The sequence below is a fragment of the Malus domestica genome, chromosome 03 (assembly GCF_042453785.1).
Source record: "Malus domestica chromosome 03, GDT2T_hap1".
In the NCBI taxonomy this organism is placed as follows: Eukaryota; Viridiplantae; Streptophyta; class Magnoliopsida; order Rosales; family Rosaceae; genus Malus; species Malus domestica.
In genome coordinates, this window is record NC_091663.1 from 28029021 (window position 1) to 28095493 (window position 66473).

A 66473-nucleotide genomic window follows, 5' to 3' on the forward strand; every position below is an offset into this window, starting at 1 on the left:
ATAGTGGGTGGTGCTATTTGATTTAAAGACCCGGATCAAATGGCTTAAAATCAATCGATTTATATTCGTTATGTATTTATTTACCAATATATTTGCAAACGCTATCCAACACTTGACAAATAAAAGCCAAAAGCTTTAGTTTCCGGACTTGGTACTACAAAACCATAGATTGTCTTTAATGGCTTGTAAATGTACCTAAGTAGTCTCATCCTCACAATCTTCCCATTGATAATGTATCATTAGAAGAATATGTTAGAAAAAGTCTATCATAAAGAGGACAACACTTTTAATGTCATAAATTCTTCAATTACAATTTGTTGTATGAAGAAATAAGAGTTGCTTTGAACAACTCTTAGTTAAATGCAAACATTAGTGCTTGTTTCTTTGTTACATGAACAAGGAACTTTAGAAGTAAGCACAAGGGCATGGACACTTTATGTGCCATGATTCTTCACTTACAAATTGTTGTATGAAGAAATGAGAGTTTCCTTGAACAACTCTTGAAAGTTTGTAATTATGTTTAGAACATAATGGTTGTTTGACAAAAATAGTCCATCAACATGGACTTATGATGATTTTGAATCATTGAGTGTTGAAGTGATAAACCACTTAATGAGACGGAAACTAGGCTAGGACTTCACCTTTATGTCCCTATCCTAATGGTTCACTAAGTTTATTGTAAACTATGTAGTGAACAATAAACACATGCTCTCCAAAATGTTTGATGTGTATAACACAATTGAAATAAGTTTCAAGAGAGATAGTGGGAGTTTAGGGACCATGACTATTGTAGTCAAAGGAGAAGTCAAATGAAGAAGATAAAATTAACTCCAAGGGAACAAACTTTCTTTATGAAATGATGGACATTGGAAGGGGTATTTGCAAGAAATGTCTTGCAAGTGTCAAGAACACACCTTTCGAAGGTGTTGTAAATTGTTCTTGAAAAGTTCAAAACAGTTGGTTCTTCTACTTGAATGCTTGATTCAGTATTAGTAACTATGTTTTACAATTATTGTAAAAGTGTGGCTAATAAAAAGTAGAAGATTAATGAGAGAAGAGAAAGTACTTCACATTCGGAACGTGAATCAAATGTAGATCTCTGCGAAAGCAGATGGTACTTACTTTCTCATATGAACTACCAAAGAAATTGGAAAAACCAAAGATTGTCTTTACATTCCAATTTTAAGGAACTTAATTCCATCACTATAAGGGATGGATGAATGTTTTGTTTGACAAAACATTGTTCTTTATTAATGAATGATTAGATTATTGTAATCTAATTGATTGTCTCTATAGTAGAGATGATATGGTAGTGTTAACTGTTTAGAATATAACGATGCTTAAAACCCAAAAGGTTGCAAGGTAGTGACTAATCCCAACTGAATTGTGATACCTCAAAAACATAAAATACGAGTTGGTCATAGATGGATGCTTTGGATCGTTAGATCCGGATCCAATACCTTCTTATTAAAATTGTATAGAGGCGAAATGTTCGAATCTTTATTCTTTTGGAAAGAAGAAAGAATCACAAAGTTGTTGAGGTTAATTCACTTAGATGTTAGTGGCACCTGTCCACAACATAATACTACTCATGTTATATGACATTCACCAAAGATCGCTCTCGGTTGGACTATAGTTTATTTTGAATAAACACAAGTCCGAATACTTTGCAAAAGGTTTCAAAGAATTCAAGAAATGTAAGTTGATGAGTAAGACGTCTAAAGTATTTGCCTCCTTAGATTTGATCCAAGGAAAGATAACACTTTAGAACAGTTTCCTTGAAAAATATCAAGGAAAGAAGCATCAAAAGATAATGGATTTCTCCATTAGGAGAAGAACGAACTTGAATAAGATTTAGTTCGTTGGATGTTATCAATTACCCATATATAGGATATATGCTTCTAAGACAATATGATTGTCAATTAGAAGATCTTCCAAAATTTTCATGACTCCATAAGATGTAGTTGGAAAGAAAGACAAATCTTAATCATGTTAAGATTTGGGGTTGTGTGCTAATAAGCAATATTTGTTTAAAATTATCTTGTGGGTATCCTTAAATTAACATTTGGATATCACTTCTATAAACCAACTAACAAATGTTGTTTGTTGGGTAGTTCATTGTAATCCTACACTAGGATTTGCCTAAGATAGCGCAAATGAACAAGAGATAGAACTCAAAGAATGGGTTCTTTGAGAGACAAGATGATAATCAACAAATATAACAACCTAGTTTCTACACCACAAGCTCCAAGGTAGTCGAGAAGGATTTATAAACTGTCTCAGTTGAATGGTTTGAACTTTATGACTATGTCATGGAGTTGCACCTCTTAATTCGAAAGAAATAAGAATGAAAATCCTTATGACTACATTGAGTGTATATACGACATATACTCAAGGAAATGGTAAAGTACCATTTGACCCGAAATAATGAAACCTTTATAGCTAATTGGTAGCTTAAGGTGACTACAATCAAAGAGAATGGTTGACTTTGAAGAAACCATCTTTGACGTAGTCTTAGTTTCAATTAATTCGAAGATTGCTAGCTACAACTAAATGGTGATTCAATGTTTGGACATTATATGGGTTTTCGAAACAATTATTAAGATAGTCTTGATAATATATATGTCTAAAACTATGAATCACAAGACATGTAAGTTGTAGAGATCCATCCATCATGGATCTTAGCAAGCTAGTGGGAGCTATAAGTGTCTTATGAGAGAAAGATCAAATCGTTTGATTTCTCATAAATATGTGAATGAATCTTTTGTTTACTAGGTTTACAAAAGATTAGTGGAAGTTAATCAAATTCCTAAATTTGAATATATATATGATATATTAATTTTGGAAATGAAAAGAATACTTCTTCGTTAAAGTTATGACTTTAAACATTCTATAACGATAGAATGTATATGGGAGATATAGTCTAAATACATGGGATAGAAATCTATAATGATATATTTCAAGATATAATTGGATTATATCAATCCCTAATAATAGACAAAAGATGCTAGGAAGTTTCTCATATGATGATAAACTTCAATTAGAAGGACGACTCTAGTGAGACTAGCAAGTTGCCCTTCTCAAAGGGAACGTACCCTTTGACTCCCAAAGAAATAATGCGTAAATAGAATCCTTTATGCATACGTAGAAAGGTGATTTATGTATTTCATATTGTATGAAAAACATTGATATGAATTGTACCTAGATCGGTACAAGACAATATCAATACAAGCCCAGGATCAGAACCATGGCAACTGTCAAGTGAGTCCTTAAGTATTTAAGAAATACTAAAGGATAAATTCCTCAAAGAATAAGGAAGAATTAGAGTAACGTAATGGAAGCGTAAATGTATTAGATTATGAATCTAATCCATCATTGGATGTTTCTTCATTATGAATGAAGAGATAAACAGATATCTCTTTATTATGACTAAAGAGATATTTGGATGGAAACATTAAAGGTAATGACTTTAGTGTGTTCCATTGTGAATGCAAAATATATTGCCATATAGAAGCTTACAACAATGTTGTTTGGATGGGAAAGTTCATTTATGAACTCTCTATTCGGTTCCAACCAGAAAGTGTCTGACACTAATAGGGCGATAGCTCAAGCTAGGGAATCAAGGTCTCATCACGATCCGAACTCAATTGAGAGACTAAACCACATGATTGAGAATCATGTATAATGGTGACGTCGTGATTCTCAAGGTTGCTTCTATGGATAACATATAGATATCCATTGTCTAGGCCTACTACTCAGCCATTTATGAAATGACTACAGAAGAGGTATCATCACTGATGACCAAGCTGATTGGCTCTAGTGCAAGTGGGAGATTGTTGGAAATGTGCCCTAAAACCAATCATATGATGATACTTTACGGACATTTCACATGTTAAACTAATCTAGTTTAATATCAAGGGCAAAGATTATTGTTTGAGCCGTCTCATATAAATGTTATACGCTTAAACGATAAGTCCAAGGAATATGTGATCGGGAGAATGCGATCTAAAGAAGTTAGATTCATGAGACCATTCTTTCGTAGACACATCCTAAACGTTCTTGATCATAGGATTGCCAATTGGGCATTGACAGTCCGTTAAGATCAGTACGTGTTGTGTCTTCTCTCAGGGAGAGTGACTAGTCTCGAGTCATTGGTGTGTGTGACATCAAGACAAGTACGTAGGTGCTCAATAGAGAATGAGTTCACTGAACACGATCAACAAAGAGTTCTCATATTCACGTCACATGAGAACTCATGGTTGGGATAATGCCAAGTAGTCCTTTGACCTGAGGCATCATAGTTGTCTTGTGGTTAGGTACTTGATCTTTAATTATGTCAAAGTCACCCCATCCGCGGGTGTCCACGGCATCGTCCGGGTTAAGCCACTTAGCCATGGAGGCAAGTGAATGCGCAACAAGGGATCTCTAACCTTCAAACCGTTTGGGGGAGAATACTCTATGATATGATTAAGAATCTCTGGCCAGAGAGTATGAATGAGATTTAGAAAGTCGTTCCAAATCACATTCAATGTAATCATATAAGCACACGAATCACATTGGATAGTAGACATGAATAAACTATCAAACCAAACAATGTGGTCAAGAGTATTGTATTAGAGAATGACCGTATTGCATTTGTAATCCTAAACTGAATAGGTTCTCCACCTCTTCTGATTAGCTTGGGTAACCATGATATGCTACTAGGTGTCACTCATGGTTTGTGGAAGCCCTAAACGTGTATAATCACTAAAGGAAGAATTGAAAGTAAGTTTCAATTCACAATCGATTTGAAATGGTTTTAATCGCCCACTGCCTCGCTAAAAGGAACCTAATGGATCGTACACCGTGTAAGGTGGAGATTGAAGAAACAATGGAGATGAGTAAGAATAATTAAATGGTTTAATTATTTATGGCAAGGATTTATTAATATGTTAATTAATCAAACGAATAAGTTCGTTAAAGACCTCGGGATAGTTTTGGACCTTAAGGCCCAATTAGCCCAATAATACCCTAAGGCCGGCCATTTAGAGATGAAGTGAGTTTTGGACTTATTTACAAGCTTGCCACTCCAATGAATTAAGGTATAAATATGACTTTATAGATAAAATTCATTTAGGGTTTTTCTTTTGGGGAAAGGATGAGAACATAAGCTCTCCTTTCTCTCTAAAGTGGTCGGCCTCCTTGGAGGGTTTAGCTAGCAATCCTACTACTCCAAGGTCACTCATTTCTTCTCCAATCTAACCTTGGTGAAGAGACTTAGAGGTTCTCAATTTTGGGAACTTGGAGAACCATTTCATCCATCCAAATCCATAGATCTAAGATGCAAGGAATGAAGGCCCTCTTTTTGGGTGATTAGCCTTTGCTTATGCAAAGAGGAATCTACAAAGGTATAATTTCTCAACTCACTTTGTTTTGAGTTGAGTCTTGGTTCACCCAACTACTAGGCTTTGAATTTCATGGTTAATGTTTTGTTTTTAAGTGCATACAAGCATGATTCCGCCTTTTAATTGTTAATTGCATGCTATAGATGTTGCTTAAATGAACATGTTTTTCACAAAATTTCCTTCAAACGGACCTTGAAGAAACTTTCAACCGTTCATCCAAGATCAAGCCTCGACGGCCCTTGGATCAATCGCACATCCACAAATACACACCTTACGGAGATCGAATCAGAGGATCAAATTTGAGAGAGATTGTAACCCCTAAATCATCAAATACAAATATTATTTTGTACACGTGTTCTTGTCTCGTTTGTTTCAAGAAAATTTCGTGTTTACAAATTTGGCACGCCCAGTGGGACAATCTCTACCTCTCATCTCTTTCTCCGTTCAAGGAATCCAAACACACCTCAAAGTCAATGGCATCAAGCAAGGGACAAGTCGTTCTCGCAACCACTGAGGGAAGGATCCTGAGCACTTCTGCCCCGAACGGACAATCCATTGGTGCCACAACCGCTCCTCAACTTGCCACTTCAAAGTTGGTGCTGCTAAAGGAGCAAGGGGAGCATCAAAAGCACGAGTCCGTCATCAACCTGACCTCGCTGGAGGCACCAAAACATGCTGATGAGGCACACAAGATGACATCCCAAAGCAGCCAACGACGTTCTTTGTCAGCATCCTGGATGTCTAAAGGAAAGTCATGTCGATTGGTTGCACAAGTCATGACCATCGGCGTTACCTCCATCGAATAACAACTGGCTCAAATGAATGAAGCGATCGCAAGGCTAACACGGATTATGGAAGAAAAAGACTTGCAAATCACTGCACTCGTCAGCCGACTTGAGCCACAGGACGGCGAGAACCCCGACCCAGAGGATGATCCACTAAAGAGAGGAGCTGGCGAAGAAAATGAGCCTCCGGTGGAGAAAATTGATGTGAAGCTGGAGCCAGACCAAGCAGCGGCGCTCATGGGATCTCTCTCCATCCAGCAGCTGCAAGAGATGATCACCAACAACATCAAGGCACAGTACGTAGGCATCTCGAACATTCAACTTCGAGTTCAATCACATCAAAATAAAGAATAAAATTTTTATTAAAAGTTTGATGTTATTACAATTTCTTTGTAAAAAAAAAATATATATATATATATATATATATGTCAAAGTGGGGTATCTCTCCATTTTAAATACCGTCCCCAAGCCAAAATGGATGAAATCAGTCCTAAATCCAGTCGGTGCAGCAATCAGGACAAATCCTTTTATTGGGCCTGAATTTGTGAGGCAGCTTGTCAAACCCCAAACAGGAACCGACTACCTCTCCATGGACCAAGACCAGACCCAAGTGGAAGTCGACTTCTCTCTGAGCCCACAAGTCAACTCCGTCAAAGCTTCCAAGACAGTAGCCATCACTGACCAGGCCACGGCTCTCGTGCAAGCTGGAGTACCCGTCATTCGATTAGCTGCTGACGGTTCCACTGCTTCACTTGAGGTTGTCAAGCTCTTGCCCGACGCTCATGTCGATGCTAATTGCGTCATGCTAACAGAAACAGGCACCTTGACTTGATTGCCCCGGCTTTGAAGTCGCTCTGCAGCTCAAGAATGAGGGCCATGGAGATGCCGTTGAGAGGTGATAAGTCGGTTATGGAAAGCGACAGATTTTTATCAAAGAGGGAGACCAACAGAAGGTTTCGAGTCCCTATCAGTCCACAGCAGCGGAAGACAAAACCTCATAAACTTCAAAACCTTGTTGCAACAACCTGGTGGGTCTCCTCAACTTTCATCACGTTCCTGTTGTCGATTCCGATCAAGTGGGTTGGAGCATGGCTGAGCAAGCAAGGCAGCAACAAGCGGGGAGCAGCCATCATCCCAGCAAGAAATGGGTAGCCGTCATCCCAGCGAGCAGTACCAAACATTTAGTGCGGTAATCAGCAGCAGCGTAGTGAACGGCAGTGTGCATCAATATCTGGCAGCTACACTAAGTGGTCGGGACTTACCCCTGCTCACTCATCCTTCTCTACAAGCCTTCTCCTTCTGCCCATCAGCTTCAGCAGCAAGTGCAGCCCCTCTTCCTTCGTCTTTTCTCGGACTCGGCCTGGGTTTTCACCCACGAACCCAGCTTGCAGAGAGCACCATATAAAGAAAAAAATAATAATATAAAAAGAAGGGAAGGTGTTGGCCGACAAAAAAAAAAAAATATATATATATATATATATATATAAAGGTTTCAGGAATGGTACACGGCACCATGACAAAAAAAAACAATAAAAAAAATTTAAAAGGTTGCAGGAATGGTGCACGATAGAAATGAAAGAAAAAATATATATATATATATATATATATATATATATATAATATAAAGTGTTTTGGGGTGATGGATCAACACCATTCTAAAAAGAAGAAGAAAAAAATATAGGGTGGAATCTAGGTGCATCAGGCACTATCCAAAAGAGATATTAAACAAAAAAAAAGAAAATGATTAGCCATCATTTGTTAAGGAATAAGTGTAAGCACAACCGAGAGCAAAAAACAAAAAAAAAAAAAAACAAAAAAGCAAACAGGAGGGAGCCTTCACAAAGGTTGCTCGTGTGAAGCCTCACCACTCGGCGAAGCTCTAGGAAGAAGAGGCGCTGGAGGTTGACTGTTTGGCGCCTCATCACTCGGCGGAACTCCAGGAAGAAGAGGAGCCAATGGTTGATCATTTGGAGCTTCATTACGCGGTACAGTCCCAGAAAAAGAAGGCAACTGTTTTTGGAACAAACCCACAAACCTTTGATGATCAAGTAAAATCTGACCATCAGATTCCTGCATCTGGTCAATCTTCCTCTTCATGTTTGTAGCATAGTTATGTGCGAGCATGTGCAACTGTTTATTCTCATGCTTGAGCCCTCTAATCTCCTGTTTGAGACTCATCACTTCAGCCGCCAATGATTCAACTTGACGGGTTCGAGCAAATAGGCGTTGGGCCATATTAGACACAGAACCTGCACACTGAACACTAAGAGCCAGAGAATCCTTAACAGCCAACTCATCAGACCGTTTGAAAAGTAGTCTGTTATCTTTGGGAATGACAATGTTCCTGGCCACCACCGCAGCGGTCATATCATTCTTCATCATCGAATCTCCAACGGTAAGAGGACCAGTAGGGGATATGAATGATGGGCGCCATATGTTGTCTGGAGAAGCGAGACTGCCTCTTCACCAAGGTTCAAGTCAAAACGACGGTCGGAGGGGCCAAACATTTTCAAAGGTGTTGAAGAAAGAAGAGGTCGGACAAATCAAGATCTTAAAAGTGCAAGAAGGGAGTTTCTACAAGAGAAAATTCAAGTGTGCTTTAAAACGAACTGCGTGCCACTATAAAAATCAGCACTCGACGGGATTTCAGAGATCGAAGAGGCGAGCTTAGAATTCAAAAAGGCCAATTCAAAAATCGAAGAGGTGCTAGCTTTCTCAAAAGCTGGGCTTGCTCAGAAACCACAGGTCAATCTTCCTTTCCAGACTTGTCTGCACTTGTCATATGCAACCTCTGCACTCGACGGAGCTCAGAAGTCGAAGAGGCCAATTCAAAAATCAAAGAGGCAAGCTCAGAAATCGGAGAGGCATCTTGCTTTTCCAGACGCGTCAGCACCCGTCATACGCAAACTCAGCTTTGCGAAAATCATGGGCAATTTGTCGAAGCGCCGATCCCAGATATCGAAGAGGCGCCAATCTTTTTCAGCCTCATCAACACCTGTCACATGCACACTCAGCTTGGCGGAAATTACGGACAATTTGTCGAAGATTTCTGAAGAAGAAGAAAACACGTAAAGCCATACTGATCAATCACTCAATGGTTGCCGACACGAGTGAAAGAATAGTACCTCTACAGGTATTAAAGAGCTTCCTATAACTGTCCACCTTCACCCTCCATAGCAAGGCAGACATACAGAACCTTTCTTCATCTCCGAGAATGCCTTCCCAACAAAGCCTCTCGAGTCACTCCGTGTTCCTTATTCCTTGGGGTACCTCTGCAAACAAATGACACCTAAGCAAAAGTATCTAATATCTTGCAGCATGTGGAGACAACGTGTAAGGAATCGACTACCTGGAACCTTTCCCTGGTTGCTTACCAGGCATTGCTCTCAAGTACTCATCTTCAGCTGCTGATGTACGTCAAACGAAGATGCCAAATTTGCCTAGAGAACAGATAAGGCAAGTGAAAATGATACCTTGCAGCATGTGGAGACAACGTGCAGAAGAAACAAGCAGAGAAGAATGCAGCCTGCATAGTCAACTCAGCAGAAAGAGTCTGAGTTGAGGAACTGAAGAAGCTGCCACATCTGCCTGGAGAACAAATAAGGAAATGCGGCATGCACAATCAACTCAGCAGAAGGAGTCCGAGTTAAAGAATTAGAGAGAAGAAGGGGTCTGAGTTGAATCCAAGAGCTCGAGAAGCTTCAACAACATATTGACGGCACCATCGCCGAAGACCAAAGCCTCGATGTGCAACGCTGTTAAATCGCCACCACTTCTTCGAAAGAAAGAGTATTTCATATCATGCTTTCTCCCTGTCCTTTTCTTTGTCCTTGTTCTTACCTGCGGGATAAGGAGAAAGAAAGCAATTAGCCAGCACTTGGTATCAATCTTCCGATCTGGAACTGACTGCCTGGAACCCTTCCCTAATTACTTACCTAGCACTGCTCTCAAAGTACCCATTGTCTCAACATCTTATGCTTCCAGAGAAAATACCACATCTGCCAGAAGAACAGATAAGGCAAAGGAAAATGATACATTGAAGCATGTGGAGACAAGCACAACAAAGCACGTGCTGATTCATCCGCTACTTCTTCAAAATCAAAAGTATCTCATATCATCAAGGTTGCAATCACTCTAGGTGGATGACTCGTTTTGACCCTCAAATTCTTGGGTCGACTCGCTAGGCGTTGTGGGCTGCACGTGCCGATTCACCACCCTTGAATCAAATCCTTAAAGATCAAGTCACCAACTGGAAGAAGAGCCCATCAATCTTGAAGATCATACCGTTGACCAAACTGCCCAGGTGTGAATTAGAAAGATTGAACAAAGCAACAAGTCGTCACCTTCACCGAGTGCCTGCTTGCCATGTGTTAGAGTCAACCTTCAAGAATCAAGCCTCAACGGCCCTTGAAAAAGCTTCCAGCCAAATTCAAGATCAAGCCTCGACGGCCCTTGAGGAAATCACAAGTCCGATTCAAGATCAAGCGTCCACCACCCTTGAATCAAATCCAATTCAAGAATAAGCTATGGAAAGCCAACAATTGGAGGAATCCAGAAAATCCTCCAACCCAATTCAAGATCAAAGCTGTGGAAAGTCAACAAGCGCAACAAAATGCGTGCTGATTCATCCAAAGCCAAAGATCATCTTCCACGTGAAGCTCCTTGTGGTCCAATTCCAACCTTCAAGATCAAGCCCCGACGGCCCTCGAAGGAATTTCAAAAAAAAAAATTCAGGAAAAAGCCTCAACGGCACTTGAAGAAAACTTTCAGCCCAATTCAAGATCAAGCCTCAACGGCCCTTGAAGAAATTTCCAGCCCAAATCAAGATCAAGCCCCAACGGCCCTTGGATCGACATCTACAATAAGGGACTTCAAAACGCATCTCCTACACGTGACAAGCACATGTATACGACGCACCTTGAAGTGGGGGCATTTGTAGACATCGAAATTTTGGTAAATAAATGTTGACCGATAAATCAAAGTTTCAATGCTCATGTATTACATAAATTTTACACGAAGCGTGTGACTCGACAAAAAATTGAAATGAGTCGGAAAAGTCATCAAACAGGACACATGTCAACACCTGGCAGAAACGACTTATTTCATCTGGAATATTATATTCAAAATTAGGCCTTGGAAAATTCTATAAATAGAAGCCAATTTCACTCATTTCATTTCACCAATTTGATATTACACTAAAACCTTGAAGCATTGAAACTCTAAAGCTCTCAAGCAAATTCCGAAGGATCGAGAAAACTCTCTTCGTTCTTCGCCAAATCCGCCTTCAAGCTCAAGCCCCGACGGCCCCTTGAAGAACTTCCACCAATTCAAGATCAAGCCCCGACGGCCCTTGAAGAAAGTGTTCATCGTTCATTATCCGTTCATCCTAAGATCAAGCCCCAACGACCCTTTGGATCAACAACGTCGACAAATCCACACATCCAACCGTCCTTCAAGATCAAGCCCAAAAGCTCTTGAAGATCCGTTCATCACTGTTCTTCAAGATCAAGCCCAAAAGCCCTTGAAGATCTGTTCATCACTGTTCTTCAAGATCAAGCCCAAAAGCCCTTTGAAGATCTGTTCATCACCGTCATTCAAGATCAAGCCTCAACGGCCCTTGAAGAAACTTTCAACCGTTCATCCAATATCCAGTCTCGACGGCCCTTGGATCAATCGCACATCCACAAATACACACCTTACGGAGATCGAATCAGAGGATCAAATTTGAGAGAGATTGTAACCCCTAAATCATCAAATACAAATATTATTTCGTACACGTGTTCTTGTCTCGTTTGTTTCACGAAAATTTCGTGTTTACAAAAGTACAATAAATTAACTACATGAGCACTACTTTCTTGGTAAACTCATTTTAGCACAAATATTATATCACACTCTAATGCCCATGGTACAGTACTCATGCCCTACACGCCCGAATATAATGTTAACGAGCTATTGTTGCATAAATGATAAGTTTCAAATCATTCAAAAAATATCCTAGTTTTGGTTATTCAGACCAAAGACAAAAGGATTTAAAAAAAAGATACGGAGATGTGCATAACGAACACACTTTTACAAGGTGTAGCCTGTGCGTAACAACTTGAACCAAAAGACCAATAGGAGTCAATCAAGAGTCTTTCATACGCCTATTTGAACGTCATTTTGCAAGAATTTTTTGCAATACACCGTGCCAAAGTTTTCATCTTTCTCAACTTGGACCTGGAAACGATGAAGAAGACATGTATGACTGTTACTAGGAAGATCGCGATCATACGAGTAGCCATATGGCGAACAATAGTTCCGTACATGCTTGAAATGGGACAAAAAACTTAAATGAGCATTACACATCATTATGCAGTGTAGCTGCAATAACCAAACGTAATGCAGGGGTAAAGGCCGAACAAATGTAAAACTGAACTCTATTACTTACGATGTTTCATGAAGTTTTTTAAATTGGCAGGGTAGTTGTTTTATTACTATTGTAAATTCCCCAATCATTTTGAAAATGCTTTACAACTCAAGGCAACAAAGTGAAGTAGTAACAAGGCATTAATGCAAATACATTGAAATTTTATTCTAGCTCATGAAACATCCCACAAATTTGTTAGCCCTAGAGATGTTAAATTCTCTATTTAAGATAGAGAAGAAGGTGGTGCCACGGAATTTACAATTATACAATGATTAAATAGTCGGTCAGCCCTGGCTTGAATGACAGTTCTGTTCCCGGTGTGTTCATAAGTAAATGTGTTGTTCACGAAAACATTATGGCACCATCTTCCCAATGCCACAAGGGACCGACAACTAAAGTCATCAATTTTCTTCCCTTTGAAAATGTAGTTGTAGACGTCGAATGCATACTTTATGCTGAAATGTTTTTTGCACTCAACCACAGCCGGCGAGTCATCTAGATGCGCCATTGTTGGATGTGCACAATTCACCAAAAGCAAAATAACCACAATTGGACACATGTTTAGTCCGGCCATATTGGTGGAAAGAATTAGTAGCTTTTGATTTTCTTAGAAAATGATCGCTTAGATGCAGTTGAACTTTGACGAAAGGTGTTCTACACTTATAAGGGATGAGGCAAAGTTGCGAGTTATTTGAAAAATGGAAAACGCATTTTCATTTAAAACTACTTTAGCAACGTATTTACTGATGTGAGTTATCAAATACGAGGGTTTCTAATTTGGTATTTATTTTGGTACGATAAACGCAACTTACAAGTTCCCATAAATTGTTTAATTAATCTCAACAATCACATAACTATTTATTATTTCGCACAAAAATTACTTGTTTGTAAATTCGTACACTAACTAGTTTATTACAATAGAATTGCAGAAATGTGAACAGAACTCGCATGTCGTGTTAGTGACCATCGTTACGTGAAAAAGAGACGGCAAGTAGGAAAAAGAATGCGACTAGCCTTAATTGTTCTGCAGTAAATTGACAAATGTATTTCTCTGCATTATTATTCCTACTTTATCAAAACGAAAATGGGACAAAAGAGATTAAATTTGTTAAGAAGTGAAGAACTGTTGAAGTACAATGGATTAATTAAATGAGCACTCCTTTCTTAGTAAACTCATTTTAGCACAAATATTATATCACACTCTATTGCTCATGGTACAGTACTCATGCCCTACACGCCCGAATATAATGTTAACGAGCTACTGTTGCATAAATGATAAATTTCAAATCATTCCACAAATATCCTAGTTTTGGTTATTCAGACCAAAGACAAAAGGATTTAAAAACAGATACGGAGGTGTGCATAACGAACACACTTTTACAAAGTGTAGCATGTGCGTAACAACTTGAACCAAAAGGCCAATAGGAGGCAATCAAGAGTCTTTCATACGCCTTTTTGAACGTCATTTTGTAAGAATTTTTTGCAATATGCCGTGCCGAAGTTTTCATCTTTCTCAACTTGGACCTGGAAACGATGAAGAAGACACGTATGACTGTTACTAGGAAGATCGCGATCATACGAGTAGCCATATGGCGAACAATAGTGCCGTACACACTTGAAATGGGAAAAAAAACTTAAATGAGCATTACACATCATTATGCAATGTAGCTGCAATAACCAAACGTAATGCAGGGGTAAAGGCCGAACAAATGTAAAATTGATCTCTATTACTTACGATGTTTCATGAAGTTTTTTAAATTGGCAGGGTAGTTGTTTTATTACTATTGTAAATTCCCCAATCATTTTGAAAATGCTTTACAACTCAAGGCAACAAAGTGAAGTAGTAACAAGGCATTAATGCAAATACATTGAAATTTTATTCTAGCTCATGAAACATCCCACAAATTTGTTAGCCCTAGAGATGTTAAATTCTCTATTTAAGATAGAGAAGAAGGTGGTGCCACGGAATTTACAATTATACAATGATTAAATAGTCGGTCAGCCCTGGCTTGAATGACAGTTTTGTTCCCGGTGTGTTCATAAGTAAATGTGTTGTTCACGAAAACATTATGGCACCATCTTCCCAACGCCACAAGGGACCGACAACTAAAGTCATCAATTTTCTTCCCTTTGAAAATATAGTTGTAGACGTCGAATGCATACTTTATGCTGAAATGTTTTTTGCACTCAACCAAAGCCGGCGAGTCATCTAGATGAGCCATCGTTGGAAGTGCACAACTCACCAAAAGCAAAATAACCACAATTGGACACATGTTTAGTCCGGCCATATTGGTGGAAAGAATTATTAGCTGTTGATTTTCTTAGAAAATGATCGCTTAGATGCAGTTGAACTTTGACGAAAGGTGTTCTACAATTATAAGGGATGAGGCAAAGTTGCGAGTTATTTGTAAAATGAAAAACGCATTTTCATTTAAAACTACTTTAGCAACGTATTTACTGATGTGAGTTATCAACTACGAGGGTTTCTAATTTGGTATTTATTTTGGTACGATAAACGCAACTTACAAGTTCCCATAAATTGTTTAATTAATCACAAAAATCACATAACTATTTATTATTTCGCACAAAAATTACTTGTTTGTAAATTCGTACATAACTAGTTTATTACAATAGAATTGCTGAAATGTGAACAGAACTTGCATGTCGTGTTAGTGACCATCGTTACGTGAAAAAGAGACGGCAAGTAGGAAAAAGAATGCGACTAGCCTTAATTCTTCTGCAGTAAATGGACAAATGTATTTCTCTGCATTATTATTCCTACTTTATCAAAACGAAAATGGGACAAAAGAGATTAAATTTGTTAAGAAGTGAAGAACTGTTGAAGTACAATAGATTAATTAAATGAGCACTCCTTTCTTAGTAAACTCATTTTAGCACAAATATTATATCACACTCTATTGCTCATGGTACAGTACTCATGCCCTACACACCCGAATATAATGTTAACAAGCTACTGTTGCATAAATGATAAGTTTCAAATCATTCCACAAATATCCTAGTTTTGGTTATTCAGACCAAAGACAAAAGGATTTAAAAACAGATACGGAGGTATGCATAACGAACACACTTTTACAAAGTGTAGCATGTGCGTAACAACTTGAACCAAAAGGCCAATAGGAGGCAATCAAGAGTCTTTCATACGCCTATTTGAACGTCATTTTGTAAGAATTTTTTGCAATATGCCGTGCCGAAGTTTTCATCTTTCTCAACTTGGACCTGGAAACGATGAAGAAGACACGTATGACTGTTACTTGGAAGATCGTGATCATACGAGTAGCCATATGGCGAACAATAGTTCCGTACACGCTTGAAATGGGACAAAAAACTTAAATGAGCATTACACATCATTATGCAGTTTAGCTGCAATAACCAAACGTAATGCAGGGGTAAAGGCCGAACAAATGTCAAACTGATCTCTATTACTTACGATGTTTCATGAAGTTTTTAAATTAGCGGGGTAGTTGTTTTATTAATATTGTAAATTCCCCAATCATTTTGAAAATGCTTTACAACTCAAGGAAACAAAGTGAAGTAGTAACAAGGCATTAATGCAAATACATTGAAATTTTATTCTAGCTCATGAAACATCCCACAAATTTGTTAGCCCTAGAGATGTTAAATTCTCTATTTAAGATAGAGAAGAAAGTGGTACCATGGAATTTACAATTATACAATGATTAAATAGTCGGTCAGCCCTGGCTTGAATGACAGTTCTGTTCCCGGTGTGTTCATAAGTAAATGTGTTGTTCACGAAAATATTATGGCACCATCTTCCCAACGCCACAAGGGCCCGACAACTAAAGTCATCAATTTTCTTCCCTTTGAAAATATAGTTGTAGACGTCGAATGCATACTTTATGCTGAAATGTTTTTTGCACTCAACCACGGCCGGCGAGTCATCTAGATGCGCCATCGTTGGAAGTGCGCAACTCACCAAAAGCAAAATAACCACAATTGGACACAAGTTTAGTCCGGCCATATTGGTGGAAAGAATTAGTTGCTTTTGATTTTCTTAGAAAATGATCGCTTAGATGCAGTTAAACTTTGACGAAATGTGTTCTACACTTATAAGGGATGAGGCAAAGCTGCGAGTTATTTGTAAAATCAAAAACGCATTTTCTTTTAAAACTACTTTAGCAACGTATTTAATGATGTGAGGTATCAAATAAGAGGGTTTCTAATTTGGTATTTATTTTGGTACGATAAACGCAACTTACAAGTTCCCATAAATTGTTTAATTAATCTCAACAATCACATAACTATTTATTATTCCGCACAAAAATTACTTGTTTGTAAATTCGTACAATAAGTAGTTTATTACAATAGAATTGCAGAAATCGTGAACTGAACTTGCATGTCATGTTAGTGACCATCGTTACGTGAAAAAGAGACGGCAAGTAGGAAAAAGAATGCGACTAGCCTTAATTGTTCTGCAGTAAATGGACAAATGTATTTCTCTGCATTATTATTCCTACTTTATCAAAACGAAAATGGGACAAAAGAGATTAAATTTGTTAAGAAGTGAAGAACTGTTGAAGTACAATAGATTCAGTAAATGAGCACTCATTTCTTGGTAAACTCATTTTTGCACAAATATTATATCACACTCTATTGCGCATGGTACAGTACTCATGCCCTACACGCTCGAATATAATGTTAACGAGCTACTGTTGCATAAATGATAAGTTTCAAATCATTCAACAAATATCCTAGTTTTGGTTATTCAGACCAAAGACAAAAGGATTTAAAAGACAGATACAGAGGTGTGCATAACGAACAAACTTTTTCAAAGTGTAGCATGTGCGTAACAACTTGAACCAAAAGGCCAATAGGAGTCAATCAAGAGTCTTTCATACGCCTACTTGAACGTCATTTTGTAAGAATTTTTTGCAATACGCCGTGCCAAAGTTTTCATCTTTCTCAACTTGGACCCGGAAACGATGAAGAACACACGTATGACTGTTACTAGGAAGATCGCGATCATACGAGTAGCCATATGGCGAACAATAGTTCCGTACACGCTTGAAATGGGACAAAAAACTTAAATGAGCATTACACATCATTATGCAGTGTAGTTGCAATAACCAAACGTAATGCAGGGGTAAAGGCCGAACAAATGTAAAACTGATCTCTATTACTTACGATGTTTCATGAAGTTTTTTAAATTGGCGGGGTAGTTGTTTTATTAATATTGTAATTCCCCAATCATTTTGAAAATGCTTTACAACTCAAGGCAACAAAGTGAAGTAGTAACAAGGCATTAATGCAAATACGTTGAAATTTTATTCTAGCTCATGAAACATCCCACAAATTTGTTAGCCCTAGAGATGTTAAATTCTCTATTTAAAATAGAGAAGAAGGTGGTGCCATGGAATTTACAATTATACAATGATTAAATAGTCGGTCAGCCCTGGCTTGAATCACAGTTCTGTTCCCGGTGTGTTCATAAGTAAATGTGTTGTTCACGAAAACATTATGGCACCATCTTCCCAACGCCACAAGGGCCCGACAACTAAAGTCATCAATTTTCTTCCCTTTGAAAATATAGTTGTAGACGTCGAATGCATACTTTATGCTGAAATGTTTTTTGCACTCAACCACGGTCGGCGAGTCATCTAGATGCGCCATCGTTGGAAGTGCGCAACTCACCAAAAGCAAAATAAACACAATTGGACACATGTTTAGTCCGGCCATATTGGTGGAAAGAATTAGTAGCTTTTGATTTTCTTAGAAAATGATCGCTTAGATGCAGTTGAACTTTGACGAAAGGTGTTCTACACTTATAAGGGATGAGGCAAAGCTGCTAGTTATTTGTAAAATGAAAAACGCATTTTCATTTAAAACTACTTTAGCAACGTATTTACTGATGTAAGGTATCAAAGACGAGGGTTTCTAATTTGGTATTTATTTTGGTACGATAAACGCAACTTACAAGTTCCCATAAATTGTTTAATTAATCTCAACAATCACATAACTATTTATTATTTCTCACAAAAATTACTTGTTTGTAAATTCGTACACTAACTAGTTTATTACAATAGAATTGCAGAAATCGTGAACTGAACTTGCATGTCGTGTTAGTGACCATCGTTACATGAAAAAGAGACGGTAAGTAGGAAAAAGAATGCGACTAGCCTAAATTGTTCTGCAGTAAATGGACAAATGTATTTCTCTGCATTATTATTCCTACTTTATCAAAACGAAAATGGGACAAAAGAGATTAAATTTGTTAAGAAGTGAAGAACTGTTGAAGGTATAGACATCGAAATTTTGGTAAATAAATGTTGACGGATAAATCAAAGTTTCAACGTTCATGTATTACATAAATTTTACACGTAGCGTGTGACTCGATGAAAAATTGAAATGAGTCGGAAAAGTCATCAAACAGGACACATGTCAACACCTGACAGAAATGACTTATTTCATCTGGAATATTTTATTCAAAATTAGGCCTTGGAAAATTCTATAAATAGAAGTCAATTTCATTCATTTCATTTCACTAATTTGATATTACACTAAAACCTTGAAGCTTTGAAACTCTAAAGCTCTCAAGCAAATTCCGAAGGATCGAGAAAACTCCCTTCGTTCTTCGCCAAATCCGCCTTTAAGCTCAAGCCCCAACGGCCCCTTGAAGAACTTCCACCAATTCAACATCAGCCCCGATGGCCCTTGAAGAAAGTGTTCATCGTTCATCATCCGTTCATCCTAAGATCAAGCCCCAACGGCCCCTGGGATCAACAACGTCGACAAATCCACACATCCAACCATCCTTCAAGATCAAGCCCAAAAGCCCTTGAAGATCCGTTCATCACTGTTCTTCAAGATCAAGCCCAAAAGCCCTTGAAGATCTGTTCATCACTGTTCTTCAAGATCAAGCCCAAAAGCCCCTTAAAGATCCGTTCATCACCATCATTCAAGATCAAGCCTCAACGGCCCCTGAAGAAACTTTCAACCGTTCATCCAAGATCAAGCCTCGACGGCCCTTGGATCAATCGCACATCCACAAATACACACCTTACGGAGATCGAATCAGAGGATCAAGTTTGAGAGAGATTGTAACCCCCTAAATCATCAAATACAAATAATATTTTGTACACGTGTTCTTGTCTCGTTTGTTTCAGGAAAATTTCGTGTTTACAAATTTGGCACGCCCAGTGGGACAATCTCTACCTCTCATCTCTTTCTCCGTTCAAGGAATCCAAACACACCTCAAAGTCAATGGCATCAAGCAAGGGACAAGCCATTCTCACAACCACTGAGGGAAGGATCCTGAGCACTTCTTCCCCGAACGGACAATCCATTGGTGCCACAACCGCTCCTCAACATGCCACTTCAAAGTTGGTGCTGCTAAAGCAGCAAGGGGAGCATCAAAAGCTCGAGTCCGTCATCAACTTGACCTCGCTGGGGGCACCGAAGCATGCTGATGAGGCACATAAGATGACATCCCAAAGCAGCCAACGACGTTCTTCGTCAGCATCCTGGATGTCTAAAGGAAAGTCACGTTTATTGGTTGCACAAGTCATGACCATCGGCGTTACCTCCATCGAATAACAACTGGCTCAAATGAATGAAGCGATCGCAAGGCTAACACAGATTGTGGAAGAAAAAGATTTGCAAATCACTGCACTCGTTAACTGACTGGAGCCACAGGACGGCGAGAACCCCGACCCAGAGGATGATCCACTAAAGAGAGGAGCTGGCGAAGAAAATGAGCCTTCAGTGGAGAAAATCGATGTGAAGCCGGAGCCAGACCAAGCAGCGGCGCTCATGGGATCTCTCTCCATCCAGCAGCTGCAAGAGATGATCACCAACACTATCAAGGCACAGTACGAAGGGAGTTCACATACCTCATTGTTCTACTCGAAGCCCTACTCCAAGAAGATTGATGCCCTGAAGATACCAAGGGGTTATCAACCACCAAAGTTCATGCAGTTTGATGGAAAAGGAAACCCAAAGCAGCACATTGCACATTTCATCGAAACTTGCAACAACGCGGGGACGGATAGAGACTACCTCGCCAAGCAGTTTGTGCGCTCGCTGAAAGGAAACGCCTTTGAGTGGTATACGGACCTAAAGCACGTTGCACATTTCACTCATTTCATTTCACCAATTTGATATTACACTAAAACCTTGAAGCTTTGAAACTCTAAAGCTCTCAAGCAAATTCCGAAGGATCGAGAAAACTTTCTTCGTTCTTCGCCAAATCCGCCTTCAAGCTCAAGCCCCGATGGCCCCTTGAAGAACTTCAACCAATTCAAGATCAAGCCCCGACGGCCCTTGAAGAAAGTGTTCATCGTTCATCATCCGTTCATCCTAACATCAAGCCCCAACGGCCCTTTGGATCAACAACGTCGACAAATCCACACATCCAACCGTCCTTCAAGATCAAGCCCAAAAGCTCTTGAAGATCCGTTCATCACTGTTCTTTAAGATCAAGCCCAAAAGCCCTTGAAGATCTGTTCATCACTGTTCTTCAAGATCAAGCCCAAAAGCCCCTTGAAGATCCGTTCATCACAGTCATTCAAGATCAAGCCTCAACGGCCCTTGAAGAAACTTTCAACCGTTCATCCAATATCAAGCCTCGACGGCCCTTGGATAAATCGCACATCCACAAATACACACCTTACAGAGATCGAATCAGAGGATCAAATTTGAGAGAGATTGTAACCCCCAAATCATCAAATACAAATATTATTTTGAACACGTGTTCTTGTCTCGTTTGTTTCAGGAAAATTTCGTGTTTACAGAAGTACAATAGATTAAGTAAATGAGCACTCCTTTCTTGGTAAACTCATTTTAGCCCAAATATTATATCACACTCTATTGCGCATGGTACAATACTCATGCCCTACACACCCGAATATAAGGTTAACGAGCTACTGTTGCATAAATGATAAGTTTCAAATCATTCAACAAATATCCTAGTTTTGGTTATTCAGACCAAAGACAAAAGGATTTAAAAAAAGATACGGAGGTGTGCATAACGAACACACTTTTACAAAGTGTAGCATGTGCGTAACAACATGGACCAAAAGGCCAATAGGAGTCAATCAAGAGTCTTTCATACGCCTATTTGAACGTCATTTTGTAAGAATTTTTTGCAATACGCCGTGCCGAAGTTTTCATCTTTCTCAACTTGGACCCGAAAACGATGAAGAAGACTCGTATGACTGTTACGTGAAAAAGAGACGGCAAGTAGGAAAAAGAACGCGACTCGCCTTAATTGTTTTGCAATAAATGGACAAATGTATTTCTCTGCATTATTATTCCTACTTTATGAAAACGAAAATGGGACAAAATAGATTCAATTTGTTAAGAAGCGAAGAACTGTTGAAGTACAATAGATTAAGTAAATGAGCACTCCTTTCTTGGTAAACTCATTTTATCACAAATATTATATCACACTCTATTGCGCATGGCACAGTAATCATGCCCTACACGCACGTATATCACGTTAACGAGCTACTGTTGCATCAATGATAAGTTTCAAATCATTTAACAAATATCCTAGTTTGGATATTCAGACCAAAGACAAAACGATTTAAAAAATGATACAGAGGTGTGCATAACGAACACACTTTTACAAAGTGTAGCATGTGCGTAACAACTTGAACCAAAAGGCCAATAGGAGTCGATGAAGAGTCTTTCGTACGCCTATTTGAATGTCATTTTGTAAGAATTTTTTTGCAATACGCCGTGCCAAAATTTTCATCTTTCTCAACTTGGACCCAAAAACGATGAAGAAAACACGTATGACTATTACCAGGAAGATAGCAATCATACGAGTTGCCATATGGCAGACAATAGTTCCGTGCATGCTTGAAATGGGACAAAAAACTTAAATGAGCATTACACATCATTATGCAGTGTAGCTGCAATAACCAAACATAATGCACTGGTAAAGGCCGAACAAATGTAAAACTAATCTATATTACTTACGACGTTTCATGAAGTTTTTTTAATTGGCGCGGTAGTTGTTTTATTACTATTGTAAATTCCCCAATCATTTTGAAAATGCTTTACAACTCAAGGCAACAAAGTGAAGTAGAAACAAGCCATTAATGCAAATACATTGAAATTTTATTCTAGCTCATGAAACATCCCACAATATTGTTAGCCGTAGAAATGTTAAATTCTCTATTTAAGATAGAGAAGAAGGTGGGGCCACAGAATTTACAATTATACAATGATTAAATAGTCGGTCAGCCCTAGCTTGAATGACAGTTCTGTTCCCGGTGTGTTCATAAGTAAATGTGTTGTTCACGAAAACATTATGGCACCATCTTCCTAACGCCACAAGGGCCCGACAACTAAAGTCATCAATTTTCTTCCCTTTGAAAATATAGTTGTAGACGTCGAATGCATACTTTATGCTGAAATGTTTTTTGCACTCAACCACGGCTGGCGAGTCATCTAGATGCGCCATCGTTGGAAGTGCGCAACTCACCAAAAGCAAAATAACCACAATTGGACACATGTTTAGTCCGGCCATTTTGGTGGAAAGAATTAGTAGCTTCAGATTTTCTTTGAAAATGATCGCTTAGATGCAGTTGAACTTTGACGAAAGGTGTTCTACACTTATAAGGGATGAGGCAAAGCTGCGAGTTATTTGTGAAATGAAAAACGCATTTTCATTTAAAACTACTTTAGCAACGTATTTACTGATGTGAGGTATCAAATATGAGGGTTTCTAATTTGGTATTTATTTTGGTACGATAAACGCAACTTACAAGTTCCCATAAATTGTTTAATTAATCTCAACAATCACATAACTATTTATTATTTCGCACAAAAATTACTTGTTTATAAATTCGTACAATAAGTAGTTTATTCCAATAGAATTGCAGTAATCGTGAACTGAACTTGCATGTCGTGTTAGTGACCATCGTTACGTGAAAAAGAGAAGGCAAGTAGGAAAAAGAATGCGACTAGCTTTAATTGTTCTGCAGTAAATGGACAAATGTATTTCTCTGCATTATTCCTACTTTATCAAAACGAAAATGGGACAAAAGAGATTAAATTTGTTAAGAAGTGAAAAACTGTTTAAGTACAATAGATTAAGTAAATGAGCACTCCTTTCTTGGTAAAATCATTTTAGCCCAAATATTATATCACACTCTATTGCGCATGGTACAGTACTCATGCCCTACACCCCCGAATATAATGTTAACGAGCTACTGTTGCATAAATGATAAGTTTCAAATCATTCAACAAATATCCTAGTTTTGGTTATTCAGACCAAAGACAAAAGGATTTATAAAAAAGATACGGAGGTGTGCATAACGAACACACTTTTACAAAGTGTAGCATGTGCGTAACAACTTGAACCAAAAGGCCCATAGGAGTCAATCAAGAGTCTTTCGTACGCCTATTTGAACGTCATTTTGTAAAAAAAATTTGCAATCCACAGTGCCGAAGTTTTCATCTTTCTCAACTTGGACCCAGAAACGATGAAGAAGACACGTATTACTGTTAGTAGGAAGATCGCGATTATACGAGTAGCCATATGGCGAACAATAGTTCCGTACACGCTTGAAATGGGACAAAAAACTTAAATGAGCATTACACATCATTATGCAGTGTAGCTGCAATAACCAAACGTAATGCAGGGGTAAAGGCCGAACAAATGTAAAACTGATCTCTATTACTTACGATGTTTCATGACATTTTTTAAATTGGCGCGGTAGTTGTTTTATTACTATTGTAAATTCCCCAATCATTTTGAAAATGCTTTACAACTCAAGGCAACAAAGTGAAGTAGTAACAAGCCATTAATGCAAATACATTGAAATTTTATTCTAGCTCATGAAACATCCCACAAATTTGTTAGCCCTAGAGATGTTAAATTCTCTATTTAAGATAGAGAAGAAGGTGGTGCCACGGAATTTACAATTATACAATGATTAAATAGTCGGTCAGCCCTAGCTTGAATGACAGTTCTGTTCCCGGTGTGTTCATAAGTAAATGTGCTGTTCACGAAAACATTATGGCACCATCTTCCCAACGCCACAAGGGCCCGACAACTAAAGTCATCAATTTTCTTCCCTTTGAAAATATAGTTGTAGACGTCAAATGCATACTTTATGCTGAAATGTTTTTTGCACTCGACCACGGCCGGTGAGTCATCTAGATGCGCCATCGTTGGAAGTGCGCAACTCACCAAAAGCAAAATAACCACAACTGGACACATGTTTAGTCCGGCCATATTGGTGGAAAGAATTAGTAGCTTTTGATTTTCTTAGAAAATGATCGCTTAGATGGAGTTGAACTTTGACGAAAGGTGTTCTACACTTATAAGGGATGAGGCAAAGCTGCGAGTAATTTGTAAAATGAAAAACGCATTTTCATTTAAAACTACTTTAGCAACGTATTTACTGATGTGAGGTATCAAATATGAGGGTTTCTAATTTGGTATTTATTTTGGTACAATAAACGCAACTTACAAGTTCCCATAAATTGTTTAATTAATCTCAACGATCACATAACTATTTATTATTTCGCACAAAAATTACTTGTTTGTAAATTCGTACACTAACTAGTTTATTACAATAGAGTTGTAGAAATCGTGAACTGAACTTGCATGTCGTGTTAGTGACCATCGTTACGTGAAAAAAAGACGGCAAGTAGGAAAAAGAATGCGACTAGCCTTAATTGTTCTGCAGTAAATGGACAAATGTATTTCTCTGCATTATTATTCCTACTTTATCAAAAAGAAAATGGGACAAAAGAGATTAAATTTGTTAAGAAGTGAAGAACTGTTGAAGTACAATAGATTAAGTAAATGAGCACTCCTTTCTTGGTAAACTCATTTTAGCACAAATATTATATCACACTCTATTGCTCATGGTACAGTACTCATGCCCTACACGCCCGAATATAATGTTAACGAGCTACTGTTGCATAAATGATAAGTTTCAAATCATTGAACAAATATCCTCGTTTTGGTTATTCAGACCAAAGACAAAACGATTTAAAAAATGATACAGAGGTGTGCATAACGAACATACTTTTACAAAGTGTAACATGTGCGTAACAACTTGAACCAAAAGGCCAATAGGAGTCGATGAAGAGTCTTTCTTACGCCTAGTTGAATATCATTTTGTAAGAATTTTTTTGCAATACGCCGTGCCAAAGTTTTCATCTTTCTCAACTTGGACCCAGAAACGATGAAGAAAACAAGTATGACTATTACCAGGAAGATCGCAATCATACGAGTTGCCATATGGTGGACACTAGTTCCGTACATGCTTCAAATGGGACGAAAAACTTAAGTAAGCATTACACATCATTATGCAGTGTAGCTGCAATAACCAAACGTAATGCACGGGTAAAGGCCGAACAAATGTAAAAATAATCTCTATTACTTACGATGTTTCATGAAGTTTTTTAAATTGGCGCGGTTGTTGTTTTATTACTATTGTAAATTCCCCAATCAATTTGAAAATGCTTTACAACTCAAGGCAACAAAGTGAAGTAGTAACAAGGCATTAATGCAAATACATTGAAATTTTATTCTAGCTCATGAAACATCCCACAAATTTGTTAGCCCTAGAGATGTTAAATTCTCTATTTAAGATAGAGAAGAAGGTGGTGCCACGGAATTTACAATTATACAATGATTGAATAGTCGGTCAGCCCTGGCTTGAATGACAGTTCTGTTCCCGGTGTGTTCATAAGTAAATGTGTTGTTCACGAAAACATTATGGCACCCTTTTCCCAAGGCCACAAGGGCCCGACAACTAAAGTCATCAATTTTCTTCCCTTTGAAAATATAGTTGTAGACGTCGAATGCATACTTTATGCTGAAATGTTTTTTGCACTCAACCACGGCCGGCGAGTCATCTAGATGCGCCATCGTTGAAAGTGCGCAAATCACCAAAAGTAAAATAACCGCAATTGGACACATGTTTAGTCCGGCCATATTGGTGGAAAGAATTAGTAGCTTTTGATTTTCTTAGAAAATGATCGCTTAGATGGAGTTGAACTTAGACGAAAGGTGTTCTACACTTATAAGGGATGAGGCAAAGCTGTGAGTTATTTGTAAAATGAAAAACGCATTTTCATTCAAAACTACTTTAGCAACGTATTTACTAATGTGAGGTATCAAATACGAGGGTTTCTAATTTGGTATTTATTTTGGTACGATAAACGCAACTTACAAGTTCCCATAAATTGTTTAATTAATCTCAACAATCACATAACTATTTATTATTTCGCATAAAAATTACTTGTTTGTAAATTCGTACACTAACTAGTTTATTACAATAGAATTGCAGAAAACATGAACTGAACTTGCATGTCGTGTTAGTGACCATCGTTACGTGAAAAAAGGACGGCAAGTAGGAAAAAGAACGCGACTCGCCTTAATTGTTCTGCAGTAAATGGACAAATGTATTTCTCTGCATTATTATTCCTACTTTATCAAAATGAAAATGGGACAAAATAGATTAAATTTGTTAAGAAATGAAGAACTGTTGAAGTACAATAGATTAAGTAAATGAGCACTCCTTTCTTGGTAAACTCATTTTATCACAAATATTATATCACACTCTATTGCGCATGGTACAATAATCATGCCCTACACGCACGTATATAACATTAACGATCTACTGTTGCATCAATGATAAGTTTCAAATCATTTAACAAATATCCTAGTTTTGGATATTCAGACCAAAGACAAAAAGATTTAAAAAATGATACATAGGTGTGCATAACGAACACACTTTTACAAAGTGTAGCATGTACGTAACAACTTGAACCAAAAGGCCAATAGGAGTCGATGAAGAGTCTTTCGTACGCCTATTTGAATGTCATTTTGTAAGAATTTTTTTGCAATACGCCATGCCAAAGTTTTCATCTTTCTCAACTTGGACCCAGAAACGAAGAAGAAGACACGTATGACTATTACCAGGAAGATCGCAATCATACGAGTTGCCATATGGTGGACAATAGTTCCATACATGCTTGAAATGGGACGAAAAACTTAAATAAGCATTACACATCATTATGCAGTGTAGCTGCAATAACCAAACGTAATGCACGGGTAAAGGCCGAACAAATGTAAAACTAATCTCTATTACTTACGACGTTTCATGAAGTTTTTTAAATTGGCGCGGTTGTAGTTTTATTACTATTGTTTATTCCCCAATCATTTTAAAAATGTTGACAACTCAAAGCAACAAAGTGAAGTCGTAACAAGGCATTAATGCAAATACATTGAAATTTTATTCTAACTCATGAAATATCCCACAAATTTGTTAGCCCTAGAGATGTTAAATTCTCTATTTAAGATAGTGAAGAAGGTGGTGCCACGGAATTTACAATTATACAATGATTCAATACTCGGTCAGCCCTGGCTTGAATGACAGTTCTGTTCCCAGTGTGTTCATAAGTAAATGTGTTGTTCACGAAAACATTATGGCACCATCTTCCCAAGGCCACAAGGGCCCGACAACTAAAGTCATCAATTTTCTTCCCTTTGAAAATATAGTTGTAGACGTCGAATGCATACTTTATGCTGAAATGTTTTTTGCACTCAACCACGGCCGGCGAGTCATCTAGATGCGCCATCGTTGGAAGTGCGCAACTCACCAAAAGCAAAATAACCACAATTGGACACATGTTTTGTCCGGCCATATTGGTGGAAAGAATTAGTAGCTTTTGATTTTCTTAGAAAATGATCCCTTAGATGCAATTGAACTTTGACGAAAGGTGTTCTACGCTTATAAGGGATGAGGCAAAGCTGCGAGTTATTTGTAAAATGAAAAACGCATTTTCATTTAAAACTACTTTAGCAACGTATTTACTGATGTGAGGTATCAAATACGAGGGTTTCTAATTTGGTATTTATTTTGGTACGATAAACACAACTTACAAGTTCCCATAAATTGTTTAATTAATCTTAACAATCACATAACTATTTATTATTTCGCATAAAAATTACTTGTTTGTAAATTCGTACACTAACTAGTTTATTACAATTGAATTGCAAAAATCGTGAACTGAACTTGCATGTCGTGTTAGTGACCATCGTTACGTGAAAAAGAGACGGCAAGTAGGAAAAAGAGCGCGACTCGCCTTAATTGTTCTGCAATAAATGGACAAATGTATTTCTCTGCATTATTATTCCTACTTTATCAAAACGAAAATGGGACAAAATAGATTAAATTTGTTAAGAATTGAAGAACTATTGAAGTATAATAGATTCAGTAAATGAGCACTCCTTTCTTGGTAAACTCATTTTATCACAAATATTATATCACACTCTATTGCGCATGGTACAGTACTTGATAGGGATTTTACTACTCATGTGAATGGGCTAAAAACTCCTATTATACTTGCAAGAATCACAAGGTTGTTGTAGTATAAACGGATCTCGCAAGGTCATTCTCCACAGGGATTATTAAATAATTCGAAGCAAAGCAAATTCCAATTAGTTATTGTAAAGTAGAAATTGAGGTGATTAATTTTATAACCTATTTAAAATAAAAACGAAATTAATTAATTATAATAAAAAATTTGCAATATTGAAAACTAGAAGGAAAAGAAAACAGTTTTGGGAGAAATCAAATTAAGAAAGCACTAGGGTTTCACCATCACCTAGCAATCCTATGAACTTTTACCAATTACTTATGATCTACACATGCCACTTGGAAGGTTAGATTTTCCTAATTCATATTCTACTTGGAACCTCCAACATAGAACGTATATCTAACATGCAACCCGTCCGGACGTTTGGATCAAATCTGAACATGAAAGACTCATTATGCTTTATGAAAATCCTTTGAAAAACCATGCAACCCTTAAGACGTGGTGTTCATCCTAAGTGAAATTACAATTATTAATCGCAAGAAGCCAGCGTCAATTTCAGGGAACCTTCCGACCAAAATTGCATCAAATTACTTTTCTAAAGATCCTAATGGTGATCAGGCATTAAGACAATTAGATAGTTTTTATCCCGGTGATTAACAATTCAAAGTATGCATGCAATCCATCATAAGCAATTAAATAAAAATCACATATTCATGCTAAGGCTCAAGGCTTCGTCCTAGCAAAAGAAATTAGTTCCGCATATTCATAATTGAAATCATAGAAAATATTATTAAGAAAATGATTGAAAACACCTTCAAGTAGAAAATCTCCAAAACCCTAGCACTTCTCTTTGTCTCCAAAATTGCATAAAATAAAGCGTTTTGAAAAACTGTAGACGGCCAAGCAATATATCTGCTAAGCGCCCCCCCCCCCCCCCCACAAAAACCCTAGGAAACTAAAATTAATAAAAAAACCCCCATAAATTAGGAAACATAACCCCAAATTAAATGGTAAAATTCGTCTAAAATCTGAACAGCCACGTTTTGGACCCATAAGCTGCTCCAAAACTGGCCCAATATAGCTGGGTTTAATGTTTGGAATATTCTGAACACTTGTCCAGAAGGCCATGAACCCATCCGAGGTCATCTTGGGCTCCAAAAACGCAATTTAAGCCCAAAAACGTCATTTTCCAGCACTGCGCACTGCTTCTTTATTTTATCGCCAGAAAATAACCGCTTGGTGGAAAAATCCAAAATTTTGATACGATTAAGCTAAGTGACTCACGAACGTCCTTCAATTGGAATTACTCCAAAATTCCTCCATTTGGTCCTGTTTTGCTCCAGAGGAAGTCGAAAGTCCTATATTGAAAATACAATTCAAAGTATCAAAATTCTTCCAATATATTAACCAAAATATACTAAGATTAGGGTAAAATATATAATATAAAATCTATTCATCAGTACTCATGCCCTACACGCACGTATATAACGTTAACGAGCTACTGTTGCATCAATGATAAGTTTCAAATCATTTAACAAATATCCTTGTTTTGGATATTCAGACCAAAGACAAAAGGAATTAAAAAATGATACAGAGGTGTGCATAACGAACACACTTTTACAAAGTGTAGCATGTGCGTAACAACTTGAACCAAAAGGCCAATAGGAGTCGATGAAGAGTCTTTCGTACGCCTATTTGAACGTCATTTTGTAAGAATTTTTTTGCAATACGCCGTGCCAAAGTTTTCATCTTTCTCAACTTGGACCCAGAAACGATGAAGAAGACACGTATGACTATTACCAGAAAGATCGCAATCATACGAGTTGCCATATGGCGGACAATAGTTCCGTACATGCTTGAAATGGGATGAAAAACTTAAATAAGCATTACACATCATTATGCAGTGTAGCTGCAATAACCAAACGTAATGCACGGGTAAAGGCCGAACAAATGTAAAACTAATCTCTATTACTTACGATGTTTCATGAAGTTTTTAAATTGGCGCGGTTGTAGTTTTATTACTATTGTTTATTCCCCAATCATTTCGAAAATGTTTACAACTCGAAGCAACAAAGTAAAGTAGTAACAAGGCATTAATGCAAATACATCGAAATTTTATTCTAACTCATGAAACATCCCACAAATTTGTTGACCCTAAAAACTACCAAGCCTACGTGGCGCTCAGGCTTAGTGATCAATAAGGTAACTACATCCTTCGGTTGTGTTCGGGGCATGCCAACTGGACGGCCAAGCTCAGCCGATGAGTAAAATTTGTTGATGTTGCGTTGGGCACGCTGCTGACTTCTGAATCTCGCGACTGCGATCGAGGAAGGAACACGTCTCGGCCTTCGGGTTCTAGAGCCTGAAGACTGATAAGCTCATATTTATATATATTTCACATCAAATTCACTTGTCTTTTCTTAGTTAGTTCCTTATATTTTTGAGCTATTTACTTTGTTTTTGTGTTTTATGGGATTTGTCAAGCAAAGAAAATAAAAATAGCACAAGTGGGATTTTAAGTAACAAATTCGTCAAAACTGCCTGTGCAGATCAGCTGACTTTGGAAGCAAATTTCAAATAGCTCAGAATGAATTAGAGAATGAGCCTTATAGTCTTGGAAAGCTACGGATGTCTATTTTCTGGAGCATTTTCTGGATTGTTAATATCATTTGTCTAGAAGAAGTTATGGCCGTTTTAACACTAAAAGGTTTCCAAGAGGCTGAGCAGTTTGTAACTGACAAGACTGCAATGAAGGCAATAAACCCAATAAATCTAACAGCCAAAACTGATGCAGCCAAGAACAAGTCAGCTGAAATTTATTCAAATATAAAAGGGAATGGAATTAAAGATGGGGATTATGAGGGAGTAATTGGCATAAAGGCTAACCAAAGAGTTACAATTGTTTTACCATTTCCTCCCACTTATTGTCATCATTAAATTGCTATTAGTGGGTGAGTTAAGGAGAAGAAAATGATGCAACAAGAATTGGTTTAAAAGCAGCGTTGGGGAAGGAAGGAAAGGGGAGGAGGCCTCAGTCGATTTCTTTCAGTTCTATCTTCTCAAACTCATGTCTATCTTTTGTTTTTACTTAAGGATTGTGTGTAACTAAATTTTTAGTAGTTAGGGGCTATTTTGAAGCCTCGAATATGATTGCAAGTTTGTTATGACATTTCGTTTGAATTACTTTTTTGAATGGATGAAAATTGGTTCACTACTTGTCTCGTTAATGAATTTTTTATTTGTTTTCTATGGATGCATACGTAGTAAGCATATCTAGGATTCTAACGCTATGAACATGTGTGTGCCTGCCCTTATCAAATGAGGACCTACATATGTTCTAGAGTAGTACTTGTTAATTGCGATTAACATGTGAACTAATTTCTAGGATAAGTAAGACAACGCCAATACTTACGATGCCTTGTGATGACTCAAACTCTTTTCGTTCTTAATGATTTCTACTTGTTAAATCTATGAACACGTCATTCTAGATTGCATGCTAGAGACTAAGTTAAGTTGAAAACGCCATTCTCTTAACATACTACATAAGAAAGAGTAATAGGTTGAGTTCTAACATTGAGCCAACTTGAGCATCTTCATTCGGAAATAAAAGGAATTTGAATGAAAAATATCATGTTTGCATGATTATTTGGTGGTGGATAGCAATTCCCCTAACTTGTTTTTCTTAATTTGTGAACTACTTAAAATTTGTTTCTGTCCTGTTTTTGTTCTATTTAATTTAAATAGCAAATCAACTCCAAAAATCCCAAAAATTTGTAGAAGTGTAGCTCTATGTGTCTAGTGTCTGCATATAAAATTCCATAGACTTTAGATAAGTGTAAGTCGGTCTAATAATTATTTTTCGGTGGCTGGTTAGTAGGGACAGCAACCTAGTTTTTGTGACATTTTAAGTAGTTAGATTAAACAATCTTCTAATCTTAGTGTTAATAAGGAAAATCAATAGGACATTTGTGTGCTACTTTGTGGTGTGCATTTAATCCTATCAAAGATAAGGCTACTAGTTCTACGAAGTTCACAAATCGTCAGCGTCAGATTCGGTCACGGTGATTATATTTGTAAGAGTATAAGCACGTCGAATCGACACCTGACTATATGGACACAAGTATTCAAAGCAGATGTACATCTTAATCGTAAATGTGGTTCGGCCGTCAGAATGCCGAACTCTAAATCCAACTTGTGAGTATCCAATCATAAAACAACTCGGCGTTCAATGCACCGAGTCTAGTCATTCGTAACACCTCACTTCGCCGAGAATGCTCGTGAGATGACCTCTGCCAATAAAGATTCGAAAACCCTTCTCAACCGAGACTTGGATAGATAACCAGTCGGCCTTGATGCAGTGTTGTTTATCCAAACTAAAGGTGCTTCATGGTCGGCTGATTCTACTACGGCAGTGCTGTTTATCCAAACTGAAGATGTTCGTCGGTTGCCTTCACAATGTTGTTTATCCAAACTGAAGATGTGTTGGCGAAAAAGAAAATAAAAATCTCAAGGTTGTTGAGAGGTTTCGTGTAGAGCGAGGGTTTGCGCAGGACAGTTTGTGTGTTGAGTTGGAACAGCCTCGAACGATGCACCCCCTTCTTATTTATAGCAGCCAATCTCATCATGACCGAACCAGAACTATACTAGGATTAGGATACTTTAGCCTAATCTGACCAAGTCTTGGCCAATCCTACCTCCACCGGGACCCTGAATCGAGCTCTTTACCCGACCACATTCACTTCTCAAATCTCGGTATCCTTATTCCAATAAGACTCCTTATCATACTAAGACTCGGCCCATTCGCTCTCATCCAGATCAATCCCTCTTACAATAGGACTCGGCCGACCTGACTAGGCGGCCCATAGTATTCTTTGAAAAGTTTCAGACCGAACATAACCTTCACTCGGCCCAATAATATTATTTTGTGTCCTAACAGAATTGCAGGTTTTAGTTGGAATTGGAAATGCAGGGAGATGAGGTGTGTTAGAGGAAGCGTGAGGCTATGTTTTTGGTGGTAAGAAATAAAGAGGGGTGGCGGATGGAGGGGAAGAAGGGTGAGGATGGATGGTTTGGATGGGGTGGGCCCCACTCACTTTTTATTTAATTTTTATGGCACACAAATTTTTATTTTTAATTGCTTTATTTTATTTTTTATTTACGTGGCTTTCACGTGAAATGGACGAGAAAAATAAAAAATATAGATTTCTAATTTATCACATTATCACTTAACAGCTAAATTGACGGATTAATTAACATAAGTCTGACATTGCAGCAAATTCATACATTGGGCATGACATTGCAATATTTAAAACATGAGATATAAGATTATGGTACAACCCATAATTGTAGTAGTTTTGTGTAATTTACCTAATAAACTAACATGGGTGTGACACCAAGATTCACATTCCAGATCAAGAAAATCATTTGAAAAAAGCCTGTTATCTTAAATCACCTTAAAATACAGTACTAGTTGAAAAATGACATTTTCAGATCAAAATAATCACTCTCTTTGCAGCATAATCACGACCAACTGGTAAGGCAATGGCTTTTGGAAATTTGGACCTTCACACAACACAAGAATTGGACTTGTTAACCCACTGAGTACCAGACTAGCAGTAGCACCATTGTAATGGATACACAAAGACTAATCATACAATGAAGACTATGATGGTGGAATTCGCATAAATTATTAAATTCATCTGAATGAAATAATTAAATTCACAACAGTGGAAATTTCTTACATGGAAATAATGAGGAGACAATAGACTCCCAAGTAGAAGCAGCATGGCATGGGAAACGAAAATATCAAATTTAGTTGATAGGAATGTCAGCTTACAAACACAGTATACAGAGAATAAAATTGTGATTCAATGTACCTATGAATCAATATCCAAGGTCGTTGGGATCACCAGTAAACTCGGCAATCTGCTCAAGACCCACATTGAGCAAGGCATGGGTATCAGAATCCTTGACAACACCAGTCTCTCTGTCAGAATCCTTCTCCACAAGACTACCATAAACCCCCTTATGCTTCCCACATAACACAAGAACCGGTCCGCCGCGCCTTGGCAGGGCTGTCTCAAGAAAATCCTGAGAAACCCCCTGCACAAGCTCCCTACTTCCATCCATGGATATATCGCAAGTGTAGGGTCCAACAACATCCATCACCTCCCCTTTTCTCGAATACAATTTCCCACCTTTCAAGTCCTTGCTAATAACCCTGACCCGAATGTTCCTCGCAAGCCACGTCGAATGACCCCTTGGCTCTTCTCGTCTCGGCCTGCTATCACTACCCATTTTCCTTTGTGTCTCATTCAATCTCCTCAAGCACTTCTCCTCTTCTTTCGAACCCAATTCCGCAACTTCATCCGCATTCACTTTTACTACCTCTTCATCATGCTGTTTGCTCTTACTCAACAGCTTCAAAACCAGTTTCCCATTGCCCAATTTCTCTATAATCCTACCTCTCAAACCCACATGGTCTCGACCCGAAACGATCCTCACTTCCTTCCCCACATCTCCATCTTTCCTCTTCTCTTTCTCTTTTTCTTTCGAATTCTTTCTATCCTTCTCTTTCGAATTCGCAAGAAACCCTAACCCGTGCCTATCAGTACTCCTAGTATACTCCACTATCTTCACATCTTCCTTCGCATTCTTCCCAATTCCTCTACCCGGGTACCACCCGTACCCGGTAAGCAACGCCTCGCCGTAACCCTCCACCGGCATCTCTTCAAACTCCTCCAACCCCCTATGATCCGACAAGCGCTCCAAATCGTCTTTAAACTTCTGCAGCAGAGTATCCTCCACGCCTCTCAATCTCGGCCGGTCACCATTCCCCAACCCCTCCCGATTCTCCAATTCCGATTTCTCCCGGAGATTAAGACCGTACGAAATCTTGGCGTCGGGGTCGTCGGTGACGGAGAGCGTCTCGACCTCGAACTGGAGCTCGTGGCCGCCGGACTCGGTGATGGGAAGCTCGATGTTCTTCATCTTCTTGTGGGGCCGCCATTCGTTGGGGATCGGGGCGATCACGCGGGCTTTGAGGTCGGCGGAGAAGGGCTTCGAGGCGTCGAATTCGCTGACGAAGTGTTTGGAAACGGCGTCATTAGGGTGGTTTCCGGTGCCGTCGTTGAAGGTGGAGGTGGCGGAGGAGGGGTTGCGTTTAGGGTTTGATTTGGAGGATGATTTGGGAGGGAGAGAGAAGGAGAGTTTCATGGTTTGGTTTTTGGATTTTGCAGAGAGGAAAGATTTTCGGAAGGCAGCCGGCTATGTTTAAGTTTGCTCGAGTTTTTGGTGTGGGCTTTATATTTTGACCCAAGGGCCTTAATTTAACCCGTTCCAATTAGGATTGGGCAAAATTCCCACCCCTATCTACGCACTCCGAGGTTGTCCCCCCTTCCCATTGCTTACATGAGGATGGGTTGCGCATCAACGTATTTGATCAAATGTCGGCCGTTCGTTGAATGAGGATCCTTTTCCGATTCTCTTTGTGAGGATTCGAAGATCCTCAAATTATATCTGTTTATTATACATCGTGTGGTTATAAATCATTTTAAATACTTTTATTTAAAATTAAACATGAACAATACCTAACGAAAACTGACCGCACAATGTACGATGAACATACACGATTTGAAAATTCTCAGAATCCTCACAACGAAGATCCGAATAGGATCCTCATTCGGGTTGTGCATCAACATATTTGACAATTCATTTTTATTTAAAAAATAAAAGGTTGAGATTTAATTAAATATGCGGATGGGTTGTGCTGCGCATCAGCATATTTTGACCAAATCTCGGCCTTTTTTTTATTTTAAAAAAATAGAAGGTTGAGATTTAATTAAATATGATGCATATTTGATAAAATCTAGATCTTTCAATTTTTATTTAAGAAAATAGAAGGCTGAGATTCAATTAGATAGCGGAGGGTGCATCAGCATATTTGATCAAATCTCGATCATTCATTTTTATTTATAAAAAAAAAATAGAAGATTGAGATATAATTAAATATGAGGATGGGTTGCTCATCAGCATATTTGATATCTTGACTATTTATTTTCATTTAAAAACATAAAAGGCCTAGATTTAATCAAATATATTAGTATATTACCGCTCAACCCATGCGCATGTAAGCCATGCACAAGAGAGAAACCTTCTAATTGGGCTTTATAACTCAAACGGAAACAACGGTCAAGATTAAAAAAAAGTGTGTAAGAAGCTACAAATGGTGCGTGTTATCATGTTTCATATCCTTTACAAGCATTTATAAATATTATAATATCTAGTGCAGCGTACACATGTCTCAATCGATGATAGACCTGACAATTTCTTGCAGGACTCGTTAACCTGACACGAAAATAACAATTTTTTGATCAATGGAATATACCCTACACTAAAGGGTGGGGAACAAATTATTTTCGAATTCAGCATTTACAGTATTCGAACCTTAGACCTCTCACTTACAAGTAAAGAAGAATATCACTAGATCATAGTATTAAGCGAATAAAAACAATAGACCAGTATAGGAATTCCCCAAACTGTTTCCAAGATGCACAATGACAGGTTTATGGGAGGCGTTAAGATCACATAGAAGAATCATTAATAGCATAAACGAATAATCATAGTCATAGTTCATGTAGATTTACAACAAAGTAACAAAACGTGCACATCAACTTAATCTCTCTTTTGACAGATTAGGAAGAACATAACCAACAAGAAGAGCAAAAACTAACTAGCTCAGTGTTGGAATTAATGCACTAACCTAAATATTAAGACTCTAGACTTTCCCGAGAACAATTATTCCAGAGTTATTGTATTAGAGTTCCTAGCCAGTTGTCTAGGAAGAACTCTCTAGTACTTTGTATTATCTTTAGATAGCCTTTGGCATATCATTTTGTATTAAGAGAGTTGCAATAAGAAGTAATACAAGAGCTATGTTGTAGCAACTCAGATTTCCCATAAATTTGTTAAGCATTACCATCCCTCTACACTTCCTACAAATTGGTACCAGAGCCTAGTTCGTTCATATCTGGACGTTCAAAACATCTCTAGCAGATGGCTTATGGTGGGAAAAAAGGTTTATCAGTTTCTTACTCTATTCTTTCAATTTTTAGAGGAGAGAATTATGATTTTTGGAAGATGAAGATGAGGACTTTGCTTCGGTCAAGACTCTGGAGCATAGTTGAAACAGGACTTGAAGAACCAGTTGCTGACGCCAAAGTTCCAGCTGCACAGAGAGAAAAGTTTGAAGCAGATGTAATGAAAGATGCCAAGGCTCTCTCAAAAATTCAAAACGGAGTCAATGGCAACATTTTTCCAAGAATCACGAGAGCCCAAAACAGCAAAAGAAGCTTGGGAGATATTAGAAAATGAGTTCCAAGGTGACAGCAAGGTAAAAACCATCAAGCTTCAGACGTTGCGTAGGGAGTTCCACAATTTGAAGGTGAAGGAATCAGAATGCATCCAAGACTACTTTTCCAAAGTTGTTGGTGAATCAAATTAGAACACTTGGAGAAGAGATGTCTGACCAGTAGGTTGTTGAGAAGATCTTGATTAGCTTGCCAGAAAAATACAATTCGATTGTTTTGGCCATTGAAGAGTCGAAGGACCTTGCCACTTTATCACTAGAGCAATTGATGGGTTCTTTAAGGTCTCATGAGCAAAGAAGGTTGAGACAAAATAATGAGCAATCTGTTGAAAGTGCTTTCCAATCAAAGCACACATTCAAATCCAAGAAGTTCTTCAAGAAAGACAATGCTCGAGATGACCAGCAAGGTGGGGAACAAAAAAGATGGAAGAAAGGTGAGTCTAGCAAAAGAAATGATGCCAAAAGAACTAAAGGTAATACGCCTTTTTGCAAGATTTGTAACAAACATAACCATGACACAGCTGAGTGTTTTAACCGCAGGAAGCCAAAGTGTCATTATTGCAACAAATTTGGGCATGTTGAAAAGGAATGCAGATTCAAGAATTCTAATCAAGCAAATTTTGCGAAGAAGAATGATGCAAAATAAGGGATTTTATTTTATGCTAGTCAATCAAAATTTGGAGAAGGAAATAATGTTTGGTAAGTGGACAGCAGCTGCAGCAATCATATGACATCAAATGAAAAATTATTTGTTGATCTGGACACTTCTATTACTCCCAGCATAAAGATGGGAGATGATTATTATCACCAAGCGTTGGGGAAAGACATTGTTCCTGTCCAAACAAAAAAGGGAGTAAAATATATTCGTGATGTTTTGCTTATTCCAAACATAGCTCATAATTTATTAAGTGTTGGGCAGCTTATGCAAAATGGCTACAAAGTTATTTTCGAAGATGAGGACTGCACTATTCAAGACAAGAAGGATATTGACCAGCTCGTTGCATCGGTTCCAGTGGAGACAAATCAAACTTTTCCTCTTTCAATGCGCTGTGGAAATGAAGTTTCTTTGAAGGTTGATGTTGTGCAAGACTATTGGTTGTGGCACAAGAGGTTCTGTCATTTAAATTTCCAAGGGCTAAAGCTTTTCCAAAAGAAAAGCATGGTAAAAGAGTTGCTAGAAATTGAAGCAATAACTAATGCTTGTTAAGGGTGCGTCATGGGCAAGCAGCACCGTAATTCATTCCCAAGACAAAGCACGTAGAGAGCAAAGGCACCGCTGGAACTTGTGCATACCAATATTTGTGACAAAATGCCAACTCCTTCCTTAAGCCAACACATGTACTTTCTCGTGTTCATTGATGATTATTCGAGGATGACATGGGTTTATTTTTTTGAAGGATAAATCATAAACTTTCACTGTCTTCAAACAATTCAAAGCTTTAGTAGAAAAGCAAAGTGGTTGCAGCATCAAAATCATTCGAAATGGTAGAGGAGGCGAATATACCTCTCATGAATTTGAAGATTACTGCAAAGATGAAGGCATTTGGAAGCAATTGACAGCAGGGTATGGTCCCCAACAAAATGGCATTGCCGAAAGAAAAAACTGAACAATCGTGGAGATGGCTAGATCCATGATTAATGAGAAAGGGCTACCAAAAAGTTTTTGGGCAGAAGCTTTGTATACAGCAATATACATTCTTAATAGATGTCTAACCAAAGTTGTAAAGAACAAAACTCCATTTGAAGCTTGGAGCGGATTCAAACCTTCGGTGAGTCATTTCAAAATTTTTGGCTGCATTTGTTATGCTCATATTCCTACTGAAAAGAGAACAAAGCTTGATAAAAAATAAAAAATAAAATTAAAAAAAAAGCCAAAAATGTATCTTTCTTGGCTATTGTTCCAGCACAAAAGGTTATAGGCCTTATAATGTTGAAACTAAGAAATTAATTGTGAGTTGGAGATGTGATTTTTAATGAAAGGGCTAGCTGGGTTTGGAATGAAAATAAAGTGCAAGAGATGTCATATGCAATTGTGCAAGAAGAAGGTGAAATTCCAAGAGAGCAGCAACAAGAAGAAGTCACGCGTCAGACTCTAGTAGTTGTCGGAAGAAGAAGTTCAAATGATGATGGAAGTAGTTCGAATGCAAAACCTGTTTCTCTGAACTACTCTTCATCAGAAAGTCCTCCATTAAGAACTCAGAGTTTGCGAGAAGTGTACGAGACTTGCAATTTCGTTGGTGTAGAGCTGGAAAGCTTTGAAGAGGTACAAAATCAAGAAATATGGGTGAAAGCCATGAAGGAGGAGATGAGAATGATCGAGAAAAATCAAACATGGGAGCTGGTTGATTATCCACAAGATAGAGATGTCATAGATGTGAAGTGGATTTTCAAGATGAAATTCAATCAAGATGGCAACATTCAAAAGCACAAAGCTAGCCTCGTGGCAAGAGGCTTTACTCAAAAGCCAAATATTGATTTTCCGAGACCTTTGCTCCAGTTGCACAGTTAGAAACTATTAGAACTTTGATTGCTCTTGCTGCTCAAAAGAATTGGTTGATTTATCAACTTGATGTGAAGTCTGCATTTTTGAATGGAGTGTTGGAAGAAGAAGTTTACGTTAAACAACCCCCAGGTTTCGTGCTTGAAGCAAGAGAAGACAAAGTTTACAAGCTAAAAAAGGCCTTTTACGGGTTAAATCAAGCACCTTGAACGTGGTATGCTGAAATTGATAAGTATTTTGCCAAGCGTGGTTTCGAAAAGAGCCAAAATGAGCCTACACTCTATGTTTTGAAAAGAGGAGCTTCCATTCTCATTGTTTCCTTATATGTGGATGACTTAGTCTTCACTAGAAATGATCAAAGTTTGTTACAGCAGTTCAAGAAAGATATGATGAGCACTTATGAGATGAGTGATCTGGGTTTGCTTCATTATTTCTTGGGAATTGAAGTTTCTCAAACCAAAAATGGGATATTTATTTTTAAAAGAAATATGCTGAAAATCAGCTCAAGAAGTTCAATTTGTCTAGCTGAAAAACAATGGCTACTTCTTTGATGCCAAATGAAAAGATGAAGAAATGTGATGGTGCAAAGAAAGCAGATGCCATAAAGTATCAAAGTTTGATCGGTCGTCTTTTATATCTCACTGCCACCAGGCCGGATATCATGTTTGCTTCAAGTATGCTTTCAAGATACATGGAGGAACCAAGTCAGCTTCAATTTGGTGCCGGAAAAAGGGTGTTAAGATATGTGCATGGCACGCTTGACTATGGAATTATGTACAAGGTTGAAGCATGAAGTTCAAGGCTTATCGGGTACACTGATATTGATTGGGCTAGATGTCTTGATGATATGAAAAGTACGTCGGCCTATGTTTTCTCTCTTGGCTCAAGGATATGTTCTTGGCGTACGAAGAAACAAAGTGTGGTGACACAATCATCTGCCGAAGCAGAGTATGTGGCAGCAGCAAAAGCAACATCTCAAGCCGTATGGCTTCGAAGAATTCTTGAAGATATTGGAGAAAAGCAAGAATGAGGCACTGTATTGTATTGTGACAACAAGTCAGCCATTGCAATTGGCAAAAATTCATGATCATACCAAGCACATTGCAATCAAATATCATTTTGTCAGAGAAGCTGTTGAGAAGAAAGAAATTTAGCTTGAATATTGCCGAACGGATGAGCAGCTAGCGGACTTACTCACCAAGGCACTTCCGAAAGAAAAGTTTTGCTACCTCAGAGAGCTCATTGGAGTTGTGAAGAAAGTGCATTAAGGGGGAGTGTTGGAATTAATGCACTACCCTAAATGTTAAGACTCTAGACTTTCCCGACAATTATTCCAGAGTTAATTGTATCAGAGTTCCTAGCCTATGTTTGTTAAGTTGTCTAGGAAGAACTCTCTAGTACTTTGTATTCTCTTTATATAGCCTTTGGCATATCATTTTGTATTAAGAGAGTTGCAGTAAGAAGTAATACAAGAGCTCTGCTGTAGCAACTCAGATTTCCCATAAACTTGTTAAGCATTTCCATCCCTCTACACTTCCTACATTCAGGACTATTTTAAAAAGAGCTGAACAGATTTCTTCAGAGTGTCGAATACGCTCGTAAAGGGGTCAAATTGAACAGATTTCTTCAGTTCGAGATCAGGAAATTCCTTTGTTGAGGCCTGTTGCATCTCGGGCATTGACATCACTGCAGATAACTGCGTGTCTGTCATTTGCTCACAGTCTTGTGGTGTGTCCGTGATTTTGCTTGCGTTGTATCCGAAGTTGGCCAAGTAAGATTTGTACTTCTCTATGAACTCAGGACCGGGATTAGGCGTTCTCGAGTAAATCTGTAATATTAATGCCACAGAACGATTCCCACATAATATTATGCGTCCTCAAATTGTAGAGATGCGAGTAAAAACTCGCGCAACGTCAAACAAGAGTATAAAATGTTCAAAGTAGTAAGCACGAATACTTCTATCTAACATTCCTATGAATTAAAAGGCAGTTTATGAGTAAGTACCTGTATAAAACCAGTGTCCTTTGCTCCCGAAACAAGAGCGTAATTGTCATAATCAGTTGCAATCACATCATATGGAAGCTTAGGGATAAATGGCAATGATGGAAAACGGAGGAAACACTTCTCTTTGATCATCTCCTGCTTTTCTAGATCTGTTTCTTTTTTCTCCAAATCTTCGTCCGAAAGGCATTGAACATTTCCCCGTATTCCAGTGATATATCCATCAGGGCTCCCGTGAACACAGAAGGTATTAACCTGGATGGCCCGTTTCGCCAAATCAAATGTATACACACCCTGCAATTTAATAAGGTGATTAATGGTTTTGCAGTCAGAAAATAGGTGGTGAACATGTGACTGAAAGAGCCTGTTATCTATAAGCAATGAGAAGCAAATCATCACAAGAAAGCTGATCTTGCTATGATTTCGACCACCTGCTACTTGGAAGGGCTATTGATAAACAACTAGGTAGCTCAACAACGATTGATGAGTAGGTTCAACAGTTCAGATCTGCACTCTCTTGTCCAATACAACAGAAGGGGGAGAATATATTTTCCTCTCAAATCTACACTATTTCCCGAACCAAGAGTCAAAATAAACGTCGCAGTTTTTTACAACTACACGTACCCTTTGTGTTTACCTGGGTGCAGTGGCAGTCTTCCTGACCTTGCCCAGCGAATCCACGTTTAAGCGAAGCAACTTCAAACCACCTTCCAGAATATCTAACAGGGTCAAAGTTATTTGCTGTCATGCCTCTCATCATCATTAGCCTCTCATCTCCTTCATCGGATCCCTTATCAAGCGGAAGAGTAACTGTCTCCTCCGTAGCATTTGCAAACTCATATATTTCTTTGATGGGAAACATCTGATGCAACCGCCTGCCCAAAAGCAGTAAAAGGCATCATGTATCCTCTACCTCCTGCAATGACACAAGAATACCTAAATCTTTTTCGTTTACAGCCGTAAGGCAACCTAGTTTTGGACTAAATTCCCTATTAAACTTTCAAGCACATACAAAGTCCGGCTCATTCTATTAGAAATCCTAACTTATTTAAATCGGTTATACAGAGTGAAGCACTAAAGGAAGTGACACTGAAAACTTTGTGTTCTACGAGGTCTCAAATACAACATCAAGAACACCAAGCTCAAACATCTCAGCCAGAAATGCTCTGACAATCCCGATATAGGAAAGAACTTGAACAAATGTTGATCTAAAGGGGTATAACTTCTGTCCGGTAGCATAGACAATGCCAAGCAAGGAAGTGATTGGTCCAAGACCTATGTTCTTCCAGCATCCTATAACAATACAAATGATTAAATCTGCTAACCTGGTTTATTTGCGAGATAAACACTAATGTTGTTGCAAACCCTGATAAAACATGCCTGGTTAGTTGCTTGCCGCTGGTCGATTGCTCCAGACAGCAATTCATCATGATTTTACCAGGCACTCCCCTGTAAAGCAGGAGAACAAAAATATCACTCCTTGCATCCAGCAAAGACCAAACGAAAAACAACACCCACTAGCTTGCAAAATGTGGTTAAATTTAAAACCACTATACAATTCGTATAATTTCTTATGAAATCCAAGAACATAGAGGCATATATGCATTTGCAACTATTCAAGACTTCCACTTGACCAAAGTCCTTTGCATTTTTGTTCAATTTTGTCGGCTATATAAAAGAAAAGAAAAGAAAATTCAGATTTCAGTGAATCATATTTAACACATTTTCTAATTGTCCAACTTTTTACTCGACTTAAAGAGTCAAGACATCACAATTGTCTGCAAATGCCTTCTATTTCAGTTGGTTAAGAGCATTTATTTTTACATCCAAGATTCCATTTTCGACACCCCCTCTCTGTAGATTAATGTAGATTAATGTAGATACTATACCCTTTGTTAAATAAAAAAAACACCATGATTGTCTTATGTACCCATAGACACAAAGGAAAATGTCGAGAGAGAAACCCTTGTTAAACACGTACGACAATATAATTGGGAAAAAGAGAAGATAAAATGACCGTGTTGCATTGTAAACCTAATAGAATAGGTTCTTAATAATTCTATTTAATTAGGGTATCATGATTTCACTCATGATCTATGAGACTACATTTCCACTAGAAAGCAAACTGAATGATGAATCTTCCTTGGTATTGCTATTGATGTCAGTTTCTTTAGAAGGGATTTCAGTTGTATTCGACTGTGAAGGTGTTTTGACTTGTATAAATGCCACTTTAACCGGTCCAGACTTCAGTTTTGATGCATCGGAACTTGAAGACGAGCTCGTGCCAGTTAGCAAGCAACCTTCTTCGGAAAACTTCATGCTCGGAGTCTCTCCAATGGTTGTAACATCTTCGCAACGCTCAACCAGCTGCCTGTTATCACCGTCATTGGACAGACCTGACATTAAATTGGTCTTATCCTCCTTGACCTCGACTGGACCTTTTTCAGCACTGTGGTTTGCATCTGCCGTTTCGTGAATAGTTTCATCAACTGGCACAAACCAAAGTTTAAGAAGACTCAACAGGTAAATTGTATTTCCATAATCACATTAAACTACAGGAGACCAAGGTTTAAACAAAGAACAAACTTTTCGACGAGGAGAAAACAAAACTTAGACAAAGCTACTATGAACGACTTTTATCCTTGGATATAAACCAAGTAGATAATTGTTAAACTCAGTTCAACCAAGTTCTCGAGGACTTCATGTAGACTTTTCAAACACTTAAGCGGTTGAACCTGAATGAACCTTAGGAGAAAATTAGTTACTCGTACAATAGAATTACATCATACTGGAAGATGTGTTTGGAAACATATGATGTATTCCTATCGCTCAAAGACAGATGCATAAGCACAACTTATTAAGTTTTTGTGCAGAAACATAGAAGTCCGAAAGGCATTTTTCACTTTTTATGAGCACAGTGAACAAGCATCCTTTCAAGTGTGCAGAACCTCTAACCTACCAGTGGCTAAAGACATTGTAAAAGTCAAAGAAATACTTAAAAATAACATATACACATGAGAGCTACAAATAGAAAAAACTTGATAATCTTTTGCTTCCAATTAGTACGAGTAAGGAAAAATAGCATATCCTGAAAATCCGAGAAAATCAAAGCCTCCAATGACTTCATTGTTTAAAAAATGCTCATGTCAATGACAGAAAATAATTTGCCCAGCCACTGAGTGTCTTTATCCATGTGGCAGAAACAGTATCATACAGCAACAAACATATAAAGCAGCAAAGTCGATCATGTCACATTAGAACAGTTAACAGAGCAAATGGAGGAAAGAATTAAGACAAGCAAGGGAAGCATAAAGTACAGTATGCTGTTCTCCATCACTGGATTTAATCCAGCCACAGCTGACCAATAAACTCCCTGGTCCCCAGGGACCAGATGAAAGGAACTGTTCAATAGAGAGAAAGGAAGAAAAATATCCACGAGTATCCTCACCTCCAAGGAAAGACTCAGTGCTTTGATACAGCACAGATGATGCCCCTAAAGAAAGAGCTCCATCGTGACTTCCATCTCAGTCTTATGTGTCCTCTCAATCAATTCAAACTTATCTGATTTCCACACACACTCAAGAATGATAATTTCCTCATTTATAGCGTAAAACTCCCTAAACACCTGCATCAATCATGCACAAAGATGACGGTAAAAATCATAGATCTAAAAATAATTTGATACCAGAATAAATTTCCAAATAAAAGAAGGGGTGACCTCAAGTCCTCCTTGAACTATCTTGACAAATTGCTGTTTTTGGCAGAGAGAAGAAACCATGTTGAATACTGAAACAACATCAAGTAGAATCTGCGGAAAATGGAGGAAAAGAAAAGTTCAGTAAATCAATCCAACTACAAGAGACGAACTTAAAGCATGACATGCCTTTTTTTCTTTTCTTTGTCGGAAAAAAGCTTGAAGCTTGAAATGTCCAAACTTAGTGAAATGGCACATTCCTCAGGGATATCACATTATATCGTAAACATTATTACTTCTTTGGATACCTCAATCCCATGTTTAATCACTAACCAAAAGCTGCTGCAGCATGTATATTTTCCCTTCATCATGAAACCACAAACTACCCACTTGGCTATATTACATGTTTAACAACAGGATAATGTTTTGTTGGATAACTCAGTTCCATGTTCCTTCCTCTACAGGTTTGTGGGAATCTGTGAATGGGTTCAGAACTTGAACCATCTAAATGATAAGGACATGAGCATATATGCCATAAACTAAAGACGGTTAATAAATAATCTGTTTTCCGACTTTAAAAATTTTGGGGAAAAGGCTTGGAGTAACTTCTTACTTGTTGAACCAAAACTCGAAGTCGTGCAAGCAGAGCTAACACAGTCAGAGAAAATCCCATGAAAAATGATCAAGCAAGCAACGTGGATATCTCACTGTTGAATAGTCAAGATCAACAAATTCACAAGATGCATATGCAATTTATGTTTGGTGATCCAAGGGCTAGACTACTGGATACAGAATGGCAATCAGTTTGCAAAATAACACCCTAGCAATAGTTTAAAAATTTAAAATAAACATGCTGAAGTAACAAAGAAAAAAACAAATGGTCTATGTGAAAAGATACATCACAAATCCAATACCATGCAAAAATGGTTACAGATTACTTGGGAGACTAGCTATTAAGATATTTGGACCAAGACAGCAGTTCTCAAATACTACTATGAGACTCAGATGCCTTAGACATATGGTAAATGTGATAGTCAATTGGACAGCAGTTTTCACATTAGTTCTGATCTTATATAAGTTACAAGAATGTTAGTATATGTATAACTAGTAAGCAAAGGATACATAGCCGCCTATAACTAGCAAGCAAAGGATACAAAGCCGCCTTCAACATTGTCTCAACCATCTGCAACAGAAACAAAACACAGTTAACACGTTAGAATAAAGCATGTATTTCATGTTGGACTACCTAACATGGTCCTTGTCACAAGCATAGAATCAGTTACAGGATCTAAGTATGCACAGCCGCACACAGAAAGACATATGAATAGATAGATCACTTTTCTTTCATAAACACCTAAGGATATGACACCTTCATTAACTTGTACCAGACACTTATTTGGGTGCAGCTTCACTGGCTTAGAAGAGTGCACATTATCAAGTCCATGTTATCAAGAAAACTACACATAGTTTCATAATAAGTTGTTGATATTTACTTTTTTAACAAGTAAACGTATCTTGAAACATGATTCAGGTATCTTTATAAATCAAAAGTAAACATATATAATGACGTAACCTCATGTTTGGACTTTTATAAGTTAACATGTTGTATACCCCCCATCCTCAAATCAGGTCAAGCAAAATTAAGAAGAAACTTTGAATCATTCTACAAACCCAGATTAGTGAAAGTGAAAGGTTTCTCCATTGTTTTCGTAAGAATTATACAGATATAAAGCATTATTAACCACTACTATGAAGTTTAAGGGCGGAAATTTAACAAATCATTCGATGAAAGCAAGAAAACACCTGTGATAGAAGGCGTGCAGCTCCAAGAAGTCGCTCCATAAAATTATGTTTCCCACTTTCACATTTTCTTTTCTTCAAGCTGTGACACAATGATTTGGCATGTGATTTTAATATAAACTATGTAGTCAGGCCAATGAAGGCTTTATGCCTTTCAAACACAGAGCTGAGATTTCCAATTTAGAAGAGAGAAAGAACTCACTTATCTATGATCCTGCTTCGTAACAAAAGATAAAGTTAATAAACCAAATATAAACAATATGTCATACATTTTCCTTCCTTTGGACAAAATAATTATGAATTCCATAATAAGCTTTCATGGAACTCTAATTTAAGTTCAATTATGCACTGATGAAACGTTGACTCTGCTCTACCTCCCCCCAAAAAAATGCAACATAGGATGCAAACTGAAATTTCATGTTTTACCTTTCTAATAGATGCAACTTTTGCTTAGGTCTGTTCCCAGTAATACTTTGAAAACAGCAACCAAAAAGTTCCTCCAGTTTAGTTGATTGTAAAAGCCTCAAGTCCCTCCTTACCTGACATAAACAAAAGTGAGGCAAACTACGTAAACGCATACAAAACAGCAAAGTAAAACACATAATAGATGATCAAATTTTAAAAATTCAACCCCATTAAGCTAGGCAGACTAAAACTTCACCCCCATTAATGCAATACCGAAACTTTTCTTCTTCTTCCATTAAATTTGAAGGCAATCAAACAAAAAAGTAAGAAGCTTACAACTGCAAAAACGGCTAACTTCAAAATTTGAAACCCATAAAAAAAACGTTATGCAACAAAAACCCACCATTCAAATTAGTCAGTTAAACCATTCACTGCAATCAAATCATGCTTGATACAAGTTAAAGAAAACTTAATTTTCCTTCTCTTTCATGAATTTTCTGAGGAACCAAACAAATGGGTAAAAGCATTATGATCATCAACAAGGTGGGAAAACCGTAAACCTTCATAAGGTGCTGGAAGTAGGAGCCGCGCCTGTGCTGGTTCTTGTTCTTGTATACCATTCTTTCCAGAATGGCAGCCTCTGCTTGGAGCTGACCAAGCAAAGATGCCAACTTCTCCTCCAGAGCTTCTGCGTCCGAATCCATTGAGTCACTGCAGATTATCATTGTTGGAGAAATTATGATTGAAAATATATATCAGACGTATAGGCATTTAAACAAATAGTTTGTATGCAATGGGGGCTGAATTTTTGTAGAGTGATTCTATAAGGATTTGGACCTCAATCTCTGAACACCAATTTCTCTGCATACCTTTGAAGGGAGCTCAGGCCGCCGGCCACGGTGAAGGAGATAGGTTGAAGGATTGCAGCGGCAACTTCCTCTTCTTCTTCGTTATTACTAAATTTTTGAGTTTTAACATTGAGGTAAAATAAAAGTTAAAAGTGAATATTAGAATTTGATTTTTTAACGTGAGAGTATGATTTTTTTTGTTAAAATGAACAGTATCACGGTTTTTTATTAAAATTTCTTTATTATTATTATTATTCAATTTTTATTTAAATTTCTCTTAAATTGGAGTGGGTTTAAATGTATCCGGGATGGGATATTCGGTCGGGTTCTTTGGGCCCAACATCAAACATGGGTTCGAAAGCGAGCTTCTTCATTCTCTGGCCTTTTGCATAATACGCTCCACAAAATTTGGGAAGGAATTCTTTCTCAAAATCAAAACATTTTGTGGTTCATTTACGATACGTTGTCTTTATGATTAAAATCATTTATATTATAATTACTATATAAAATAACAAAATATAAAATCGTCTAGTCATCAAACTGTATTAAAATAAGTGATTGGATCGATAAAAATATTACGAACTGTCCTTTTATTTGCTACAATTGATTAACTAAAGACCTTAATTTTAAAGGAAAACTAATAAAAAAAGATTGAAAAGTTTTAGTTTTAATCAAAAACCATGTTATAAGTTTTGTTTAATGTTTAGTACAAGGCACATATTAAAGTAGTCCAACTAAAAAGCGCCCAACTATAATAAATTATGATTTGTCGATTTTACCCCTAACTTTTTTAAGTTGAGTTCCAGATTTTCGTTGTTAATGGAGTTCATCGTTGTTTTGCAGACCTTCTTCTTTTTCTTTGAAACAAAAATATAGATCCTCATGCTATATTTTGTATAATTTCGTTGATATGTGATCGTCGTTATTATTCATAGTGTATTTGAGATACTGTTTTCAATTTTTCTTTATCAGTGGAGTTCATTGTTTGTTTCTCCAAAAAATAAATTTGAGATATGTATGATGTTCAATAATAACGACGGGTCACTATTTCTGAACTGTAAAAATAAACTATCTCTGGATTTTAAGTAACACTGTTTCTGGAATCTAAGTCACTGTTTCTGGAACCTAAGTTACTTTACTTCTTGAATCTAAGTCACTGTTTTCTGGATCCAAATGAAATAGACACATTGTTTCTTAAATGTAAGCTAGAAAAGAAATAGTGAAATTCACTGTATTTGGATTCAAAGCAAATTAAGCACCTTGTTTCTTAAATATAATCAACTGATGCATGAAAGAAAAGAAACAGTCAAAGGTTAAAACATAGACTGTTTCTAGAATATAAGTCACTGTTTCTGAAATTAAGTCAATGCATCTGGAATTTAAGTCACTGTTTCAAGATTTTGATTCTTTTCTTTCCAGATACAGTGTTTATTTGTACCAGAAAAAACAAACATTGTATCTGATTTTTTTTTTTCCAAAAACAGTGTTATGTTTTGGATTCTCCAGAAACTGTTTTATGTTTTTGTTCTTTTTTTTTCAGACACTTTTTCACCAATTTCTGCCATTAAACTTCTTGGAACTTGTGTTTGGTGGCTTTGTTCCAATGAATGCTTCATTTTTCAAGTTTGATTTGGTTGTTTTCGAAATGGAGGAATTCGATTTGGTTGTTTTTGCCACACCAGCACGAGCCATGGTCACATTAATTCTCAAGCCCATAAAATCAATCCACACTTGATAGTTAATTCCATTGTTGAGCTTCAACTCATTGAAATCTTGATCAAGTCCGCCACTCCAATACCAAGTGGTGCTCGAAGCATTAGACATAAGAGAGTTGATGTCCAAACCAACATGGTTGTCATCAGGATCCTGGAACTCTTGGTTTTCGAAGACATCAAACTCGACACCGAAGATGTTGTTGTTGTGGTCGCCGTTGTTAGAGAAGTTGAAAAAACCCAAGTGAAAAGTGTTGTGAGGAGCTTGCATCGCTTAAGCCAAAGAAGGGTGAGAAGAGGATGGTTTTTTTTATTAAACTTTGAGCCCTTTTGGTTAAATAATATTTTGGGATGGTTTTTTGTTAAATATTTGTTGGCCCAAGCCCTTTTTATTAAAGCTCCCTAATTTCAATTGTTTTTTTTTTTTTTTTGTATATGTAAAATCTACAGAGTGATCTATACTATAAAAAGTTCCAATTAGGAGTGGGCACAAAAACCTTCGAACCGGAAAACTGAATCAAATTGTGATAAAGAAAACCGGTAAAAATCGGATTGACCAAAAAAATAAAAATCGGAACAAAAATCAAACAGAATTGTCTCAAACCGGTTTCGGTTACGGTTTGGAAATACTAAAATCCGAAGGACGTGTTTAATATAAATTATTGTCTGATTATTATTTTTTATATTGATAAGCCATTTTTCCAAGAAGGCCATGTGCATAAGCCTAATATTTTTCTCACTTCTCTCCCCTTCTTTATTGTTTTATCACTTCTCTTCCCCACTTTATTTTTCTTCATTCTTTTTCATTATACTAGCCTCTTGCCACAAGCGTACGCATGTGGCAATTGGCTCTTTTGATTTTTTATTTGAAAAAACAAAAAAACAATATATTAAAAAAAAAAAGTTAGCTATGGTAGTTGTTTTTTTTTTTTTTTTTTTGTGAATTTCTTATTTTATTTGAAAGTTTAATGGGAGGGCCTTCTCCCTTCATATATATATAGATTATGCATTATGTAAACTTTAGATTTAGTTTAGGATGTACACTTTGGTCTTGCTCTGAAGCTTTCTATCTTTTGATATATATTTATATGTACACTCTCTATTTTCCAGTTACAATCTGGTAGATCTAGTAGTGGGAGCTAAAATATGCTTGAATTTGTAGTTGAAATATGTGTTTGGTATTGGAAGAAGATTCGAAAAAATATATATAATTTTGGATAGAACCGTAAACCAACATGAATCGAATCTGGTAGATCTAGTAGTGGGAGCTAAAATATGCTTGAATTTGTAGTTGAAATATGTGTTTGGTATTGGAAGAAGATTCGAAAATATATATATATAATTTTGGATAGAACCGTAAACCAACATGAATCGAATCAGAAACCGTACAATTTTAGTAATATAAAATTTTGTGAAACTGCATTGAAACGAACTGTTGATATTTTCAGGTTCCAATTCCGATTTCGGGTTCGTGGAACCGGACCGAACTGTACTGTCCCACCTCTAATTTTGATCATAAGCACAAAATTATGTGAATTAGCAAAAAGTATTTTGAGGGGGAATTCCTTTATAGTTTGTGGAGCCAAGCATTGTTCTCTTTTGATTTCTTTTCTCCTTTTTTGCGAGCAGATTCTTCTTCCTTGTTGCAAGGTAATTTCCTCTTTCTACAATCACAAGTGAATGGTATTTGTTTTTTTTATCATTCCCTACAATCACAAACACCGTTAGTTTCCACTAATCACAAGTGAAAGAGACGTCATAGTAAGAATTTTCAAATGATTTTTCTTTTCTAGAACAAGTGTTGATGTGTAGTAGTGGAAACCACTGTTATTTGGGTCCCATAAACCCAACAGGATCATTTTCGGATTTTTTTTGTGATGATCATGAGGATCTGTAAATTATGTTTGTTCATCGTACATTGTGCGGTCAGTTTTTATTAGGTACTGTTTGTATTTAATTTTAAATAAAAATATTTAAAATGATTTCTGACCGCATGATATACGATAAACAAATATGATTCATGGATTTCTGGAATCCTCACAAAGAGGATCTGGATTCCCCATAAACCAATGACTCAATTTAAAAAATTCTTTTGAAAATTCAATTTAAAGAATAAGTACCATCGTTCAGATTTAGATCCTCTCCTGAGCCCAAAAAGAGGATCCTCCTGATCAAACAGTGCGGGCAGTTGGATTTTCATCCAACGGCTATAATTAATATAACTTTAAAAGCATCCCACTATTTATAGTCGTTGAATAAAAATCAAACGGCTCACACTGCTTGATCAGCAGGATCCCCTTCTTGACCTCAAGGATTCAAACCCCCAGCGTTCAGCTCATCTTTTTCATTCTCTTGTAATGTGCCACCACGTGTGTTGATCAAGCATGGCACGGAAATTCGAGGTGTACCTAATCATTACTTCTTTTCTAGTTTTGCTTTTTCCTCTTTTTATTTTCCTCTGCTTGGTTTGGTGGTGTTAGTTCTTATCATATCCACTCCAGTTAGTTGAATACGATGTTGAATTGTAAACAACATTTGCACAATGATTTTATTCCTGAAGCTTATATTATATCTTATGTTGTCAGTAATCGTTTTAGTCCAACAGATTATCATGATTGATATAGCAACTGAAAGATCATGATTTATATTCCGAAAGTTTTATCGACCTTTCATAATTTGTTGAGCATACTTCCAACACCTCTCTCAAAATTTTAGTTGACATGGAGATGGTGTTCTGAAGTTTTGAAGTTCAAATGATAATTTGATGAATACTGCGAGTGATAATTTGCCTTGTTAGTTTAGGGATTTTTTCTTTAACTTATTGTGTCTCTGATTCAAACCATTATCATCCCCTCAGTGTACAAGTATTACTTGTAATCAATGATAACTTTATGAATTTTATATGAAAAACGGAAATTAAAAGGTACCATTTTTATTAGTAGATGTCATGCAATTTTCCATCAATGTTATTCAATTTTAGGCTTTCTACATATGCTTGACGATGTTACAACATGACACATTAACATTATTTAGCGTGTGAATTACAAGAGAGGAAAATATTACACTATAATCATCAAAGTTTACAATTCAATAATAGTGGTAATTAAGGTTATATTTAATAATTAACCTTAATAACACATAATGACAACCATCACGGAGTGGCTATGTGGTTGAGAACAAATTTCAGGCTCGTATTTCACACGGCACATCCTGAGTTGTGGTTAAAGGGAGGCTGAAATACCTCTGTAAGCCTTTTTGACCCTTGAAAATGTAGAATGTAGTGGCAAAGTCACCATATGATCTTTTTTTTAAATGAAAAATAACACATAATGACAACAAAATTATTGTTTATGTTGTAAACGTACTATTACACTATCGATATAGAATGCTATGTGCGAACCTAATTGCGTTACAAAATTATCGTTCAAACTAAAGAGTACCAATAACTTTTTTCGTTAAAAGATAGCGTAGGCTATCCCATAAAAATATAAATTATACATTCGCCGAAAGAGTAAAGAATATTTCATTTAAAAGAAAATTGAAGAAATAGTAAAGAAGAAGGAAGGGTACCACCACTACCATTATACCGACCACTGAAATGAAAAAGCACTTATTTTTAATTACTTTCACCACTGAAATGAAAAAAGCATCTATTTTTAATTACCACTGAAATGAAAAAAAAGCATTTATTTTTAATTACTTTATCTAAATTTTAAAACTAAAAGAAATGCTAAGGAGACTTTTAAAGTGAAATTTTTTTATGGACTATCCGACATCTTTTAGCACAATATTTTATATTTTTTGTACGAGAATTGTGCCAAAAAACATGATATGACATAGAACTATGAAAAGTTCTACTTTTAAGAAAATTTTCTTAGTATTTCTCCTAAAATTAATGATGAAAAAAAAAGAATGAGCAAAGAGTTGGGGGCTGAAATTCGTCATTTAAATCAATCAAACAAATTAATGGTTTGTCATGAAGATATTATTTATAACCATAATATCTGATTTGTTTGAACATATATGAAGGACTAATCAGTTGCCAAATTGAACGAGTTTTTGTTTAGAAGATGATAAAGAAAAGGATCGAATGTGTTTTCTTAGAAATAAGCTTTAATCAACAATAAAAAATAGGGAAAACTAATAAAAATAGCTTGAAAACTTTGAGTTTTAACGAAAATGACAAAATAAAGGGTAAAGTGAATAGTACCATAATTGACTTTTTAGTGTAAAAATGTGATTTTTCGTTAAAATGAACAGTACCAGGAGTTTTTCGTTAAAATTCCCTAAAAAAATAAGGAACTTAAAAAAAAAACTCCCGGTACTATTCACTTTAACGAAAAATCCCATTTTTACATTAAAAAGTCAATCATGATACTATTCACTTGACCCGTTATTTTGTCTTTATCGTTAAAACTCAAAATTTTTATACCATTTTCATTAGTTTTCCTTAAAAAATAATAATTTTAATTATAATGTTTATACAATAAAATAATGTCATGTCGTAAGCAAAGTATTGTCCTTTTTCAAGAGTACAAACTTCAAACCCAAGACTAGTTACACAAAAAACATTATTTAATATTAAAAGGTAGTGTTCTTCATTTGAGATGTGTCAATGAGACTCTGTCAAAAGTGAAACTTTCGTAGATTTTTTATCATTTCATGTTTTTTGCACAAAAATATTGATACAAATATTAACATTAAACTGTAAGTCTGTAATACGACAAATAGTCGAAAATCTCACCTCAAAAGAGTTCATATTCTTATCCAGACCACATTACAATAAGCTTACTTGTGCTGCGTGCATGTCCACGAAATTTTATTCCTATTATAAAAACGTTTAATTTAATTTATCTTCCCCACCCATAACACTTTGTCCTTTTTCCCACGGATATGACTATAACACCCATCGCAGCCGCACACGATATTTTATACCGTAGACCCAAATTTACCAAAACACAAACAAAAACCGGTCAAGAAGCCGGCAATTTGGACTGTCTGTCCATCATCGCCCTCCGTAGGCTGCTACTCAGTCGCCTTCCGACCTTCCTACCATTTGTATTTGTTTGTTAAAAGGATCATCACGCACGTTTTATACTTTCTACCAACTTACCAAACACAAAAAATCATGACAAATTCCAAATTCCATGGTCACAGTTATTCATGAAGATTACTACAAAAGATGACACAGCTTTGTCGAAAAATTGTTCACGTTAATTTTAGGTGGTGCATAGTCGACCGGGTTTCGGTTATCCGGGAGTTTTTCAGATTCATCTGGGACAGGTTTCTTGTTTGTTCCATAGGGAAGCCGGCGGTCAGGTACCGGAGATTGCCCCTCGGAGCTTTCTCGCGGCCACAGGAAGTTTTGGAGGGTGTATTGGCAGTGGACAACCCCACAAGTAGTAGTCTTAACGTGTATGAGACGGATGAGGATTTGGTGAGCTTGAAGATCAGTTTGCTGGGTGATTGCCAGATTGGAAAGACAAGTTTTATGGTAAAGTATATAAGTAATTTATGGTTTAATGACTTGTTAATTTGGTTGTTGGCTAGAGTGTTATGCTACTAATGATGGATTATATTAATTTTTTCTCCTTTTTCTTTTTGTTCTTGAAGAGCAAATATGTTGGGGATGAGCAAGAACATAGATACCTGCAGATGGCAGGAGTAAATTTGATGGATAAAACGTTGATTGTTCAGGGCGCTCGGATTTCGTTTAGCATGTGGGATGTGGGAGGTATGCACATAAACACGCGAAAAATGTTGTATTACCAGACAGTCTGACGGTATGATGTATTTAATTTGTTGTTATACGTTCTTTGTAGGCAACCAGAGTTCGATAGCTCATGTTCCAATCGCCTGTAAAGATGCAGTAGCAATTTTGTTCATGTTTGATCTTACTAGTAGGCGCACGCTAAACAGGTCAGCTCATAATCTTCTGATATGTAACATTTTAACCCAAATTGTTTAGCAATTAGCACTATGGTTAATAATACTAATAGAAACTGGTGCTTTTTGTGTTCTTGCAGTGTCATTGGATGGTACAGTCAAGCAAGAAAATGGAACCAGGTACCATATACAGTTTATCTTTTACATATTATAATTGAGTAATTAAAATTAGAGACATCCATAGTTAATTAGCCAATAATTATATTTATTTATGTAATTAATTAATCAAGTTCTTACTTTGTGTTTGTTAACGTGCAGACAGCAATTCCCATACTAATTGGGACTAAATTTGATGATTTTGTGAGACTTCCCCCAGATCTGCAGTGGACAATTGTAACCCAGGTATACAAATTTCCTGCAAATTTTGATTAAAACTAATACTACCTAGAGGGAAAGACAAAAATGATATAGTGAATGGGTTAGTCGTAATAATTACTAGTATGCTATTAGAGGCGAAGCCATCTTTGGACTAGGTTGAACTGTGAGAACTTTAACGAAAAGCACCCGATACTGTTCACTTTAACGAAAAACCACATTTTTATACTAAAAAGTCAATCATGTTACTATTCACTTTACTCTTTATTTTGTTTTTATCATTAAAACTCAAAGTTTTCAAGCCCTTTTCATTAGTTTTCCTATGTAAATATGTAGGATTTTCACCCATCAAGTAGAAATGAGCGATCCCACCCAATTATGTCTTGGTGTCAGGGCCCACTTCTTTTAAAATTTCTGATTCTACTTACAGAGTTAACTTTACTTATCATTTTGACTAGATTTTTCTTAACTGTGTATGAGTGTATCTCTTTTCAACGTTTGAAAGGTCTAGGTTCGATTCTTCCATTTCTGACCAATTATATAAAACATCATTTCACCGAAAAATAAAACATCACAATTGGCCATATCCCAAATAAAGAAACCCAAGTCCTAGTTATTGCCTTGACGATTACGGTAGCTGAAAATTTAGTTTTCAAAGTGTATCATGTGAAGGAGAAGAATGTTTTGGATAATAAATGGTAACGAAGACTTGGGGGGTCTTCTCCTGTATCTTCCGAGACTTGACATCTGCCGCACTCATGCTTTTCTTTCCGCGTCAAGATCAAATTTTGTTTACTCACTTAATTGAGTATCCGTCTTCCTCCTTTTCTTGCTAGGATTGGAAATCCTGTATTTTACATATCCATACATGGAGGGATTTTTCGGTATTAAGATAAAAGGGTAGATATATATTTTTTTTTTGCAGGCCAGGGCTTATGCAAAGGCTATAAAGGCGACCCTCTTCTTCTCAAGTGCAACCCACAACATCAATGTGAACAAGGTCTTCAAATTTATCTTGGCCAAGCTTTTTAACTTGCCTTGGAAAATAGAGAGAAATTTGACTATTGGCGAGCCAATCATCGATTATTAAATTTTTGAAATGTATTCTTTTACTTCACTCATTCTGTGTACATATTTTTTTGGGGAAAAAAAAGATGGGGAATGATAACTAATCATTTTTCTCTTTTTACACAACTTTGTTTGATTTTGTTTGTTGTTTTCGGTTTGATTAATTCACTATGGTGGGTGTGTGAGAGGAGAAAAATTAGATGTTGTTTTGCGTTTAGGGTTCACCCCTGTCTATCATGTTATTTGGTGATTAGTCAGATAATGATAGAAGAAGAGACATAATGATATTTGGTCTACCTTCCTCACTCATTGTTTACCACGTGGATTTTGTCTTCACGTAAAAATGAGTGTTAAATGTGTTTAAAATTATACTCTGTTTGCGGAGCCTAGTGTGGTTGAGTTGATTGTAATTTTGGGAATAGTTGACGTTTGTAGTCTTTTGTGCGGGACGATTTTTTTCTTTAGACCGAGTTGAAATTTCCGGCAAGAATTTTATCGAAGCCCATTATGCATCATATTCTCAAGCTTTTTGTTCGTTTTCAATTTCATCAATGAATATCGTATCTTTTCCTGAAATTTTTTACAATTTCCTTTCCACTTGTACCCCAATTAAACGAATCTAGCCCGTTATATACTCTTTCTCATTTATTTATTTAATTTTTTTTTGTCAAAGGTTACTTTATTAGCAAACTACAACGTAATTACAAAATAGAGGCCCAAATACAATATCCACACGATCAAAAGAGTGGACCTCTAGAGTAACCTTTAGGCCCAAAACAGAGAAACAGAGAAAACACAAAAAGCAAACCCTATCTACTTCCTTTTAACGTCGTCGCTGCAAGCGCCACTACAACACCCCACAACGATTACAAACCGCCACCACTAAATATTTTCAGGAACCAGTACCTCAGATATGGAAAGATAATGGACTTCGTCTTCCGTCAAATAACATTCTTGCTGATCGCAGCCACCAAGTAAGACAAAGTTACAAACCAAAGAAGTAGGTGGGATTACCACAAATGACCCGTGCAAAATAGGCAGACATAGAGAAGGAGGTGGTGTGGCTACGGTTTGAACAATGGAACTTTACGCACCTTCCCAGTTAAGGACAACAACAGTTCGCGGTCAAAAGTGATTGCAGATCGAAACGAAGATGGAATCGGCGTGCGCCAGATGAAGGACATGAAGATGGATGGGTGATGAATGAATCTGGGGGCAGGAAGATCAGTGATAGTAGGAGTGGAAAGGTTAGGGAAAAAAAGAAGGAAATTAGGGAAAATCAACAAAAAGAAAAGAAAGAGGAAGCATAGATGATGAAGAAGGAGCTGCCACCGACCAAATCGGAATTAGTGCCGGTGGCTAAAAAAAAAAATCTGGGCTTTGTTGCCGTTCTCACTCACGGAGAGAAAAATCTGTCACTCTCAGAGAGAAGATCTTTCACGCACGGAGAGAAAGTTATTTGAACAGAATAAATGTGATGAAAATTTAGAATAAATGTCAAAAAATTCAAAATAAATGTGATAACATTCTTTTTATGGAAAACAAAATGTGATAAAAAGTTCGAGAATGCAAGTGGTAGATTGCTTTGGTGGTAACATCATCTTATTTAACTCACTATCTCAGGTTTAACCCTTTTCCTCCTCTTAAAGTATGTTAGCGTAGAATATCGTTTGACAAAAACATATAATTTCCATTTTCCTACACTCAAGTTTTGCAAAAATACACTTTACTACACTTTGGCTACGACACTAGTTCTATTCAAACTGCTAACTATGATTCGGATTTTCTGCCAGACTTCAGGTTCCCTCTCCAGCATGCGCACATCATGATTTGCCAGAGGATAAAGATCGAATGGAAGAAGCAGGCAAGAATAGATAGAATTTTTTAGGGAAAAGTGCTTTGAGATCAAAGATCTTTCAACGCTCCTACTAAGACGAAAGACCAACTGACCAAGTATAAAAGTGGCACTAAAATCAAACTTTAAGTATGAAATGGGATGAAAAGCAAGTGTAGTAAAGTGCGATTTTTGCAAACTTGAGAGTAGTAAAGTGAAAATTACTCTTAAAAAGTTGTAGAATATTTATTTTCTTTTCAATGGTGAAAATTGTAGAGAGATTTATTTTTAATTAAATGGCTTATGTAACTAGCATTATGGTATAATAATATTCCTCTTCACTAGCATGTTGGAGTTTGAATTTTGACTTAGATGACAATTTTAATTCCTAATTGTTATTCTTGGCACATTGTGGCTTAGTCAAAATACCTCCAACCCTTAGACTAAAATATTATTGTGTGTATATATATATATATATATATATATATATATATATATATATATATGCTAGGGAGACCAAATTTCCTAAACCAAATGAGGTGGCTGATGAGTTGGCTATGACATGTCACTAATCCAAATTTTAAAAACTCTTAATTACTTATAAAAAAATTAATGATAATTTTGAATGCCCGTTTGCATGTTTAACTATGTGGGACTCTTCTTCTTCCTCCTCTCTCTTCTCTCCCTTTTTACTTCATCATATCTCCTTCTACATTCTTGATCTTCTTGCTTTTCCATTTTGAACAACTCATTTTCTCACTTTGCGGATCGAACAATTCATTCTCACTCTGGAGATTGAACAATTCATTCTCTTGCTCTTCTATTTCTAACAATCCCCATGAAGAAGACATTGTAAGAACTCAAGATTTATACACTATGAAAAAAGATTTAGAGTGATTTTGATTTTGGTGGGTGAGTTTAGGTTGGATCTAGCATTTATATGGAGAAAAAACAAAGGTTGAGGTTGTAGATAATGACACGCGGCATGCCGTGATTGATTGAAAATATATCCACAAGGATTATGTACATATAGTGACAGGCGCCCCATGAGAATGGTTAAAATTGGGTTAATCTCAGTTTATTACCCTGAAATTTCTTGGTTTTTAACATTTGGTACATCAAGTTTTTTTTCATCCCAGAGTGGTACCTAAATTCATAATTTTGGGACACTTTCATACATCCATTAAAGTTGCTATTAAATCAACCATTAACTGCTGACGTGGCACCCACGTGTAGGGGTGGCCACGGGTCGGGCCGGGCCCAAATTTGAAGGAATCGGACACAACCCATTTTAAAATGAAACGGGGTGGGTATAGCAATTCTAATTCTTGGAACCGGACTTAACTTGACCCATTTGAAACGGGCCGGTTTAGGGTCAAGTCCACGGGTCCAATCATTTTTCTTTTTTTCAAAAACAAATTATTACTTTGGTATCATTTATTCAGGAATCAGGGAATAATATTCCTTCCTTGTAAAACCTTGCTAAGCACAGCAGTAATAACTCAATTTTCTCGTTCAGTCTCAAGCATAATTGTGAAATCCCGCCCCTGGAATTTCACTATTGACTACGTATTTTCATTATTAAATTTCGTATTTTGGTTACATTTTTTTTAGTTAATTTTTAATTCCGTAAATTTTAGGAATTAAATCGAATAGTTATCAGGTTTGAAATTTTCATAATTAATCTTTAAAATTCGTTGACCTTTCGAGGTCATAATTAATGTTTTCAAATAGATCTCGAAACCACGAGTGCATAGGCGAAAACCGTTTGCGAGTTCAGATTATTAAACTCCCGCAAGGAAGAAGCCCAATCAAATTTAAGGAAAAATAAGGGGACCAATCAGCTACAAGGACAAGTGACCTATCAAATTAAAGTAACTAAGCAACCAATTAGGAAGAGACATAGAGAGATAAAAAAACAAGGAAAGGAAAGGACCTCCCTCTTCTTGTCCACCGTACACCCACAACAAAACTACCCAGTTCTAATTCCGGCGATTCTGCCATTTTTTCCATTGAATCACCACCATCCAACACCTGCAAAACACTTAGTGACTTCCCATCTACCATTCCCGCCCAAGATTGAAGGGTTTTAGGTCCAAATTCGCAATGAACTTCATTGAAGCACCGAAGGTACTCGATGACGATCTCGCCATTCCAGCAAGTCTCACCACCCACCACCACCACCCTTAATCAACTCCCCTTGGACCTAGTAACAAGACCCAACCAGTTGTAGGGGCGTCAGAACACTGAGGAAGGAGAATCGAAGCTCACCTATTCTAGGGTTTCTGAAGGGTGCGAGCCAATTTGGGGCCTTTCCCGGCCAAATTGGACTTGGCCACAGGTATAAAACTTGCTCCACTCCTTGAGATCTTCATTTTGGTAAAATTTGGTAATTTTTAGAGTTAGTCGAAAAATTGGATTTCCGTTTGCTGGAAACTGCCACCTGCGGCGGCGCGTGGTCAATGGGTTGATGCTGCATTTCTAAGCTAAATTCGATGTCCTGATCTCAGATTTGATATTCGTTTACTGTGGTTCGATAGTTTGATTATAGTATTGAATATTACCACCACTTGATCATTATATGATTCGACGATCCGACTGTTGGATCGTCATCAAACTTTGATAAGTTATAGTACATAATATTTCTGGACCATAGGAACTGACGGATTGGGAATCCAATGCACAGATCTTCCCAAATTGAATTTCTAAGTTTGTAAAACCTAACGTTCATAGCAACCTAATTCTAGCAATTGGCGGAGATTCGACCGTTGGATCACAATTAAATTTTAGTATGTTGTTCGAAATCTGATGTGCGGATTTTTTGGATCGAGTTACGTAGGTTTGTGGACCCTACCATTGACCTTTGACCGACAATTAACTTTTGGTCAACCAGTCCCAAATCATTCTAGAACGTCCTTGGGGATGTGTTTTATGTAAGTTACGTGGTTTATCACTTGGGTTTTGAGACGTGATTTGATATTTGTTCTAGGCGACGATCGTTCGTGACGCCTCTATATTCGGGCTAGGGAGTCGTAGTGCGGGCTCCAGGTGAGTGACTTTAATATATGTGATATTGGTAACTACCATGTTTTCGTAATTATTATCCTTTGTGGATATGACTTGGTTTTATAAAAATGTTTTCTATTGAATTTGTTGATGCACAAAACCGGATGGTCTTGGAACAACGTAAATCCGACCGTGAATCTGCATGAAATGTAAATGACACAAGAGTTATCGTGGTTCACCCCAAGGTTTGGGCTACGTCCACACTGATTATGTATTATATTTCTCTGTTGAAGAGGGAGAGAGAGCTTAGGGGATGTGAGGAAGCTTTGAGAGGGGGTGAGAGGCTTCAGAAATGGCCTCTGAGGGTGAGAATGAGCCTCCTCAATTGTGAGGGTGAGGGGTCCTTTTATAGAATAAGGACTCCTCACTTATTACATATTTGCCCCTTCCTTTATCCCATAATTACATTTAAGTCCCCTGAGTATTTGTACGAGATCTAAATACGAGGCCCTAAATATGGTATAAACAGTAGTCCCCCAAGTCTTCAGTCAAGAGAGTCTTTTGGCTGGAGACTTGAAATTCAGTCCATGTGTGGGCCGAAGTAACTAGATGTCGTCTAGAACTGATGCTCGATATGAGGCGGTGCCCAATCTGAAATGATGCTCAACTGTCACATGTTGCGAGGTTGCTCGGCTTGTGGCTTATATTGCCTTGGTTGGCTCGGCTTGTGGTGTTGAAGGTGAGGGAGTCCCTTTTATAGAATAAGGGTTCACTCCTCAGTACATGAATAATGGGTGCTCTCTAATGAAAGTGAGGGATTCCCTTTTATAGAATAAGGGCTCACTCCTCAATACATAAGTGATGGGCTAGAGTCCCCCAAGTATTTTTCATGAGTGCTCTCTAAAAGTGAAGGAGTCCCTTTTATAGAATAAGGGCTCGCTCCTCAATACATAAGTGATGGGCTAGAGTTTCCCAAGTATTTTTTATGAGTGCTCTCTAAAAGTGAAGGAGTCCCTTTTATAGAATAAGGGCTCGCTCCTCAATACATAAGTGATGGGCTAGAGTCTCCCAAGTATTTTTTATGAGGCCCAGTTGAGGCCCAATATATGGTACATAATATAGTCCCCCAAGTCTTCGGTCAATAGAGTCTGTTGGCTGGAGACTTCAAATTGAATCCATGTATGGGCCGAAGTGGTGGTTGTTCGGAGGCGGTATTTGTATACCCTGCACTGAAGCTTTGTAGGTGAAGCTTTGTAGGTGAAGCTTTGCAAGTGAAGCTTTGAAGCTAGAGCTCTGTAAATGAAGCTTTTAAAGCTAGAGCTTTTGTAAATGAAGCTTTTGAAGCTAGAGCTCTGTAAATGAAGTCTTTGAAGCTAGAGCTCTGTAAATGAAGTCTTTGAAGCTAGAGCTCTGTAAATGAAGTCTTTGAAGCTGATTTGACATGAGTGATGCTCATGCATGTTTATGTTGATTGACATGAGTGATGCTCATAGATGTTGTCATGAGTGATGCTCATGAATGTTAACATGAGTGATGCTCATGAATGTTGACATGAATGATGGTCATGAATGTTTATGTATGATTATCATGAGTGATGCTCATGAATGTCTATGTATGAATGACATGAGTGATGCTCATGGATGTTAACATGAGTGATGCTCATGAATGTTAACATGAGTGATGCTCATGAATGTTTATGTATGATTGATATGAGGGATGCTCATGAATGTTTATGTATGATTGACATGAGTAATGTTCATGTATGATTTGAAGTACTGGGCGTACTTTTGATCGTCTGGTGGAGCTATTTTGGGCTTATGGGTTTTCGCCCTCTACACAACATTCCAGCCCATTTACTTTGGGCTTTGCCGTTTTTTTTTTTTTTTTTTTTTTTTTTTTTTTTTTTTTTTTTACCCTCTGATGGGGTTTATACATATTACCCTCTGATAGGGTATTTATACATATGTCTCCGAAAATAATAAATTACATCATTCTGGTAGGATGTTTATTCCTTACTTTTGTTTTTCTCTTTTCTTTTATACTTTTGTAATTATCTCAGTGGGTAGCAATATTTTCTGTTTTGCTCTTTTCCACCGCAGATCTCATGTTGAAAGGGTAGCCATGCTTTCTGCTTTGCTCTAAAATGACAGCTGCTTTGGACAGCCTTTCCGACATCGCCCATTTGCTTTTCTCTAGCTTTTAAAAAATAGGAACATGCATCCGTCGACAAAAGCAAAAGTATAATCTTTCTCTTTTAGCTTTTGCTTTTACTTTGCAGAGTGCAGATGGCACTCAAGTTCTCTGTTTCTTGCATCTTCTTTCTGCTTAGAGGTCAATGAGCTAGAGGGTTCCAGTGTAGTTCATCACCAAGATGGAGTGGAATTGGTGGGGCCATGGGGCAGGAACTGGGTCCTCTGATAACGGTAGTGCACGGCGATGCTCTCTCATCTTCTTCCCCTTTCAATATCAATGGCTCCAAACCACAATCTTGCTTGTTCTCCTTGTGCTTATTATCTCCAGCAACATCAACCAAACCTCAACCTTTGCCTGTTGTCTGATCGGCGAGACGCGTTCAACAGAGTTCATACATTTTTCTTCTCTATTAACCACAAGGCATCCAAATCGAAATCCCCAACTAAATAAACCCCATTTCCAGATCCCATAATTTTCTCTCTCTAAAAATCTAAAACAAGAACAACATACACTGACTAATTAACCGTGTACTAGAAGATTCAATCTGAAATCAGTGCCGAAGTAGCTGTTCGAACTTCGACAATGACTCGTACTCGTTTTGTGTCGCACGCCTGCTGCATTGTATTCATGCACCGCGCAACAACCTATTGTCAAACTACCACCCGCATCGAAATTGATCTATCAACCCCTCACCGACCGAAGCTGTCCTGGAGATCGAACCTGCCGCTGCAGCTTGAACATTTAACCCATTGCTTCCCTCTACAACCACCATCGAAACTCGTGAGATCTGCTTTTCTTAGATGGTAGAAATACCAGAAATTGTTGTCTGAAGCCGAGCCTCCTGTTGTTGCCTGAAATCAGATCTGCAAGAACCCAG

General features: G+C 37.3%; 4 protein-coding genes and 1 pseudogene across 5 annotated transcripts; 1 reads left to right on the plus strand and 4 right to left on the minus strand.

The window, feature by feature from the left end:
* Positions 1–34173: 34173 nt before the first annotated feature.
* LOC103429096 (protein MOS2-like) lies at positions 34174–36201 on the minus strand. Its single transcript, XM_029100182.2, has 2 exons — positions 34784–36201; positions 34174–34469 (listed from the first exon to the last, which is right to left on the minus strand). The coding sequence occupies exon 1, from the start codon at positions 36120–36122 to the stop codon at positions 34791–34793; it is 1332 nt and encodes a 443-aa protein (XP_028956015.2). The 5' UTR covers positions 36123–36201; the 3' UTR covers positions 34174–34469; positions 34784–34790.
* Positions 36202–42165: 5964 nt separating this feature from the next.
* Positions 42166–44315, minus strand: LOC103429104 (chloroplastic lipocalin-like; annotated as a pseudogene).
* Positions 44316–46529: 2214 nt separating this feature from the next.
* LOC103429115 (uncharacterized) lies at positions 46530–49661 on the minus strand. The gene is made up of 7 exons (XM_070819261.1): positions 49544–49661; positions 49235–49385; positions 48696–48808; positions 48273–48351; positions 47592–47652; positions 47083–47176; positions 46530–46583 (listed from the first exon to the last, which is right to left on the minus strand). The coding sequence occupies exons 2-6, from the start codon at positions 49376–49378 to the stop codon at positions 47127–47129; spliced, it is 447 nt and encodes a 148-aa protein (XP_070675362.1). The 5' UTR covers positions 49379–49385; positions 49544–49661; the 3' UTR covers positions 46530–46583; positions 47083–47126.
* Positions 49662–51070: 1409 nt separating this feature from the next.
* On the minus strand, positions 51071–51505 carry LOC139194781 (probable L-type lectin-domain containing receptor kinase VII.2). The gene has a single exon (XM_070819696.1). It carries the CDS (start codon positions 51503–51505, stop codon positions 51071–51073), a length of 435 nt encoding a protein of 144 aa, XP_070675797.1.
* Positions 51506–56164: 4659 nt separating this feature from the next.
* LOC103429126 (septum-promoting GTP-binding protein 1) lies at positions 56165–58859 on the plus strand. Of its 2 annotated transcripts, none has more exons than XR_011579433.1 (6): positions 56165–56728; positions 56848–56968; positions 57057–57153; positions 57261–57300; positions 57439–57809; positions 57889–58689. XR_011579433.1 is itself a non-coding variant. In XM_070819262.1 (6 exons), the coding sequence occupies exons 1-6, from the start codon at positions 56417–56419 to the stop codon at positions 58583–58585; spliced, it is 819 nt and encodes a 272-aa protein (XP_070675363.1). In that variant the 5' UTR covers positions 56165–56416; the 3' UTR covers positions 58586–58859. The 2 variants fall into 2 exon arrangements, 1 of the variants encoding a protein (XP_070675363.1); XM_070819262.1 differs by having other exon boundaries at positions 57439–57522; positions 58421–58859.
* The last annotated feature ends 7614 nt before the right edge of the window (positions 58860–66473 follow it).

Coding starts and splice junctions, on each gene's coding strand:
- LOC103429096 (XM_029100182.2), bottom strand. CDS start 36,122: ATGAAACTCTCCTTCTCTCTCCCTCCCAAATCATCCTCCAAATCAAAC.
- LOC103429115 (XM_070819261.1), bottom strand. CDS start 49,378: ATGGATTCGGACGCAGAAGCTCTGGAGGAGAAGTTGGCATCTTTGCTT. Junction 48,352..48,695: donor AAGTTGCATCTATTAGAAAG/GTAAAACATGAA, acceptor ATTGTGTCACAG/CTTGAAGAAAAGAAAATGTG. Junction 47,177..47,591: donor TGCTAGTTATAGGCGGCTAT/GTATCCTTTGCT, acceptor ACTATTCAACAG/TGAGATATCCACGTTGCTTG.
- LOC139194781 (XM_070819696.1), bottom strand. CDS start 51,505: ATGCAAGCTCCTCACAACACTTTTCACTTGGGTTTTTTCAACTTCTCT.
- LOC103429126 (XM_070819262.1), top strand. CDS start 56,417: ATGACACAGCTTTGTCGAAAAATTGTTCACGTTAATTTTAGGTGGTGC. Junction 56,969..57,056: donor TAGCATGTGGGATGTGGGAG/GTATGCACATAA, acceptor CGTTCTTTGTAG/GCAACCAGAGTTCGATAGCT. Junction 57,523..58,420: donor AGTGGACAATTGTAACCCAG/GTATACAAATTT, acceptor TTTTTTTTGCAG/GCCAGGGCTTATGCAAAGGC.